Consider the following 72,089-nt stretch of genomic DNA (forward strand, 5'->3'; position numbering starts at 1 on the left):
CACTTGAAATAGTGTCCTTCATCCCTTATCCAGATCTGATTCCACCTGGTACTGTCTCTAGCCAGTGAGGAGCAATGATTAACCTTTCTGCTAATGCATTTTTGCTGACTCGGAATTGCCTCAACTCTTGTTTCTTTGAGAAAGGATTTCATGTTTACTTTGAAAGAATTTCCTTGAGTATGAATTGTTACTTCTTTTTTACTTTCGGCACTTTTAATTAGTTGGTTCTACTCCTTGCTTAATTTTTGTTGAAATTTCTTTTCTTACTTTTGTTCTCATATGTTTATTGTGCCTATTTTTTAAATTTTTCTGTTGAACATTTCATATTAATAATTTTTTATTGCTGTTTCATGGTGGGAGTCTCTATCTTTCTGCCAGGGATATTCCGGGATCCTTATCTTAGGAGTTAATGATGTTCAGTGAATTTTGTAGTTTGATCATTGTTTCTCAAATACTTGATTTTACACTTCACTGTCCTCTTCTTCTGGAATAGCACTTGCATGTAAACTAGACTGCTTGCTACCGGTGACTGAAAACTGGAAATTTATTTGTCAATTTTTGTTTGTTCGTTTTTGTGATGCAGAGGATCCATCCGACCTAAGGCCTTGCACGTGCTCAGCAAGCACAGCGCCACTGAGTTACATCCCTGTCATTCTGTGTCATTTATTTTTAACTTTCTGTGCTTCTGGTTAGATATTGGTGAGGACTAAATTTTGCTTATTCCTTCCCCAAATTCATTTATTGAAGCCTTATTTTATGATGTGACTGTATTTGGAGAGACGTTCCGATGGAGATCATGAGCGTGGAGTCCTGATATGATACGATCGGTGCTTTTCTAAGAAGAGATAGCTGGGAGCTCCTTCTCCACCTGCATGTGTGCCCAGGGAGGGCAGGCCTAGGAGCGCCCAGGGAGCAGGCATCGGCTGCTAGCCGGAGGACTGTCCTCGCAGGACCTACCCATGACCGTGCTGGCCCCCTGATTTTCAACATCACAGAAACAGGGTTTCTGTTATTCAAGTCATCCAGTCTGCCGCATTTTGTTATGGAAGCTCAAGCTGGCTAATAGAGGTGTTTTGCTACTTATTGATTATGGAACCTTTCCTGTTTAAGAATTTACAAAATTTACCCAGGGAAAACTTAACTTAGATATTATATGAGTTACCTCTAGAAGTTCTAGTTTGCTCTTATTCATATTTCCTCCATTTATGTCTTCCATCAGGTTTTTTGTTAGAAACTTGAATACTGCAGCGGATTAATGATATGTCTGTTTTACTGAGTTATACTGATTTTCCAGAATTTCCTTTCCTACACAGATGGGAATAATTCTCCTGGCAACTGGGAAGGTAGCAGCCTGTCTGTGGCTCATACCTAGGGCTGCTTATCTGCTATCTCAACTTGGTGCAAGGGAGTGGTGGGACTTGAACCCCTCCACCTTCCCTGTGACACTTCAGCTTCTCTGATGACTAGGACAAATTTATGTGCATTTAGCTATGTGATGAAGAACATCAGGTTTTTCTGGACATTTTCCACTTAACAATCACAGACTTCACAAATGAAAGGCTTTCGTCTACCCCATTTTCCTTGCTGATTTCCAGCCCTATGGAAAACACATTACAGGACAGAACATGAAACTTTCATCTTAAAGAAGCTGCCTTATCAGTCTCCACAACTGCATAAGATCAAACCCCTGAAAAAAAAATCAATAATCATGTATACATTTGTGTGTATACACTCATTTATTCTCTATAAATATTTAAATATTTCTGTTTTATTTCTATAACTTCTATAAAATTATTCCTGTATAGGAACAAGAGTTTTATTTCTAATAGTTCTTTTGTTCTATATTTTAGTAGTTCTAATAGTGCAAAATCTATAACCTTTAATTTTCTTATTTTGCTCCAGATTTTTAATTGCTCCATTCACATGATTTTTCTGCTTTTCTTGGTTAGTGATTATTTTATTAGATAGACATTTCATATGCTTTCTTACTGAGTATATGGATTTTGTTGTCTTCGCCTAAAGACTATTGAAATTTACTTTAAGAGACAGTTAAGGTACAAGAGGAGACTTTTTTTTTTTGCATTTATCTTTTCTGATTTTATTTATTTATTATTTTTAGAATGTTTTCAAAGTAGTTTTACTCAAGGGCTAATAGACCCAGTGGTTACTTTTCTGAGATTTCGATTGATTATCATTGTTTTCAACAAGTTTTCTTTTACTCTCTGGACAGAATTTGAATGTATTCTGACAACTTCTTTGCAATGGTATAGCGTGGCTTTGTGGAGTTTTGTCCTACACATGTATTGATTAATATTGGGCCAAGGAAAGGGGAAGAAGGCTGTACACATTTCTCCTGGAGCTCCATTCTTTCTGTTGCTTTACAGATTCCAGCAGTTTCAGTCTTCCCCAGCTCCAGTCTGAATGTCTTCAGCACAAAACCGCCATGCGCTGCTTTATTTCTCTCTTCTTGTTCTGCAGTCTAGAGCTTTCCTCCAGGCCAAAGGCAGGGTGGGTCAGGGCTCCTCTCAGGCTCTCAGGAAAATAACCAGCTAATTCACATGATTTCAGTGAGTGAAAACATTGCTGCTGTTTCTTTTTATTATTATTATTTTTTATTTTTTACAGACTGCATTTTAATTCATTGTACACAAATGGGGTACGACTTTTCGTTTCTATGGTTGTGCACGATGTAGATTCATAGCATTTGTGCAATCATACATGTACATAGGGTAATGATGTCTGTCTTATTCCACCATCTTTCATATCCCCAACTCTCTCTCATTTCCTTCTATAAAATCTAAAGTTCCTCCATTCTTCTCTCATCTCCCACTCTGATACCCCCATTATGTATCACCATCTACTTATCAGAGAAAACACTCAGTCTTTGATCTTTGGGATTGGCTTATTTCACTAAGCATGATATTGTCCAATTCCATCCATTTATGTGCAAATGCCATAATATTATTCTTTATGGTTGAATAATATTATTCTTCTTTATGGCTGAATAATATTCTTCTTCTTTATGGCTGAATAATATTCCACTGTGTGTATATACTACAGTTTCTTTTTCAATTCATCTGTTGAAGGGCATCTAGCTTGGTTCCACAGCTTTGGGTATAAACCAAGGAGTGGGAAACCCACGAAAATATAGTTACCTCATACTAGACAAAGGAGCCAATAATACACAATGCTGCAATGTTTACATGTGTGTCTTTTTGGTCATGGTTGGATCACAAAGGCTCTGATCTCAGCAGTGAAATGCAACTTGATGGAAAAAGGTAGACATTTAGGAGGTGGGGCCTATTTATATGAAATATGTCACTGGGGACACACCCCAGAAGGATCATGTGCCTAGTGCCTTTCTTTGCTTCTAGTCTGCCATGAGCTAAAAACTTTCCTCCACCATTCCCTTCCACCATGATGTCCTGCTTCACCTCAAGCCTAGAGTAATGGAGCTGACCAACCATAGACTAAACCTCTGGAACTCTGGGACAAAATACATTTTTTCTCCTTTAATTTATGTCAGGAAATTTGATCACATTTACACTGTGGGAAATACAATTAGAATCATTAAGTGATTCAATGAATACAAAATTTTTAATGTAAATGTACCTTGAGAGGAATGACTCCAAACCACCAAACTTCTTTATCCTATGAACCTCTTAGAATTTCAGAGGAACATTGCAGAAATGATAGAATCATTCAGGTTAATTTCATGTTGATTCATCAGCTTCTGTTATGGTAGTAATATTTAAATTTATCTTAAAAACACCTTTAAATATAAGCTGAATATTTTATTTCAAAGATTTCATGGAAAATTCTCTTTTACACAAAGGAATTGATATTTACACTCCTAAGTCTGGTCCACCACACATTTTTACTTTTCTTCATACTGAGCACATTTACTCAAATTATGAGATTATTCATTAAATTATTGCTATTTAAAGATGTGCAATAAAACATCTATACATGTACTAAACGTGTATTAAGAACACACTCATCATTTGATGAGTACAAAAACATCTGTTTATTTTTTAAAATATTTTCAAATTAATATTTACTTGTTTTCTTTTTCTACCATAATTTCTCTCTTACAGAAAGATGGGATGGTATCACAGTATTTTAATAACAAAATTGTCTTTACAATCAACTTCAGATATGAATGTCATATTATTACTTTAGGCTTATCTTACTGGATGGTTTAGTCAACTATTTCACTGCTGTGACTAAATGATCTGACCAGCACAATTATAGAGTAGGAGAGGTTTATTTAAGGGCTCAGTGTTCAGAGGTCTTAGAAGGCTCTATTCCTCTGGGCTCAAGGTGAGGCTGAACATCATGGCAGAAGAAGTTGGCAGAAGGAAGCAGCTTGCAACATCAGGAAACAAAGAGAGAGCATCTCCACTCTCCAGATAAAAAATATATACCCCAGAGCCACGCCCCAATTCCAGTCTCCTCCAGTCAAACCCTAACACTTCAGTTATCACTCAGTTAATCCCTATCAGGGGATTAAACTGCTGGCTGAATTAGGACTCCTAACAACCCAATCATTTCTCCTCTGAACCTTTGCATTGTCTTACACATGAGCTTTTATGGGACACCTCATATCCAAACCATAACACTAGATGATCTAGTTACTTCTGTGTAAATGATTCATTTTGACCTATCTACAAAGTGACATATGACTATATAGCATTATATATTTGGAAAAGAACTATAAAGCAATTAGACATGGTTCAAAATGAATATTGTGATTCTTCAAAGGAATAAAAATATAGATAACAAAGATCATAATCATAGCATTCTTCTGTTTATAATTTTAACATCTCCCATAAGAATTATAAAACTTATCTTATAATATGAAAGGAAAAGTATACATATTTTATAAATCATTTAAGAGTTATAATTGTACATGCAAACATAAACACTTGGTTCTAGTCAGTCCATCATGTATCCAATTGCAAGAGTTCATGAATTAATCACTTCAGACTCATTAAAAAGTATTATAATAGGCTGGCTATAGATTTTAAAAATATTTAACTTCCAGCTCAAGCCAACAGAAAAACAACTCACAGGCAAATGGTTGTTATCTTTGGAAACCGATGCCTCTCTCACATTGTACTCTGGAGATGCAGAAGGAAGCAGTGGTCAGTGGAAATGTTCCATAGGTTGAGACGATCCATCCTTACTGATAAATGTGCATAGCTATAACGGCACAGCCAACTCTCCTCTTCCCATTGGAAAGAACTAAAAACAAATCTCTGTAGCTACTACAAAATTATTCACTTATAAGACAAACAGTTGTAATATAATGCTCTTCTCTGAGTCTGGATGGGTGAAACAGTGCGATGAAAGGGCCTTCTGGTGTTTGTGATAATAAAATCCCTTGCTGAGAGTTCAAGCTCCGTTCACCTGTTACCAAGTTGTGTGTTCCTGATGCTGTTTTAGAGGCGATTCCGTCTATTCTGAAAGGACAGTTGCCCACCGTTTTATTTTTTGCTTTTTAAGTTTTCACAGGAGATACTTACTTAGTAAATTGCAGACAAACTTAGAAAATATCTGTTAATAAATCATTTATTTGAATAGATTCAGAGCACAATCTGTATGATAACAAAATCAGAACTATGTGTAATTTTCAACTTTTCAAATTAGGTTGCCAGGTTGAGGAATAATGTGAAGTAATTTGAGTACAAGTTGAAACCAGAATCATTTTTATGATATTTTATAGAGTCATGCATTCTAACACAGTTGAATTTTCATTAATGTTGATATGCGATTAGAAACAGTTGTTAAAAGGTAAGACATCTAAATAGATAGATATGTACGATAAATTGATAGGAAGTTTCTGTTATTAATTTGAGATTTCAATTCTGATCCAAAAGAGGAATCTAGAATTGTTGCAAAGAGCAGTAGCCCTTAGTGATATTTTACTCATTGCTCAAAGAAGTTGGAAAACAAGACACAATTCATCATTACAAATTCACTTCTGCTCAATTTCATTTGGGATCTTCCTGCTGTTTATCAAGGTTATAATTTATATGATTTTGATTCTCTAGCTAATTATTACATAGGAGCTTCTCTCTTCCTATATTCTTCTATGCTTCTTACTATGCAACTTAATAGTAGGAAGATTATTCAATTTATAGTCTCAGAAAATCAGAATTTTAGGACTGGGAGGTGCAGCTCAGTGATAGAGCACTTGTCTAACATGAATGAGTCCCTGGGTTTGGTCCCCTGCATCCGAAAACAGATAGATGAACCCCAACAACAAAGAACCCAACCAACCAAACAAACAAAAAAAACCCAATAAATAAATGAGGATTTTAATTGAGATTTTTATTCAATTGTGTGGTTTTGATTAAGTCACAAGAACCTTTTGTCTCTCTTCGTATAGGTAAATAATGAAAGTGCCTAACTCTCAGGAGTAATGGAAGGAGAGAATGTGAGCAGACGTGTTGGTGTAAAGTGAAGCCTATTGTGAGTAAACATTTGTGAGACGAGTTCTCCAACCATCATCCTGGGCAGAAGAGCAGCAGGCTTTCCGGGAGTTGGTTAGAGAGGCAAAGCAATCCATCCCCCATGAGACCCCCAGAATCCTAATCTCTAGGTGGAGATGAGTAGTCTCTGTTTTAACAGGCCATGCAGTTGATTGGAGCACTTAGTAAAGTTTGAGGACTGCTGGTATAGAGAACATTACTTAATGAACTTCAACCCAGGGCACTGAGTTCTGCCTATTATACTTCTTGGATAGTTCCCTGTAATTTACACCAGATGATTTCTGAATAGGTCATTGACAAGGACACCAACAGACACACATCTTACTTTCTTTCTTCTCCTTTCTACTCTCCCTTCTTGCTTCCTTCTTTCATCTCGTTCCTTGTTTCACTCTTTATATCATTATGCTCATCATCTATCAGGTCATGTTTGCCTTCTTCAAAATGTTTGGTACTATGAGCATTGTGTGCATGCATTATTTTATTCAGATAAACCCTTTCTGATAAAATAAGATAGAAAACAAAGGAAGCGACCAGAAAGAAGAGAAGGGATTTCCAATCAACTAATAACACTGCTATTTTATGAAGCTTTTATGGATTTGTGTGCATGTATTTGCATAGTTGCACTGTGGAAGGTTTTCCTACTCCAGGTTAAGAGGAGAAAATAATTCCGTGTATAATGTCTGTCTTTAGTTGTCTTCCCTCCTTCCCTCTTTCCCTGTCTCATCTCTTATACTTCTGAGTTCTCTCTTCTGTCAAGTGGACCTTAAAGGTTTCATGTTTTATGCTACATTCCTTGGGGAAAAACAAGTAAATCCAAATTATTCATAAGATGAGAAATGGACTCCCCCCCAAAAAAAGTATATCTATCTATCTATCTATCTATCTATCTATCTATCTATCTATATAGATATATATATATATAATATAGATATGCACACACACATATATGCTCCCTAAAAAATTATATATTGTCTTATAATTTATGATTTCATATATACTATTTTATATATGCTGATTTATAATATATATCATTTGTTTTATAATATGTATGTTTTATAATATATATTACATATACATGTATACATGTGTATATGTTTTCTAATATACATTTTATAATACATATAAGTATGTTTAATAATATATTTTTATATACATATAAATAATATATGTACCTATATGTTATATAGGTAATATTTACTATACATATGCATTTTTTAATATTTTGGCTTTATGCATCTCAAGCTGCAGTTCTTTGGGTTTTGCTTCCTAATAGTTCCTATTCTATTGTTTGCTGGATTTCAAGAATATTTTAAATTGAAAATTGATATGCTTTTAGAATATTGATTTTTTAACTCCTATTTTAACAGTACTATTAATAATAATTTTAAAACATTCTATGCACAATGTGATAAATAATATTACTTCTTAAATGCCTGATAAAAAGGGTCACATGTTTTAACCCATTTACTGGTAACTAAAACTTTTAAAATTAGGACTATTATTATTCTCATTTTACAGAAGAGTAAAGAAAAATCAGTAATAGTAAGAGGTAAATAGGAGTCAGATGACAGTGGTCACATCAGTCCTTGGTCATATCTGCTTCAGGACAATGCCGAACACATGACTTAAGATTAGCAGGTACCTGCAATTGCACTTCTGTCATCTTGTCCTGATTTTATTTATATTTTTAGCGAAGTTAGGAGAAACGTAGGCATTGTTCTCATCTAATTTTTTTTTACCTAGTATAGAAGCTTAGCTTTCGAAATCAGAGGGTAGGGAGCATAGAAGACGTCTCTTAATTGTCAAGTTATTATTTCTGTAAAAAGCAATGACTGCTTTGCATAAAAAGCCTCAGGAAAAGATGGAGTAGGAAGGTGTTTCTTCTTCCTCACCCTCCTCACCTCTGGGACTGGTCTCAATGGAGAGTGGCCTGAATTCACAGGGACCTCTTAGGGAGCTGGAGAGAATGCCCCATTGTATTCATTTTAATTGAGGTTATGTTCGATTCACTTTTTTCCTTCATAGTCTTGAGAATTGTATCTAACACTACTAGTTTGCTTTTGCATAAGTTTGAATCACTGTTATAGTTTTTCTTCTTTCTCTTTTCTGATTTTATATCTTTGTCTTTTATTTCTTTCTCTGCTCCTTTTAGTTGTTGTTTCTCTTCTTTTGTCTTCTTCTGCTTCCTCCTCCTCCTCCTCCTCCTTCTTTTCTCCTCCTCCTCCTCCCCCTTGTCTCCTCCTCCTCTTTCTCCTTCTTAATTTAATCTGGTATCTCCAATATCAGAGACCAGTTTATGTCCACTGAGGCATTTGTCTTGAGAGGCAAAATTGAAAAGGGCACTGAAACTCGGTAATCAAGGTATTTCCTTATGCTAATTTTTAAAGAAATGACAAAGGACAATCAATGAGCTCCTTCTTTCCCTAAATGAAGTTTCACTGGAATAAGAAGCATGATAATGTTCCTGGCATCCCAATCTGTGAGCTCTCCTGAGGTTCAGTACACTGGACTTAGTTCCCCTCCTGCATCAGAAATGATACAAAAATGGAAAAATGAAGTTAATTGCAATTCAGTCCAAACTGGGATGACAGCTAATCTGTTTCCTTCAGGAAGTTTACAATTTCTGGGAACAAAATGCAGAAAATATGTCTACACACACACACACACACACACACACACACACACACACAATCACATGCCCAGTGTAAATTTAGCCAGGCTGTGCTACCCAGGGATGTATTGCAATTCTACCTGCCTGGACCTGAGCAGCAGCTTCTCCGGTTTCATTCTCATCATGAGGTCGCTGGGATGGAGGAATACGTGTTTTCAGGGTACTGGGAAGCATAAAAACACTTTGAGGCTTTTGATTTTTCAAGGGGACTCTGAGAAAGCAGGAGGCAAGTGAGTGGGGTGAATTCATATAAGTGCAGGGTCAAATCTTGTCTGTCTTTATAATGTTCCTATTTTTCTCTGTAGGATTTTTGCATTTTTTCCTAAATAATTCATTACAATATTTACATTGATTATTTTGTTATTTTCTACCACTTGAAATTTCTATCTTGACTTTGATATTTCATTCACCTCATGCTAAGTCCTCCCAGTCTTGGACTACATGAGATGAAGTGTGTGTGCGTGTGTGTGTGTGTGTGTGTGTGTGTGTGAGTGTGTGTGTGTTTTGCAACTAAAAATATTTCCTGAAAATAATGGTTCTTTTCTTCAGACAGTGCATATGGATGAATAGACTTTTGGAAAAGACTCAGCACATGCCAGGTTATGGTATGGTTTGTTACATACATGCAGATTTCAGGTTTGGCATGTACCTTTTATTTTTCAATAAAACAGAGTAAATAATTCACATATTGACCGGGATGAACTTCAGTGTCTAACTCTTGGTTGCTCCTCAGATTTGCTAAAGTAAGGCAGTTTGTGCACTCCATAATGGTGGTCTGAAATAGTTCTAAAGAATAGAAATCACTAAACTTTTCTCCTACCTTTGTTCTTTGGTGTCACATGGTGACTTGGTTGAACTCCAGGGCTTTATAGTACAATAGACTTTGTAATAATGTCTTTCTGGTCTAGGACAAACCACCATAACCCTACTTAAGAAAGAGTTCTTAGCTTCTCTCAGATCAAGCACAATTAAGTTTCCGTGAGTTAGCCTCCATTCTCAGTGGATAAACTAGCATGGACTGATGGTTCTTGTTCTCCAATTACCTTGAAAACCTGACCCTCAATATGATGGAATTCAGAGCTGTGACCTCTGAGGGCTAATCAGGTTGTAAAGGTGGAGGCCTCGCTAATGGGATTAGTGTTCTTGCAGGAGAAGGTTTTTCTCTTTCTTTGTGCCCTCCATCATGAGAGAATGAGGAGTCTGCCATCTGCAAACTGGGAAGCAGATTGTACCTGGGCATGAATCTGCTGCCTTACCATCCTCCAGAACTTGTGAGAAATAAACATTTGTCATCTGAGCCACCCAGTCTATAGTAATTTGTTATAGGGTCTTGGACTAACTATGCCCAGGCTTGATTCTTAGCGTCTAAGCAATGTGCTTGGTCTCCAGCGAAAGCCTCTTCCAGTCCAGCCTCTTGCTGAGACCCACTGAGCAGCCTCAAGATAATGTGGCATCAGTACTTCTGTTATACTTTTATGCTCTGAACAACCCTTTTATGGATGCATGTCTCCTAAGCTAATGGTAAGCTAAGTAACACTGTTTCTTTCCTTCCAGGAAGATGTTCAGATTCTTATGTTATATTCATTTCCTATCTTACAATTTATTTTATATTCTAGCAATGGCAATTAATGGATACTTTCATAGATCCATACAGTAACAATAATAATAATAATAATAATAAGATAGTGGATATCAATAAAGGTTTACAGGTCCAAGAAGGCAAACTTCTTCAGAAGGAATCAATCAAAGAAACAAAACTGTTGCCTGTAGTTGGGCAATAATGATTTCCTTCCTCTATTTGCCCAGCATGATCCATAGAGAAGGGATCCCTGAGTTCTGTCCTCTTGAGCACATTCCATTTCTTGAGAAGGAAGACCATTTGAGCTGACAGAAGGCCTGGTATGGAGCCATGTTTTCTTCAGAAAGTCAGTCACAGTGCGACAATCTCTTTTCTCACTTACCTTAATCTCCTATTGTTCTGGCCTTCTTCAGACACAGCAGGCTCCCACAACTGACCCTTTCCTTTTACCAGACTTTCTATAAACTTCCTCCCAGTTTCTTCTCCCACCCCCTGTTAATCTTTCTAACTTGTGGGAGAACCATTCCTGCATCCGTGACATTGGATTGGTATGCCAATGGCAGGGATCAAAACTAATTGCAGGAGTACCTAGAGGTTCTTTTAGACTTCAAATCTAAGGAAGAGTTGCTGCATTTATGATTATATAAGCTATTCACTTGACCATGATTACAGTTACTGTTTTGCTTGGCATTCATTTAATCATCTATTTATAATTATCTCATTTGATTGAAGAAGAACTAAGGTTAAGGGGGTTTTGTTCTTTAACTTTCTAAGCATTATTATGTGTGGTTACACATGCAATCCTCATATCAACACTATGGATTAAGTGGGATCATTAGTTGTCCCTTAAGGTAATAATTAGAATCTTAGAGATGTTAGATAGCACTTACAAAATCACATGGTTTGAGAGAGCGGGGATGCGCATCTAGGTATCTCAGGTCCAGCTGTGGGTCTCTCAGTCATCATTGTGCATGTGAGCTGCTCATAAGTTCTGCAAGTTCACTGCCACTTAGGTATTCCAACATTCTACATTATTCTGTATGTAGTATCATGCTCCCCTACAGGTTCTGCGTGTATCCAACAAAATGCGGCTCAGGGTTTTAGAGCTCAGGACTGAAAATCTTTTTCTATTTTCATCCTCTCTCAAGACCAAGACTAAGGTGAAACTCACAGTATGTGTAACAGTAATGATTGTGTATGCAACAAAAATGTAGCCAATTTTCCACCAGGTTTAAGAATGATATAAAAAACATGCCACTGATACTAAACATGAAGGATAAAAATATGCTATTCACACCCCAAATCAGGGACTAATCATCCACATTAAGGTAAAATAATTCCTTTAAGGACGAACGTTGTTAAAGATTTCTTTAATTTCTCTATATGTCAAGTTTTCATGTCAGACAGAAACAGCCAAGAGCGTTCACATGTCAGAAAGCTTTGCTGGTATTCTGTGACAATAACTGTCAAAGTCAGATTTCCTCTCTGGGGAATATTAGGGGTAACACATTCTCCAGCAGAATCAAGGTGAGACTTAGCCAGTCAGTTGTAGCAGAACTATGTTTCAGTGTGATAATACCTGGTTGATGGTAATTCCAACATTGCCACCCAATGTCATGAATTTAATTTGACTTTCCACCACATGTGAGAACATATAATTGATCTAAATGGAAAAAAAAAAAAAATGCATCCCAAGGAAAAAGGTTAAATTTTAACTCTTGCTGATCACTAACTTGCTTTGCAAATTATATTGAGTATTTTCGATTAAGATAAAGAACACGTCTCCCAGTGTGGATTGTTCTTTTTGCCTACCCTACTAATGTAAGGGGCAAAAGGGAATAATCATAAAACCACACTGGAAAAAGAAAGACTATAATCCATTTATTTGCAAATATCTTCTAAAGCTTTTCTTTCTTAATGAAATATATCAAGGTAAGTAAGCCACTGTGTCTTCATACCCTAGTATTCGTTAGTACTAGATTCTGCCTTCCTACTTGAAAAATTACATTATTCCCTTTCTTTCTTTCCAAAAGCAATTTGCTAAGCATTATCATCAGGTAGTTTGTTTTCCTCTTCATGAATCTTGCAAAAACGGCAGTTTGTGTTGGTTTCCGAAGGTCTACAAATATTTTGGCACCACTGCAGTGTTGGCATGTATTATTAACAGTTTCAGTGTGTAATGATGTGTGGCTGCATACTGATACAGACCCACACCCATCATTAGATATAAGTAAAATGTATGTAAATGGAGAGACAAAAGAGTATTGTTTTCACATTTCTATTATTTTGCCATCCTGGAAACAGCTCTATCTTTAAGAAAAAGAATTGTTCATCTGTTTTGTAATTTTAGTAAAAGTACCAAGTTTGCAATTATTTTTAGTAATTATACTCAAGAAACATACCCGAGGGATGTATATTTTTGTCATTGTTGCTTGTGTGTGGTATTGGAAGATAAGTATTCTACCATTGGTCTAGAGCTCCACCCATGATAAATGTTTTGAAATAATGTCATTTAATTTGACATTCTCTCAGTGGACAAAGAGTTTTGCCCAGCTAATCATTAATGTTCTGTGCACGTGACAATAAACTACTGCCTGCAGGTAAGCCCAGTGACCTACCCATTTTTTACCTCCAATGATACAAGAGTGATTTACATGTTTTAGAAAGAATGGTATCTAATGATTAGTTGAAACTGTGCAAATTTAAAAATTAGTAACCATAAAGCAATTTTATGAAAACCCAGCTGTATGCACTGGTTTACTGTAGATGTTTGGAGAAGGGGGTTCGCTGAGGGTGAGGACCTACAATGTCTACCCCAGTGCACTCAGACATCGGAGACCGGGCTCTAAAGGTACAGATCTAAATTTACTTAGGATTGTACAGGACATATATAGGCACATTATTCAATCAGGTTAACACGCTTGTTAAAGCATAACAGAATCAGCCTATAAGTGAACTATATGTGAAGGTAATGTAAACAAACGAAGCATGCCTAAGCAATTCAGCCCAGCAACAGGTCTGAGACAAAGGACTGTGGGGGATGGTAAGCTCCTGCACACAGCATGAGATGAGCTCACATCGCAGCCCGCTGGGATGCTTGACAGAGGGAGGCCTCCCCTCAGCACCTAGCTCAGCCTCAACAGCTGCAAAGACCTTCATTCCATGGTGAGTCTTTACCATTATCTCAGTTTCTCTGTCCAGACTGTTTGGCTTACTTAGACCATGGTGTCAGCAACTGCTGTCAGATAAGCTTGAGGAATGTTCCCTACAGTTTACTTATTTTCTGTTGCTGTTTTTGTGCTACAACACCAGGGCTGAGTAGATGCCCACGAGACCCTTAGATTTGCAAAATCTGAGATGCCTGGACCTTTACAGAAAAACTTTGCTGATGTCTACTCTACATGAACTAAGGGTGCCCTGTGGGAATCTACTTCACACCTACTAAAGAGACAAAATACCTTATCTAATTGCAGTAGATGGTCATTGTGAAATGGTGTCTAACGATTAGACCTCAGTTTGGTTTTTTTTTTTTTTTGTATTTTTTGGGGGTACATGGGATTGAACTCAGGGTCACTTGAACACTGAGCCACACTCCCAGCCCCATTTTTTATATGTATTTAGAGACAGGGTCTTGCCGAGTTTTTTAGCACCTCACTTTTGCTGAGGCTGGCTTTCCAATTGCAATCCTCCTGTCTCAGCCTCCCAAAGCCGCTGGGATTACAGGTGGGTGCCACCATGCCTGGCCTAGACATCAGTTTTGAATTAATGAAGTTGCAAGTGGTCATTACACATCTCCCCAATTTAGCATCTCATTTCATATTAGGGAAATGAAGATTAGAGTAATTATTTTATTAATCATTTACTTATTTTACCAATCAGTTTAGTCAACTTGATAGTAGTTATGAAATAGTAGAAACTGTATGTAATAATGCCAATAGTCACAGTTTAGATGATTTCTATGTCTCTGTTGGCCTGTGTATCAAAGTTTTATTTATGTTTTCATATTTAATCTTTGCAATATTACATGATCTTTATTACTATCATCCTTTTATAGCTTAATACTTGACATTGCTAAAGTTAAGAAATTTCCCTATAGGTTGAAGTTTGTAAGAGTCAGAGATATTATTCTAACTTGGGATTCTCTGACTCCTAGAATTTTACATTTAGTGGGCAATGAAGGTCTTCCATATTGAGAATGAAATCTTTACATTCCACTTTATTAAAGCTATAAGAAAGTTGCAAATTTTGTGATCAAAGTAAGTATGCTCTACAGATGATAAATATGAGAAAACACTTTCAGATGATAAGTATTAGAAAAACTGTTTGCATTTGAGGAAAACAATGTTCATTAATGCCTGAGCAGAAATCGTTGGAGCTGTGTGAAGAGAGGCATGACTGGTTCGTTTGCTGAATTAATAATTCTGAAACTGCTCTGAACACTAAAACATAAAGAAATGGCTCCACTCAACCTCCTTGGAACTTCTCAACACCAACTATTTTGTGCTTCAGCTAAAAAAAAAAAAAAAAAAAAAAAAAAAATGGTTAAGATTATCTCATATAACTATGATTTTATTTTCTTTTATTATTTTTATTTTTATTTTATTTTATTTTTATTTTCTTTTTAAAAAATATTCATTTAGAGTGTCTTTGAACAAGATAGTGGACCTTTTTGTCTTTACTTGCAAATGAGAAAGTGTGATGCAAATTGTGATGAACAGTCAGAGGCTAAAGGGCAGAGGTGGGCAGACACTGGCCCCAGGACTTGGGCTGGACTTTGCACTGGCACCGGGAGAGGCTGCTGACCACACCGCCATCCATTTGCTCAGAGACTTGGCAAGAAGGGCAGAGACTGCCTTGGAGGAAAGTTGACCTAAGGGTTGTTTTTTTTCCCCCCATTTTCCATGTTAATGAATATGCCTCAAAAACTTACTTTAAGATGAGATGTATAGAACACAAGTCACTTTTTTAAAAGTCCGATTTATTCTTTTATCATGCTTTCACGGTCAAAGATTTCATTTAATTCAGTATTTAGTTAATAATCCTAATATCTTCACAGTTTTCCTTCTGCAAAATTCACAAAGAAGAAATTAAATAAAAATGAGCAGGCCTATTTTTCCTCCATTAATTGAATAGTATGACTTATTCAAATATGTAGGCAGAGATCATTTCTATGAGTATCTATTTCCATGCCAGTCATGAACATCCCTTTTAAAGCATGAACATTCTCAAATGCAAAACAAATATGCCTTTGATTGGCTGAGTGAATTCTATGGAGAACTCCTCAGAATGTGTTCTTAGGAAGGTCTGATGAGCTCCATTGTTCGCTTTGTTCAAGACCTGGCTGGCATTCCCCAGAACAAAGAAACTATGACTGAAGCTACAATTTTATTTTTAAGATTACAGATTGTAACCATCCTATTACACTATCCAACATATTATATTCAAATAGTCTTCCTTGCATATAACTTTCGATAAGGAATAAGAAAAAAAAATATTTCTCTGAATAAATCCAAATTATGCTGAACTTATACAAATGTAGAATTAGTTACACCTTTTAAAAAAGCAACTAGATTGTATCCTACTTTAACTCTGTGCTGAAAAAAAAGAATTTTAATGCTACAGTTGACATTTTAGAACTTTATGTATTAGAGTTTTAACGTTTTAACATGTTTCTCATATAAGTGCTAAGAAATATGCCATTTAGATGTTAAAAATGAGTTTTTTGTTTTTTTTTTTCAATTGTCTTTTCCTACTTTTGTCTTTTCTGGCAAGAAAATTAGAATTCTAAAAAAAAAAATTATACTATTTCATAGTTATAGAGTTGTTTTGTCATAGGTTTGAAAAATACCAGAGAAATGTTGAATTATTTTTAAAAAATACAGTTCAGAAAAGAACATAATTCAGAACATAAAAATATATTTTAGTGGAGTAAGCGAGCTTGGAAATCTAGTATTATGTTTTCTCCAAAAGAATGTTGTGATGATTGAAATCCAAATTCCACATTTCAAATGAAGCAATGACAATAATAACAGTAAAACATACAGTTGTCAGGGTATAAGCATATTGAGGTCCCGAGAGTCAGTGATATCTGTGAAAAGAGACCCTAACAGGCAGTTAAGATTTGTGTGAGCGGCATGTATTAATGGAGTTTTTGGTATATTTTCTTTGTGAAGGAGGAATCGAAATGATCTCTTGAGAATAAGGGGGGAAGAGTGGGATTAGCAGGTTTAGAAGAGGAGAAAAGGTTTAAAATAATTATTGCATTATACACACCCTCTGCACACAGTAAATGTGTCCATTGACTTAAAATTATAGGTAGCATTTGCAGAGCTTAGGACTGTTTGTGGTCCTGCCATTTCAACTGAGATGTTGGATCAATTTGGTCAAACATCATGCTAATAAGGTCAAAAAGCCAGTCCAACTGGTTGCCTGAGATGAATGACTGAGACGTAAGTGATTAGAGAAAGCAGCCTAGAACTCACATTCATCCCCAGGCCTGATTCTGAGACAAGCTGTTTCTCATGCTGAACTGTTTCTCTCTCTCTCTCTCTCTCGTTCCTGTAAAATTATTCTGTCTATACTAATATTCCTAACGTTTGACAGTGCACACTTTCAACTGAAAGCATTCTCAATTTTATGACCGCTTAAAAAATTTCATCAAATTCTAAATAAATTTGAAGATGGTGAAAATACAAAATAACTTTTGATTGATTTTGTGATGTGCATCAGATGCCCATTTTACAGGAGACTGCCAATGCAGAAATGGCTTTAAAACTTTGGTTTGTTATCTCCATATGTCCATTAAGGGAATTGTGTGATACTGAGTATATTTTAGTTATAAAACCCTCCATATTTTCCAAAGTCTAACTGTTGTTATCATTGATACTTTTTTTTTATATTTTGAAACTGAAAGCATATTAATTCTGTTTATCCATAAACCATCTAACATAGCTACTAATAGTGAGGAAAGTAGCACTTACCAACCTTCATTTAAATCAGTGAAATCTTATTTGTGGCTTCCTGCTATCTACATATTATAAGCCAGTTGTTTATTAAAACAATCATATGAATTAGAGTCATATGTAGACTGAGTAATTTGTTGTTTTAGGGGTATCTTAGTAAGGCAAATAAAATCTGTGTAAAATTATTTTTTGGTAAGATTATTAACTAATTGAAAGGCTAAAATAATTAACTAATTTAAAAAACCTCATATATGTGCTCATACCACAAACATCTTTTAATAGTTTCTTAAACATTAGAAAGAAATTGAACTTTGATGATGTCCATAAAAGGAGAGTACTATTCAGGATCTCATTGCTCACTTCTATGCACCACACCCCATCATGACCCAGGGGCCTCCTGTTCACTTTTGCTCTAAGGATTGTACCTGATGCTAAATGTCCTCGAGGACTTTAAAAGCAAAAGGTAATAATTTTCTTCTCTACTTATTCCCATACGTTACAACAAGCAGTGAGGGGAATTAACAGGGAAACAGGTTGGAAAACAATACAGTTCTGAAAAAGGGAACGCTTACTAAGAAAGGAATAGATAAGGATGTGTTAAAGATCAATCAGTGTTGCATTATGGATACAAGGAGGCTGTGTTAAGTAACCAATGAGATAGAGGAGTTGGAAGTTACTTATAAAGGTGCAGCTTGGAAATACAAAGTTCAGAGTCTTTAAAATTGAATGATTTGTCTTTTCTGCTATTTCTCTTTAATTAAAATTATTACTTTTAATGCAGGACCACAGTCAGAAAGGCATCAGTATCAATTAAATTTCTTAATCTCTGTCACTCTGTCCCATTAACAAATATGCATATGATAACCAACTGCCACCTTGCTTCAAAGTCTTCCATTTCCCTTGATCTTCCCATTCAAATTACACATCTTTCTCTGTCAGCTTCCAGAATTAGCCTCCTGTGCTTCTCATTTTCTACTCTTGTCTACTTGTCTTTTCTTTTCTGATTTTTATTTATTTGTTAATTTGTGCTACTGTTATTGAACTCAGAGCCACACACATGCCCCAAAAGCTCTCTCTCACTGAGCTACATTCCCTAGTGTTTTCTTTTCTCCTTCCTTCCTTCCTTCCTTCCTTCCTTCCTTCCTTCCTTCCTTCCTTCCTTCCTTCCTTCCATTCTTTATTTCTCTTTCTTTTCTTTCTTTCTTCTTTTTAGATTTAATAGATGATCTCCCAAATTAGACTGGCCTTGAATTTGCAATTCTCCTGCCTCAGCCTCCCAAATACTAGAGTAACCAGAATTTACTGGCAAGCCCTACCACATACAGCTTCTGTCATGATTTCCAAGTATAACCTTACAGTCCACTAAAGAAATATTTTTTCTGTGAATAAGGTCGCTTAAATCAGAAGGGAGTTTTAATTACCCAAATGTTGTGCTCGCCAGGCATCGTCTATTATTCACAAAGCAGTGCCAGGCTTGGCATGGCTGGCCTTCCCCACTGCCCACCCCATCTTGCTCCACACTCCTGACCTCCAGCAAAGCTGCCTTCAGTCCTTGTTATGACCCAGGCCCCTTGCTCCATAGGGATTTCTTTATTTGTTGCTTAAAATGGTTATTTGACTGCTTTCCTGAAAAGTATGGCCTATTTAGCTTCCCGTCTTTGGAAGTTGATCCAAATTTAACATTCTAAATAAAGTCTTCCCTAGTAGTTGGGCCTGCATCACCATTTCTAGGACAAATTCTATTCCTTTCAGCATTTGCTCTTTACACCACTTATTCCAACTCATGCTTTGGTATTACTGAGTGAGGCCCATACCTCTTCTTGCTACTCTTTGAACAGCATGAGGACAAGATTTGAGTCTGCTACATTCACTTTCATTCTGGTAAATTCTGTAGAAGCCTCATGTACCTCTCCAGAGCCTGCCCTGGGGGTCATTGGCAGGTACTTCCTTTGCAACTCATGGACTTGTTGAACCCTCTGTTGGAGGACATCCTCTAGCCCCTGGACTAGGACTGTTCTGTGCAGGGAGTGGAACAGAAATGACAGGAAATTAACTGTCCAACAGGGACCTCCAACCAACTGGACGTGGGGATTGGAGGTCTATACAAGGCAGCCGCTTTCTCCTCAGTGAGACAATTAAGGGACCCATTTTGAACCTCGCTGCTGTCTCATGAGACCCTAGGAATATGAAGTCCTGCTTTTCCACTGTGGAAACCTACCAGTTAGTGCACATCATCTTGGTTCTTCTCTCTTCCTAGACTCACTTTCTCATGCTCTCACAGTGCTTCCTGAAATGAACACTCAAATAATCTACTCACAGTCACATCATGGCCTCGAGTCTGCCTACTCCTAGGAGACCCTAAACCAAGACAACCGCATTTGTAATCTCTGGTGTAGTAAATCCCACATAGAATTTGACAAAACATGGAAAGGAATGAAAACAATCTAATTCTCTATTATCTAGTCATTTACTTTATTTCTCTTAAAATGTTTGAAACTAGAATCATACAGTTGTTTTTCCAGGCATTGACCTTGATGTATTATTGTACAGATAATCTGTAATAAAATAATTTTAAATATTTATCAAGATATTTTTTTCATTTTTTTGGCAAATTTGTTAGCTTTTTCTATTATTTTTGACAATAAAATTTGTATGACTGTTTTCAGATTTGCTCTAAAGTTACATTCTGCTTAATTACTTACCTGGAGAGAATTTGTCAAGGACAATAGAAACATTGTAAGTATTTCAAGAAGGGCATTTAATACAGGTGAGGGATAACAGAACCAAAGTTAATGGAGTTAGTAATGATGATAGTAGTTTCAGATTGTTTTCACTGCCAGGGTGGAGTTAGGCTAATGTTGGCAGTTAACATCCAGAATCGTAAGAGAGGATATGACTGCCAACCTCACAACTTCCCCACAGACTTGGAATTATGACAAAGAAATAGAGCAGTCTGCAAAACTGCCTTTGAAAATCATATGTCTTCTACTGTTAAGCAATGATCATGGCTCAGGCTTACTTTCTGCCTTCCAGATTTTTGGTAAGTGTTTTTCCCAGAAGGTGGTCACATTCAGAATCTTTAAAAACTCTGCTATATCAGTTCCCAGGCTTCTCACGCCTGAAATTGTGTAAAGAATATAGAAAGGAAGGTATGGAGAACAATCAAAGCCACAATTTCACACTGCACAACAGTGAGTGTTAATGTAAGTCCTTCAGCCGGGAAACTCCTCTGGACTTGAACTTCATATACTTACATCATGGTACATCATGGGGGGGTGTCATTCAGGTAGACTTCATTTAGTGCACTACAAATCACATTGTCATGGAGTGGATATTAAGATACCATTTTAATGATTCAAACATTATTTTTAATAGATTAAAGACATTTTAAATAAATTAAAATAAAAGTACTGTTTTTCTATTGTTATTACACATTAATGACTTTCAATTAAGTATGATATTTAGTCTTTATTTTCCTTGTTCATTTTAAAAATTTTAAGACATTTCTGTGGAAAGTTTGCCAAGTATGTGCACTCTATCTCATAACATGTGATGGTCTTTCCTTTTTAACCTATGTAATATCCATCATTTATTACTGTATTACCTTCACAGTGTTGCCATAACAAATTGTCATAAAATAAGTGTCTTAAAATAACAGAAAAGTATTCTCTAATAGTTTTGGAGGTCAAAACTCCAAATTCAAGGTATCTGTGGGATCTGGGTGCTCTGGGCCTCTCTTCTAGCTTCTGGAATCTGCCAGCCGTCCTTACGTTTCCATGTCTGGTTGGTACATCACCCAAATCTCTTCCTCCAACTTATATCACCTTCTCTAGGATTTCTTGTCTAGATGAGGATGACTTCCATTGCATTTAGGGCCAACCGTAATCTGGTAACACCCTCTTAGTTCCTTACCTTTATTCTATCTGCAGACACTAGTCTAAAAAAGCCTGAAGACTCAGTGGACATGCGTTTTGGGAGATCACTATTCAACCTACCAGATTTGAAAAATTACCCTGAAACTAATTAATTTAAAGGAGGAATAGTTGTTGTTGAAGTTTCTGTAGTGGAAGAACATGGGTATGTCTTAGGTTCTGTGGCTCAAGGTACTTCTCAAACTGAAGTCCATTTGTCAGCTGGGGCTGCTATCATCCAAGGCTCTCTGCAGGAGTGTCCCCTTCCACACCCAAGGTGACTGTGGCCACGCTCACGTTCTCACTGTGAGACACCTGAAAACATCCGTTTGGTTCATGGGGTTCTCTAGAAGGTGGCTAACCTCCCTCAACAATGGTAACTGGCTGCCTCAACAGGAGCTTGAGAGAAGAAAAGAAGGTGCCTAAGACAGAAGATGACAATATGTCGCTGGCTCTTTGCGGTTCCCAAATCCATGGATATTTGTCACTGCCTGCAGCAACAACTTGCACGGGTCTTATGGGTGGTGGAGTGGAAACTGAGGCACTTCTATCTTTCTCTTTAGTGCACTGCTTTCTTGCTTGTTCATTTATAGAGGATAGAGGAAATGAGGTTTACTTGCTTTGAGAAGAGAGAGAGAGACCCCGCTTATCAGAGAGAAAGAAACTTTGCTTAAGAGAGAAACTTTGAAAGAAAGACAGGCTTTTCTCCGTTCTGCAATCTGCCTTCCGCCCCTGCCCCTACTCCCTGCTGTGTTCTTTCTTCTGGCTCCTTTGCTAATGGCTGCTGTGGCATGTCTTCTTCTCTGGCTACTGCCACGCCGCGTGTCTTCTGCTACTGCTTTTCTGGTAATGGCTGCTGTCGGTGTTTTTCCCTCTGGCTGCTTCTAATGGCTGCTGTGTGTGCGTCTCGCTCTGCCTACGCTTATATCACCTCCAGGAGGCGGAGAGCAGGGCCACGCCTCTTACGCAAAGATTAGGCGAGTCGCTCCGAGCAGGCAATTAGTGCTCGAGGACACATGTGCATACATTGTGTGCGTGGACGAGAAAATCACCTGAGTGTGCTTATGTCAATTAACCTCCTCGCTGCCGATGTGATCAGGCGCCATCCCGGCGCCACCAACATGGCACAGCCCCCAACAACAGTATTGTCACCTGATAATGCAAGTGAGATCCCATCTCTTTGGTCGTGCTTTGTTTGTTAGAAGCAGGGTCTGAAACAGTTCCCATTCAAGGGAAGGAAAGTGCAAAGAGGAATGAGTGGAGAGATCCTTGGGAGCCAACTTAGATGCTGCCTAAAACAAATGATAACTTTATCTTTTCTCTAAATGTATCAAATCAGTAATTTTGAGTGACTACCTGAATCCTCTAAAATGTATTGTACTCAGGGAGAGGAAAGATGAAAGGAAATATAAGGGAAATGACCCCTCAAATATGAATGAAGGAGTCTGAAGTCTGAAAAAGGAAGTAAGGCAAGACATGTCAGAAGAAAATATTTTCAACCGTCTGACAAGGAATGATTGTGCTCAGTCATGGTTTGGGAGGATTCCCACGAAGGAGTTCGTTGCAAAACAGTCTCTGATTATTTATTCAGTTTGGGTTTAATTATCTAGCTTTAAATTTTATCTAGTTTTTAAACTTTCATTATTTTAGTTTTGTCTTATGAATCCCAAACTGTTTTTCCTGTTTACTTGAAAATGATCTCTACTTCATCTGATTTAAGATGACTATTTTCTAATAGAAATAAGGTGTTAGGTTTATAATTGTGCCCCTTGGTCCTTAGGTAGACAAGTAAAGTAATTTCTAGGTTATTTTAATAAGCAAAACTAGGTGTCATTAAAGGTATTATTATTATTTTTTAAATCTGAGCTATTTGTGTGTTCTTAGTTGTAGCTGTCTAATTGGGTAAAAGCATTCTTAAATCACTTATAATTTTTTCCAATTTTGGAATTTCACAGGATTCTTAACATTTTTAAAGTTTATTATCTAATTTTTTAATTTGTTCTAATTAGTTGTACATGACAATAGAATGCATTTATGCATTTTGAAAAATCACACATAAATGGAGTACAATTTCTCATTTTTCTGGTTGTATATATTTTAGAATCATATCAGTTATGCAATCATATAAGTATATGAGGAAACACTGTTTCACTAATAAAACTTCGTGCTTATAAGCATTATGAATAAACCTAATTTTAAGCAAATAGTTTCAGGTATTGTAGACCAGATTAGTGAAATGTAATTGCATTCCAATGGACAGACTGAAAATTTGCAAATAATTGATAGAGTTCTTTGAAGAATTCACTCAGAAGATTTAGAATATGCATTCATTATAATGCAGCTAAATGTAGAATACATATTTTGCATGATGACTGGATGGATTTCATCTATCCAAGAAAAAAGCCATATTTATTTTTGACTGCTTCTCTTATACTTTACCCCATATAACTATGTATGTTCAAAATACATAGTTATAAAATAGACATTAGTCATTGAAGTAGAACTCACATATAAGAACTCTAATTAACATGCCTCTCTATTTATGGTGTTTCTAAACTTCTGAAATTCTTATTATATCTATCATTTGAGTAGTCATTCATAATCGATTGGAAGAAAAAAAAAAAAAAAACTCTTTGAAACTCCTGCATCATGCTGCACCATGAAGTGCAGATCTTACCAGGATGTAGAGAGATCTTCTTTTGCTCAGTTCTGTGGCCATGGTACCTTTCTTGCTGGGCAAATACTGTTGTTGAAAATGAAACAGGTTTTGATTACTTAATTTACTATCTGTGTGTAATGCAAATAACCATGCAACTATAGGAAAAAATAGAGAATCTACATTATTCTATCTTAAAAAAGTGTACGACCTTATTTCCAGCTAATTTAAAGAAATGGCTCTTCCTCTTATTAAAAGGTGATCCTATAAATTTAAATTCCAATTTCTAAATTTAAAAAATGTCAAAAGCATATCTGAAAAAGTCCACTGATTGATTTGTTAAAGTTCTTAACCTGTGGACATGAAAGCAACAGTTTCTTAATCCCAGGCACATTTGAGTTGTCAACTCTTCTGTCCCGATGTTTGTTGATGATTTAATAATTCATAGCTCATATACATATGTATCAAAAGATAGAAATGCATAAGGTTATAGAATATGCTGTGATTTTGTCTGGCAATGAACTGTGAGTCTTTTTTCTAACTGCCAAGGATTCAGCAGCAAAACAGGATAAGCAAGTTTTATGAGGCAATTAATAAACATTTCATGATACTTCCAGCTGCCTGAGATAGCCCTGGGCCATTTATAAATCAACCCATAAAACACAGACTGAAGCATCGTTAGGATATTACAACACAGGCACTTAACACAGTCATTTAAGGAAGATGACAATGAAATTTTCACCTATTTCTGTGATAAATAAGAATAAACAAGTATACATACATGAAAGTGAGCTGCAGGAGCTTTCTAACTGCTTTTCCACGTCTTGTCTGTTGGACATTCTCATTTTCACTTAAATTTTGCATACTGCATACAGATAACTGATGTTCCATTTATATAATTAGGCATATTTTAAAAATTAGCTTTGGGTTTTCTTCCTTTGATAAATTTAAGTTTTCATTTCATAGTTGACTGTTCTTCTCAATTGCTGAATACTGAAGTTTTGTCCACATTTTGTTTTGTATTAGTTTAGAGTGAGAGTACCAAACATCCTTTTAAAACAGTATCACGTGACTTCTTTCTCTTCCTTCCTTCCTTCCTTTCTTCCTTTGTTTTTTTTTCTTTCTTTCTTCCTTCCTTCTTTGTTTCTTTCTTTCCTTTTTCTTTCTCTTTCTTTCTCTCTCCTCTCCCCCTTTCTTTCTTTTTTTCTTAAGCAAATTTCACTACATACATCTTCTGCTTAAAACCCTTCTGTAGCTTTCCGTTGTCCTGTGGGTAAAAAGAGTTGCCTAGCACAGCCCACAAGGCCCAGCATTCCTGAACATTGCTGGTCCCATTTTTCCTTACCATCCAGCAATGTTGGATTCAGACCTTGAACAGGCAAGCTCTTCCTCACTCCAGAGCTTTCCGGGTCCCTGCCTCCCTCTTCTGCCACACCCTTGCTGAAATCTAAGATATATCTTCCCTGATGCCTCTAATACTGTCTTCCTTTTCCAATCTGGTCCTTGCCGCCGTGGACAGGATAGCCACCCTGAAGGAGGAGATGGCACCTCTTTAGTTCACCGCAGTACAGCCCCTCTTGACACAGCAGCAGATCAACACACAGCGATTAAATGCAGGAATGCAATTCAGTGATACTGCCATACCCCTGCCTCAGTGTTGAAGAGAGCAACTGCATCCAACATCTTCACTGTCCCTGTGTGTCCACAAATCCCTTGTAAGCACAGAGTTCCTGTGCGTATGCCTACTGTTTAAATCCTTGCAAAGTCAAGAGTGCTTTCTTTTTATCAACATTAGAAATATCAGGGTCATAGGAGAGGTACAATTAAATATGATTTAAAGAAAAAAAAAAAGAAAACAAAACAAAAAGTCAAGAAGCAAAGCAAATGACAACAAAAAAACAAGACCCAATTATTCAAACTCAGTTATTTTTTTGCGTGCTCATCTTTCAGTGTTTGCTGGACATCTGAAGCAGGGGTCTACAGATCATGGCAATGACTTCAGATTTCAGATTAATTATGATAACTACTTTGGAAACTTAAAAGATCCTATTTTTCCTAGGCTCTATTAAATCTATTTATTTATTTAGTTATGTTTCTAAAACTTGCTTCAACTTCTGCTCCTTTTGTTACTATTCTTTCTTCCCTGGGCATGGCTGATGACTTGCTTAATGTAAAATTGTTAAAAGCAATTTTCAAATGGGAAAGAGTGCAAAGGTGATAATTTTCCTCTATAACTTAAAAAACTAGGACCTATCCATTGGTTGGTTGAACTGACTGCCACTTCTGAAATACAGAGTAAAAGAACACAGATTAAACATAAAGCTCTTTTTCAATTCATATTGTTGCACAAGCCAAATAAAATGTAATATAAATTACATTAAATCTCTATTATATATGCCGTAATTTATTTCTCACCTTATATAAATGGTTAACGTTTCTCTCTTCACAAAATATGACTAAACATAGTATTTTGGTTTAAGCAATTCATAATTTCACAAGTTAAATAGAAACTTTAGAGAACACATTGAATCAGGGTTGGGTTCACACATTTATTATACCACTGTTGTTTGTTCAGATGAAAATAAGAAATGGAGATTCTTGACTGGGCAGGGTGGCTTCCTCCTGTAGTCTCAGCATCTCAGGAGACCAAGACTGGAAGATTGCAAATTCAGAGCCAGCCTCAGCAACTTTGCAAGGCCCTAAGCAACTTAGCAAGACACTGTCTCAAAATTGAAAAGAAAAAGGTCTGGGAACCTACAGAATAGGAGAAAACCTTTCCCACCTGCACCTCAGATAGGGCATTAATACCCCAGATATACAAAAAAACTCAAAAAATGTAACACCAAAAATAAATAAATAATCCAATCAATAAATGGGCAAAGGAACGACAAGAAAAGAAGAAATACAAAAGGTCAAAAATATGGGAAAAAATCTTCAACAGCTCTTGAAATTAGAGAAATGCAAATTAAAACGACAACAAGATTCCATCTCACTCCAATCAGAATGGCAATTATCAAGAGTACAAGTAAAAATAAATGTTGGCAAAGATGTGGGGAAAAGGCACATTCATACATTATTGGTGGGACTGCAACCACTCTGGAAAGCAGAATGAAGAGTCCTCAACAAACTTGAAATGTAACCAGCATTTGAACCAGGAATCCCACTCCTCAGCAAATATGCAAATGATTTAAAATCTGTATACTACAGTGACATGGCCACATCAATTCACAATAGTTAAACTATGGAGCCAACCGAGGTGTCCCTCAAAGGATGAATGGATAAAGAAATTGTGGTATATATACACAGTGGATTATTACTCAGCCATAAAGAATACTTAATGATATTTGTCAGTAAATGCATGGACCTGAAGACTGTCATGCTAAGTGAAATCAGTCAACCCAAAAAAAAAACAAAAGTCAAATACTGATTTGTGAATGCTGACCCATAACAAGGTAGGATAGGAAGGGGAAGTAGATAATTTCACTGGGTTAGACAAAGGGGAACAAAAGGAAGGGAGGAGGGATGGGAATAGGAACAATAGTGGAATGTATCTGATATGACTTTTCTATGCTCATGTGTGAATACACGAACAGTGTAACTCCACCTCATGTTTGGCCACAAGAATAGAATCAAACTTGTAAAGGGCTGCACCCCAGGTATGTATATGTCAAAATACACTCTACTGTCATGTATGTCTGAATACAAAAATGAATAAACAAATATATAAATAAAAATTTTATCCAGATTTCTTTTGGGAGGAAAGATAAAGTTAAGAGAGGGGGAAAAAAAAAAGTATGGACAGTTACCTTTGAAAGATTAAGTTGATAAAGGTATTTATTCCTATTACTATTATTGTATATACTCACTGGCTTACGCATTCATGATATAAATTAGCTCAACCATTCAAATAATTTTTATCTTTAAGCTGTGAAAATATGCTGCGAAAATATGTAAATGGCAAAATATTTGAAATATTAATTTTGATCATTTCTTGCTCACATTTCAAGTGACCATATTGGTATTCAAACGAAAAAGAAAAGGATCCTGGGAGATGAGAGTAATGCTACTACATGAATTCCATGTCCACATTCCATTTTGTTATAACGATCACTATTTCTAAGTGATAAGTGACTGGCCAACTTGCCTTCTCCCCTTTCCTCCCTCCTTCCTTCCTTCCTTCCTTCCTTCCTTCCTTCCTTTCTCCCTTCCTCTTTCTCCTTCTTTCAAAAACATTTCTAGAGCTTTGAATATTCTGAGTTTGAAGCAAGTACCACTGATGACATCTAACAATTACTGCTTCCAGGCAGCCATTGTAAAATAGTGGAGATTTACTGTACCTATATATGAAATTATTCATAATATTTTCATACTGCTTTTACTTCAGTCAATTTATGTGCAATTTTTATGATACACTTTTGCATTTAATTGCTATTCCACAGTTTCAAAGAAGATGACACCATGACTGGGCATTCAAATAAATGATTATTGAGTGTATTTAAAAGTCTGGGGGAAAGCAGCAGGATGCAATTTGACACAGCAGTAAAGAAAGTACAGGCCAAGAGGGACTAGCTCTAATGCCATATCTCTTTGCAGAGCAGGATTGTGGTCTACAGGGCTGAAAGGAAGATGCTGGGAAATGGAGGAGGGCATTGTGTGCTTTGTTCCTGGATTCCTCTGTGAGTTTGGATACAGCATGTCAGGCAATAACACTGGAGTGAAACGACTGAAAAATTCTCTGAAAAGTTCTGAAAGAAATTTCAAAGCAACAAGAAGCTGATGAGAAAGACCTTGGGGGCATGTTATTAAGGGACTGTGTCACTGACTACATGTCCGTATATCTGTGCATGAGTTACATAGGAAAGTGATTCATCTGTCCATCAAAGGCATCTTAGATTTGATGAATTATGGTAATTACTATACAGTGCACCTCTAAGAGTCTCCATTTTTAATTTTTTTGGCACCTGGGGTTGAACCTAGAAATGCTCAATTCCTGAGCTACATCCCTAGCCCTTTTTCTTGTTTTTCAAATTTCTTATATTAATTGGTTCTTCTTAGAAGAATCCATTTGGACATAATGATACAAGTATGAACCTCAGAACCTCACTTTCTTTTCCCATTCCCCTCACATTGTTCCCTTCCCTCTCTTGATCTTTCTGCCATTTACTCATAGTTATTAATTTTTAAACAAATTTCTTGTGGATAAACACTAAGGTGAGATTCACTCTGGGTATTAATATATGTACATCAGAAAGTTACGTCAGATACTTTCCACTGTCTCTCCTTTTCCAACCGCCCCGATCTTCCCTTCATTTCCCTTTGTCTAATCTAGTGAAATGCTATTCCCCCATCCCAATGTAGTGCTAACTTTCATTTCTCTAATTGCTAGAGATTGGGCATTTTTTTTCACATACTTTGTACAAATATGTGATTCTTCTGTGAAGCATTTCTTCAGTTCCTTAGCCCATTTATTGATTGGGATATTTGCTTTTTGGTGTTAAATTTTTTGAGTTATTTGTGTATCCTGGAGATTAATGTTCTGAGGTATGTGTGTTGTAAAGACTTTCTTCCATTCTGTAGGCTCTTTCTTCATTTAATTGATTGTTTCCTTTGCTGTGAAGAAGGTTTCTAGTTTGATTCCATCCCATTTATTGATTCTTGATTTTACTTCTTGTGCTGTAGGATTCTTATTGAGGTAGTCTGTTCCGGAGCCGATATGAAGGAGTGTTGGGTCTACTTTTTCTTCTAGTATGCTCAAGATCTCTGGTTTAAAGCCTAGGTCCCTGATTTGGTTTGAATTGAGTTTCAAGGGAGAGACATTGGGGGTAATTTTCAATCTACTACATGAAGATTTTTAGTTTTCCCAGCACCATTTGTCGAAGAGGCTGTATTTTCTCCAGTGTATGTTTATAGTTTTTTGGTGGGTTTGTCTCTGTGTCTTCTATTCTGTTTGTCTTAATGTTCTGGTGCCAATACCATGCCATTTTTGTTACTGTACCTCTGTAGTATAATTTAAGGTCTGGTATCGTGATGCCTCCTGTTCACTTTTCTCAAGGAGGATTGTGTTGACTATTCTGGGCCTTTTATTTCTTCCAAATGAATTTCATGACATCTTTTTCTATTTCTATGAAGTACATCACTAAACCTTAATAGAAATAGCATTAAATCTGTATAATGCTTCTGGTAGTATGGACTTTTTGACAATATTAATTCTGCCTGTCCAAGAACATGGGAGATCTTTCCATCTTCTAAGAACTTCTGCAATTTCTTCCTTTACTGTTCTGTAAGATTCATTGTAGAGTTCTTTCACTTATTCTGTTAGGTTGATTCTCAAATATTTTATTTTATTTTTTGAGGTTATTGTGAATGGAATAGTTTTCCTGATTTCTCTTTCAACTGATCTGTCATTGGTGTATAGGAATATAATTGATTTAAGGGTGTTAATTTCATATCCTGCTACTTTGCTGAATTCATTTATAGTTCAAGAAGCTTTCTGGTGGAGATTTTTTGGGATATTCTAACTATAGAAATAAGTCATCAGCAAATAATGATAGTTTGAATTCTCCTATTTGTTTCCCTTTAATTTCTTTCTTCTAATTGCTCTGGCTAGGGTTTCAAGGGCTATGTTGAATAGAAGTGGTGAAAGAGGGCTTGAAAGAGTGCATATTCTGGTTTTTAGAGGGAATGCTTCCAATTTTTCTCCATTTAGAATGATGCTGGCCTTGAATTTAGCATATATAACTTTCACAGTTTGAAGTATGTTCCTACTATCTCTAGTTTTTCTAGCGTTTTGAACATGAATTGATGCTGAATTTTGTCACTTTTTTCTGTACCTGTTGAGACACTCATGTGATTTTTTTCTTTAAGTCTGTTGATGCAATGAATTACATTTATTGATTTCTGTATTTGAACCAAACTGGCATCCCAGGAATGAACCCCACTTGAGCATGGCGTACTAGCTTTTAAGTATTTTTTGTATGTAATTTGCTGGGATTTTGTTAAGAATTTTTCATCTTTGTTCATAAGAGATATTGGTCTGAAATTTTTTTTCCTTGATGTATGTTTGTCTGATTTTGGTTCCAGGTGATACTAGATTCATAGAATGAGTTTAGAAGGGTTTCCTCTTTTTCTACTTCATGTAATAATTTGGGGAATATTGGTATAAGTTATTCTTTAGAGGTCTTGTAGAACTTGCCTAAGAATCCATCTGGTCCTGGATTTTTGTTGTTGTTGTTGTTGGTAGGTGTTTGATGGCTTATTCAATTCCATTGCTCAAATTTGGTCTGTTTTAATTTTCTATGTCTTCCTGTTTCAATTTGGGTAAGTCATATGTCTCTAGAAATTTGTCAATGTCATCGTGTTTCTCTATTTTATTGGAGTATAGATTTTCAAAATAGTTTCTGATAATCATCTGTATTTCAATAGTATCCACTGCCAAATTTCCTTTTTCCATTACAAATTTTAATGATTTGAGCTTTCTCTATCTTTTTCTTCATTAGCTTGCTATGGGTTTATCAATTTCATTTATTTTTTCAAATAACCAACTTTTTGTTTGTCCTGTTCTATGAATTTTTTTGTTGTTGAATTTCTTTGATTTTTGCCTCTGATTTTTCCTGACATCTACTATTTTTGGTGTTGATTTGTTCTTTTCTTTTAGGGCTTTGAGATGTAATATTAGGTTATTTTTTTGGTGTCATTCTATTAACAATGTACTAAGTGTAATGAACTATTTTCATAGACCTTCCTACATAGTGTACCAGAGATTTTGATACATTGTGTTGTGATTTTCACTTACCCCTAATTATTTTTTATTTCATCCTTGATTTCTTCTACTATTCATTGGTCCATCAATAGTGTATTATATAGTGTCCAGGCATTAGAGTAGCTGCTATTTTTTGTTTCATCATTATTTTCTAATTTCATTTTGTTATGATCTGATACAATGCAAGGTATATCTCTATTTTTTTTTTTTTTTTTTTCGGTGCTGGGGATTGAACCCAGGGCCTTGTGATTGCAAAGCAAGCACTCTACCAACTGAGCTACCTCCCCAGCCCTTTTATTTATTTATTTATTTTAATTCACTAAAGTTGTTTGTGACCTAAGATGCAGTCTATTTTGGAGAATAATATATGTGCTGCTGAGAAGAAAGTACTCAATGTATGAAATACATCAGTCCTTGATGTATGAAATATTCTATATATGTCTGTTAAGTCTAAACTATTAATTGTACTCATTAGTTCTATAACTTCTTTATTTGGTTTTTGTTTGGAGGATCTATCTAGGGATGAGAGAAGTTTGTTAATGTATAACACCCAGTATTATTGTGTTGTGATCTATTTGTTTCTTGAAATTGAGAATGGTTTGTTTGATGTACAGAAGTATTCCACTGTTTGATGCATACATATTTACCATTGTGTGTTTGGTTGATGCATAATTCCATTAAGTGATCTCAAATGTTTTCTTTGTCCCTTCTGATTTATTTCAGCCTGAAATTCATTTTATCTGATGTGAGGACAGAAGTCCCTGCTTGTTTATGTGATCCATGTGAGTGATGTGTTTTTTCCCATCTGTTACCTTCGGCTTGTGGATGTCTTTACTTATGAGGTGAGTCTCTTGGAGGCAGGATACTGTTGGGTCTTGTTTTGTAATACAATCTGCCAGTCTATGTCTTTTGGTTGATGACTTTAGGCCATTTACATTCAATGTTATTATTGAATTATGATTTTTATTCCCTATCATTTTCATTTATTTCTCATTTTTAATTTTAATTAGTTTCTCCTTTGATTGATTATTCTTCTAGTGTAGCTCCTCCTTTTGCTGGTTTTCACTTTTATTTTCATTTCTTCTTCAGAAAATATTATTTTGAGTATGTTTATAGTGCAGTCTTTCCAGTTGTGAATTCTTTTAGCTTTTGTTTGTTATGGAAGGTTTTTATTGCATTGTCAGTTGTGAAACTTAATTTTGTTAGGTATAGGATTCTTGGCTATCATTCTTTATCTTTCAGAGCTTGGTATATACTATTCCAAGACCTATTAGCTTTGATGGTCTGGGTTGAGGAATCATCTGTGATCTAGATTGGTTTCCCTCCAAATGTTCCCTGCCACTTTTCTCTGGATGCCTCTAAAATTCTAACCTTTTTCATAATAAAGGAATTTTCATAATAATATGCCTTACTGTGTGTCTGTTGTAATTTTGCATATTTTTGGTCCTGCAAGTCCGCTGTATTTGGTTTTTCATTTCATTCTTTAGGTTTCAGAAATTTTCTTATATTATTTCATTGAAAAAAGATTGTGCATTCCTTTGGTTTGTATCTCTGAGTCTTCATGTATCCTGTTAAATCTTCAATGGTCTTTTAAATGGTCTTTCATATCCCATTTTTCTTGGAAGTTCTGGTCACGATCTTTTAACATCTTTACTCTATGGTCAAGCTTATTTTCTAGATTACATATTTTATCTTCATTGCCTAAAGCTCTGTTTTCTAATTGATCTAGTCTATTAGTGATGGTTTCAATTAAATTATAATTTGATTTATTGATTCCTTCATTTCAAAATTTTCTGACTGATTAGTTTTCTGGATCTCTATCTCCTGGTTGCAATGAATGATTGTTCACTTGTTGTATTTTCTTTCTGACATTATTTCTTACATTAAATTTTACCTTGTAGATCAGTTTAACCATGAACTTTCTAAGTTGTTTCTCTGACATTTCCTCCACTGTCATGTCAAGGGAGTCTACTGTTGAGGTGGTCTGGCTCATTTGGGATGGTTTGTTGCCTTCCTTTTTTTATATTGTTTGTGTGTCTACCCATCTACCTAGATGGATCTGATGCTGCAGAGTTTCTATCTTATAGGTTTATAGTGTCCCTCTGTATTATCAATACTTCTCTGATTAGGAGAGGGATCCCAATGATAGCAACAATATATGCAAACAGTATATAACAGAGCAGGTCCTTAGTTCCTATTTTAATATCTAGTGTTAATTGTGATATGTAGAAATAGTGGGATCAGCAATTTCCATTAGTAAAAACAGTACATAACAATATATTATGTCCGGCTTAAAAATCAAACAATAGGTGTTGTCTATGCCTCCTACTTTATTAATTATTGCTGTGATACTGGTGGTAGAGGTAGGTGTTATATGATTCAATTAGTATTAAGAAGTGTTAAGGATAGAGTTGAGTATGTATAAAGAAGAAGAGATAGGAGGGTGGGAAAGTGCTTGCAATTTCAAAAGGTGAATAGGGCAGATGCTGTGGTAACGTAGGATATGTTGTAAGTTTGAATGGGAAAAAAAAGTAGAAGATTATAAAAGAGGAGAAAGAATGTAATTTGGATGATAGAAGAAGAGAAATGAGAGAGGGAGGCAAGGGAGATAAAATAGTAATAAAGACAATTCAATGTAAAATCAAAATAAGTTAATCATAAACACTAACCCCAAAATACAAAGCATGAGAAAAAAAATCTTGTTGAAACCCCACAAAAGTGAATCTACAAGAGGGGGAAAAAAATGAAAAATAAAAGAAAGGATAAAAATAAAAGAAAAAAACAAGGCTATAAATGAGGAAAGAGAAAAAAATATGAATATGTGTAGGAGTCCTTGAGTCAGTCAGTACACATTCACATAAAATAAAAATCCAATAAGGAAACCTAAAATGAAAAAGCAAAACAGATCTACTGCCACAACATACAAACCACCACCACAGCAACAACAACAAAAACCTTGGTGAAATATTAAGAAATTAAGAAGTTGTATTCATTATGATGGACAACATATTCAGTGAGTGTATGTGTTCACTGACCATGCCCACCTGTTTTTCTTCTCCTTTCTTCTTGAAGTATGATCTAAGCTTGCAAGTATGGACCCTTGGTTGTGCATCCTTCCTTTTACTGTGTTGCTCACCCTGTTGAAGGTTGGTGTTTAAGACTTTCCAATTTCCCTTCTTGGGAGATTAACATGGGCGGGTAGGGCTGCAGACCTGGAGGTGATGTGGCACGACCAAGAAGCTGGTTGTGGGCGGTGTCAAAGCAGCTGGCTGCATCTGGGTGGCAGGTGGATCCGGGTCTGGTGCTAGATCCTGGGGGCCAGCAGGGAAGCTGTGTGCTGAACCAGGTGGGTCTGGCAGTGAAGCAGGTACCTGGCAGGCAGAGCTATGGGCTGGTGACTGTGCTGTGGAACTAGTTTTGGAGGAATGGGCCTGGTCAGGGGCCAAGGAGGGATTGGGAGACTGGGGACTGGGGAGCCTAAGGCCAAATTGGGTGCTGGACTGGTGCCAGAGCTATCAGTTCTTAGGGAGCTGTGGATGCATGATTTAGGAGGGAGTTGGAGACCATGCTGATACCAAAACTTGGTGAGTGCTGGGCCCCAGGCGGGCCCTGGGAACCAGGTGGATGCTAAACCAGCTGGCTGGATGAGCTGAGAGTAAAATTCCCCACACCCTCTCTTCCAACCTTTGACCCACTATAACTGGTCCTGCCAGTCCTGAGCCTCAGAAATTGTGGAGCTGGTGAGAGTCCGACTCTCTCCAGCCTCTCTAACCTATTTTCCCCTGGGTGAAACTCTCCCAGTTTCTGATTTTCCACATGTTTTCTAGGCTCAGACAGGTCCACACAGACCTAGCTGCAAACTCAGGGATTTGGGTTTCTGGTTTCCCTAGGTTCTACCAGGCTGCAGTCCCAAGATGGCTCCTGGCTTGCTGATAATTCAACTGTCCACATTTAGCTAACAAAATGTACAGGTGCAAGCACTTTGATAAAATTAAAAATCTTATCAGGAAAGTTTAGGTGTAAGTGAGTGATCCAACATACTAACATACATTTGTTCCCCTGAGGGACAAAATGATTTTCAAATATGCAAATGCATGTTGCTCTGATTACTCTGTTGCCTGTTCATTGAAAAAATTTATGAGGCAATTATGGTAACTTGTTTGCATTATTCAAAAAACACATATGACTGAACTTCATCATACCTTTGATTCTAAACAGATTATTGCCTATTGATAGTGAATGATTGTGGAATTCTATTGCATGGAAAATGAATGCTGCCCATCATACTTGCTGATTACTCAGGTAAATATGTATTTTTAAAACTGTTATAAAATCAGCTCTTTCAAAAGAGATGCTTTTCTTTCACCCTGAACTCTGTCTCATAAGTCACATCTATGATTGTCTTTCTGAGAATAACTGGTCTTAGCTCTTTCCCTAATGGTTTGTGACACAAAGTGATTCAAACTTAATATTTAATAACTCTGTCAAATTAGGTCATAAAAGCAAATTTTATTGCTTGTTCTGAAATATATCCCATTATCAAAAATAAAACAAAATCTTATTTCTTAAGACATGTGTAAAGATGATTTTTCTAAATGCTTCTAGCAAGTGTTGCAAAGCTTAGCAAACACTTCAAAACAACCGTGTAATTCAAGAAAGTATCTCTCTTTTCTAGTTTTACAGCATCACTTTTATGCTTCTCTCAAATGATTCCACTTAGTATATTCATTATGCAATTATTTTGGGGGGGTTAATATTGAAACAATTCTGTTCAGTAGATCAGAAACAATAAGTATTGAAAAATTATCCAGCATAAAGTAATTTTACTGCTGGGTATGGTGGTGTATGCCTGTAATCCCAGAGATTCTGGAGACTGAGTCAAGAAGATTGCAAGCTCAAGGCTATACTCAGAAACTTAGCAGGAGTATGTTTCCTAATAAAAAATAAAAAGCGATGGGGATATATCTCAGTGGTAAAGAATTCCTGGGTTTATTTTCCAGTACTAAAAAATAAACAAATAAATACAAAGTCATTTTACTAAATGTTTATTAACCACAACAAATAGGAAGGATACTTTGTTCAATAATTTATTACATTTAATATTTTAATATGGCATTCAATGCTTTTGGAGATTTTTTAAAAAAAAGACTCCAATTCATGGAATACTTTTTTAAATCTTACATATGATTTCTTTGTGGAATGTGTTATGAAAATGTTAATAAGTTATGAAATATTGAACACCATTTAGAAGTAGATTATACCATTGATAACCTGTGAAATCTAACTTAAAGTTTGCAAAGACCATCCTAAGTACATATGTAAGGAGAATTTTTAATTATTATTTTCAAAGACTATTAAAAGAATTCATTTTTAATCTCACTTGTCAATTAAATCAAAAATGATAATTTTCATAAGTGTTTAACAATTAAAACATACTTAGTAATAAAAACAGCAGCAAACCCCAAAAAGTTTCAGTTAAATTAATCTCCCAGGGTATTGAACAAAGAGAAAAATAACATAGTTAACAAGTTATAAAAGGTCTAGGGTAAAAAGGTATGATATCTAACATACAGTGAAGCTTATAGCATAAAACAGAGCAATGGACAACAGTAGAAAAATATTTTCCAAGTTATAGAAAGACTCGAATACATAGAACAAAAGAAAGACTATATCAAGCCAGATGAATTAGAACAAAATGATATTTTTTACATATGGATAATTGTTCAAAACATCAATAATGAAGAAAATCTCTTCATCCTTCAATGAAACAATCAATATATATATATATATATATATATATATATATATATATAAGAATCAAGGATCTGAGTGACATCAGATCTGCTATTAGATAAAACAAATAATGCAAAAAAGAACTGAAGCTTTCAAACAATATTTTGAACATAAAAATCAATACCCAGCCCAGCTACCAATTAAATAATGTGAGAATAAGTGAATAGATCTATAGAAATGAAAGGATTTAGGACATTAATTTCTCATGGATTTTTTTCTGAAGTAGAAGAAAGTTAGAAAAACATAGGAATTATATTAAAAAAAGAAAGAACTTGAGAAAGTATTACAATGAAAAATAATCCCAGATAGTTTGATATTTTTTTTAAAGTAATCAATGATCTAAGAATTCTGTAAAAAAAAAACAAACACAATTTGAGTGGATAGAAATACTAAGGTCACTTTCTGAAAAAGCTCTGGAAGATAGTAACTTATGTATCTCTTGACTAAACAAGGCAAAACGTCAACTAGATTGCCACTGGGAGCAAACATTACACTCTGATGTTGGAGTCCAAATGTAAAGCAAATAAAATATGACATGGGTTTTGCACAGTTTACGCATTAATGTAAATGCAAATGTAATTTACTGTATTCCCCATTTATGTGTGTTTACTTTTAGTAATTTCATTCACACATCAGCTGCAGTATAAAAGCTGCAAGAACAAAACAATCATGTTTTAAACTAAATAATTCATTAAATTACATGTCATTCTGCTCCATCCTGTGCATAACATAAATCATTCCTTTGCTCAGTGTGTCCATACAGTATATGCTATCTGTCTCCTAGTCACTTAGCCATTTCAGTTATCAGATTGGTTTTCATGGTACCACAGCACTTGAATTCAAATAATCATTATGCAATACCCTAATGTTACCTCACAATGCCTATGTCAGTCATTTCACTTCATCTCATCCTGTAGGCATTGGATCATCTCACAGAAGGAGTGTGATTGTGGTACAATAAGATATTTTGAAAGAGAGAAAGGCCGTATTCATATATATTTCATTGTTATAATCATCTGATATAATTATTAGTTTTTGTCATTAACTTATTCTTGTGCCAACTTTATAAATTAAATTTTACCTTAGCATAGTTATATACATAGGTTCAGTAGTGTCCAAGGTTTCAGGCATCCACTGGAGATCTTGGAACATGACCCTCACAGATAAGAGGATAATACAGTATTTTAGGTAATTCATAGTCTGTAGAGGGGTTCAGCCATGTCCAGCATGGGTGGGGAAAAGGGTTTCTGTCAGAAGATGTGGCTGGCTGTCGATTAATCACTAAGAAATTTAGTTAATTAAATATACACAGGAGTCAATTATCTTTTTAAATGGAAGGGGTTGTGATGAATTCAGCCATGCCAAGATTTGGCCTCTCACAAAATGGGGGCGTGGCTTTGGGGTATATATTTGTATCTGGCAAGTGGAGACCTCTCTCTCTCTCTCTCTCTGTCTCTCTCTCTCTCTCTCTCTGTCTCTCTCTCTGTCTCTCTCTCTCTCTCTCTCTCTCTGTCTCTCTCTCTGTCTCTCTCTCTCTCTCTCTGTCTCTCTCTCTCTCTTTCTCTCTCTCTCTGTCTCTCTGTCTGTCTCTCTCTCTCTCTCTCTGTCTCTCTCTCTCTCTCTCTCTCTGTCTCTCTCTCTCTCTCTCTCTCTCTCTCTCTCTGCTTCCTGATCACCATGTAAGCTGTTTCCCTCTGACACACTCTTCCACCATGATGTTCTGCCTCACCTCAAGTCCCAAGGAATGAAGTCAGCCTTCTGTGGAGTAAGACCTCTAAAACTGTGGGCCCTCAAATAAACTTTTCTTTCCTAAAACAAACAAAAAAAAAAAATGGGGAAGCCCACCTTCCCTTTATTTATACTTGTACAGGGAATGGGGAACAGGGAAGAGCTTCTTCTGTGAGGAACAGGATGGGGTGGAGTTAGAGATGCCACTTGCTCTAGTGAGCCATCCCAGTAGAATTAGCATTTTCTCAGGTGGTGAGTCACTCTGCACAATCACCTACCCCAGGCTATCGGAAACAGTCTCTCATGACTGCCAGTTCCTAGGAGTCAGATTTCCCTGTTCCATGGCTCAGCCAAGCCTGATTCATGGTCATGGATGGCTTCCCACAATAGTCTACTTGGACAAAAGTTGTATGACTGAAATGAGAAAAAGCTGTCCATTTATAATTACTTTTGAACATAATAACTTTGATCATTAGAATCAATATCTAGAAAACGTATAAATGAACCAATCAATGTATAATAATATGTTCACTTCCAAATTCATATAACTATTAAGCATGCTTGATATTGGTTAAATAACATAGCATTTGTTTGGGGAAACCTGTTTGGCCATCACACTGATGTAGTTAATCCGTTATTCAGTCACTGCCTTGCCATCTCTATTCCACTTTCTTTAGTCTCCCTTGTCTACTGTGAACTATGATAAGGTCTGCTATGCATTATTCTTTGTACTGACAAAGAAAATCCTATTTACTAAACAGTTGAGCAATAGAAACTTTTCCCAATACCTAGAAATCACAAAAAGGTAATTGACCTTTAAATGCAATGTTCTGAATTCCATAATAAGACCAATAAAATGTTTATAGAAGTGGTCTGTTTTAGTCAGCTTTTCACTGCTGTGACTAAATGATCTGAGCAACACTTTTATAGATGAGGAAAGGTTTATTTGAGGGTTCATGGTTTCAGAGGTCTTAGTCCATAGAAAGCCGTCTCCATTCCTTGGGGCTCCAGGTGAGAACATCATGGCAGAAGAATGTGACAGAAGGAAGCTGCTTCTCCTGGGTCTGAGGTGATAGGAGTTATTTGCACTGTTGAATTTAGGAGCAGTGGGTATGTCAAAGGCAATGCCTTGGTGTTACTGGTCAGGAGAGAAATGACATCATGAAAATCTAGAAAGTATACACAAATGTGCAGATTCCCTTTCATTAGTATGCTTTTGTTTTATTTCATGAATAAAATGTTCATTTTTCTGTGGAAAAGAGGTAGTATTTTTGTACTTACTAAATTATAGCTGATGTTATTACTAACACATTCAAAAAGCCCGTTAGTGGTCAAATGCATAATATTGACCACTAATAGCCCGTTAGTGGTCAAATGCATAATATTGATACTATGATGTAAGCAGTTAAATAATATTAAGAATTGGGGTTGAGAATGAACAATTCCATAATTTTATTTTATTTAATTAATTAATTAATTTATTTTTGATACTGGAGATTTTAGTCCTGGGGCACTTTGCCACTGAACTACATCCCCAGCCGTATTTATTTTTATTTTGAAACAGCCTCTCACTAAGTTGCCTAGGGTCTTGCTAAATTGCTGAGGCTTTGAATTTGTGATCCTTCTGGGATTGTAGGCATGTGCCACCACAGTCATAATTTTCTAATATTTACAGCACAAAGCAAAAAATGTAACAAAACACCAATTTTCATTATTTCCTTTTAAGATGAAGGAAAAAAATTACAAAGAATGAAGAGTTGTCTGAAACAGCACTAAACATATTTACTAATTTAAAATCTGACCCAAGCCTAATATCAGAAATAGGAAAGTATTTTTGCTAAATGTTTATCCGGCATAGCAGAAATTTATACACATGTCACTCTGTACAGCAAAATAAATTTAAGTCTAGAAAAACTTAGAAGTGGTTTTGTCACTTCAGTAGGTAAAATACAATGAGAGTAGACCAAAGCCAAAAAAAAAAAAAAAAAAAAAAGGAAATGGTGGATTGCAAAAGACAAAGTTATTATAAAGACAATAATAATTTGAATTGAAAAATGAGGGAAAATATAAATTTTAGAATTTCTTTCAAAAATTAGAGAAATATTATAGAGATTTCTCCATAGTTTTCTGTGCCAGCTGTTGCCACCCATGAATTTTATATTGAATTAAATTTCTCTTATTGTTTAAAGTTCACAAAATAGGTATTTAAGGCCAAAAGCATGTGAAATTTTTCTAAACATTACAAAATTTTAACATCTCCTCCCCACACAAAAACATCCTAGAGATTGAGAGACAAATGGGCATCTCTAGTAAGCAGGCAGTCTCTAGGAGACCTCCAGTCTCTACCTCCTGCCCTCAGTCCTTTCTATTAGCTCCTTCTACTGAGTGTGCACAGGACTTATTGATACACCACTACAGAAGTGAGTCTGGCAGATGTAAAAACAAAACTAGGTTAAAAGAGGGCTTCCATATCAGAGGTCCGTGCAGTCTCAGTGGGTTCCTTCTAAGAGAAAGAAGTTTTCATTTCATGAGTGGGTCTCTGGCTATGGAGACACCCAGGTGGCCTGTAGGGGGTCCAGGGTTCTCAGTCTAAAATCCCACAAGAAACTGAGGTATGCCAGTAATCCTATAAGTGACCTTGGAAGCAGATCCTTCCAATGACGGAAGCCTGTGCTGGCAGATGTGCTGCAGCATCGTGAGAGATCTTGCACTAGATGCTTCAGCAAGTTACGGAGTCCTGGGTCACAGACACAGACTGAGATAATATATTTGTATTGTTTTAAGATGATAATGATTGCAATAATTTGCTACACAGCAAAAGCTATCTGATGTAGAGTCCATAAATGAATCAAAATTGCAATTGTTCTGATGTTACTGGTGATTGAACTTGGGAACCCTCTACCACTGAGTTCTAGCCCTACTCCTTGATTTTCATTTTTCTTCAGTTTTTATTTTGAGAAAGGGTCTTGCTCAGTTGCCTAGACTGGTTTTGAACAGCTGGGATCACAGGCCTGTGCCACCACACCTGGTCAGTTTTCATCTTTGTACCTCTGAGAAATGTTCATATCTTTACTACCCAACTTTTATCAACACTAAAAGCACATGGACATATTTATAACAAACATACGTACATTTGTGATGGGTAAAAACCTTCCTGAAATTGATAAATAATATCAACTTCAAAGTCAAAGTTAGAAATAATGATTATTTGGAAAAATATATAGTCTATATGTTTCAAAAAGGAAAGAATGTAGTATGCTAATTATACACAATGGAACATTATTAGCAATAAAGAAGAAGAATATTATGGCATTTGCCGATAAATGGATGGAATTGAAGAATATCATGCTAAGTGAAATAAGCCAATCCCAAAAAATCAAAGGCTGAATGTTTGCCCTGATAAGTGGATGTGGATGATGATACATAATGGGGGTGGGGAGTTGGGGGGGTAAGAGAAGAATGGAGCAACTTTAGATTACATAGAGGGAAATGAGAGAGGAGAGGGTGCTGGGGTATGAAAGATGGTGGAATGAGACAGACATCATTACCCTCTGTACATGTATGATAATAGGAATGGTATGAATCTATATCATGCGCAACCATAGAAACAAAGTTGTATTCCATTTGTGGACAGTGAATCAAAATGCAGTCTGTAAAACTAAAAAGAAATAAATAAAAAAATGAAGGACTGTCATTTCACATGAAAGACTGTTAGGTATATTATGTTAGACTGCTATCTTTTTATTAGTATATGTAATTCAACATTATGACAAATTTTATTTAAATTCTAAAATATACAAAGTAACTGAATGGATTTAGGAAATTGTGCATTAGTATTTCTCATTAAAAATACCCTAATTTTACAAAATGAAATCTTAACTCCAAACATGCATTACAATAACTCAGCATCACCTGGAGTTCATGTAATAGTTCTAATTCAGCTTATTAGACTGCAGATTGAGGTATCATGTAGTTACTTAGTAGTTAATTATAGGCTGAATTTCATCAAGTTGTTTGCTATTTTGTAACACAATTCTTAAAACATATAATTTATATTAATCTTTTGCATTTATTATTATACTTTCCATTAAAGGAAATGAAAAATATTTATTTTCATATGACCTATTTGCTAACCATCAAAATCATGTATTGGTTAAATTCCTTGATACATTTGAAATTCTCATAAAATATTTTTATGATTAAGCTTACTTATTTTATTTAAGTACCAAAATAGGGGGAAAATGCAGAAAGTGAAAAATGCCTTGCTTAATGAAAGATTAGACCAATTATTTTTTCTCAGAAAATTATTTAAAATCTTTCATGATTTCATCAAATTATCCCATATATTTCCTAATAACATATTTGACAATGAATATTAAAAATCTTCCAGAAACTAAACTTCACATAGTGTATTTTAATCTGTGACCTTTTAATTAAAGCATTAAAATCAATCTATACAACTCTATATTTAAAAAAAATTTAAATTATAATAATTTTATATTAAAAGTATTATTATTTACCTTTTAGTTATAAACTAAAATATTGACATAGGTACTACTGAATGTAATTTTGTAACAAGACCTCTAAACAAGTTGCATATTAAATATTCATCATGTTTACTATGAAAGGAATAGTTAACCTATTAACATATGCTGATTTAAAATTTGTATTCTATTATCTGCACTTGTGCATTATTACCAATAAATTTTTAAGTTGTGATGCATACTGTAACCCTAAAATCATTCAGAATCACATGGTAAGTCCCAAATAAACTAATGTAAAGTAACATACTTTAAAATTGTCACTGATAATATTTAGTATATGTCATTTTTAATCCAAACAAGAAAATTAGCACTTGGTAAAAGTGAAAATATCCCCCCTACATAATGGACAAAATTTAGATTTCAAGAATACATGTAAAGTAAAATTTTGTTAATGGTTTAAATATTATTATGTTTTTCTTTTAAAAAAGAACTCTATTGTTTTAAAACACTAGACTAAGTCTACGAGTTCTTATCAATAGGAAGGATTGATAAAAATAAATAAATCATGAAACAGCCATGCAGCAATGGACTTGAAAGACATCAGGTAAGATGATGGGTTATCATCATTTGTTGGGTTATTTCACTTATTATTTTGATGTATTGACAATTCTTAAGATCAAAACGATGGGGATGAAACTGAATTATAAAATCAAAAAGATTTAACTTAGGCTAATTTTACTTTAAAAGTCTAAATATGTATTAGACTTTTTGGTGTAAATGGGTGGTTAGCCTAAGTCTAAAATATTTATTATATCTATTTTGCTATTGAAACATAGAGAAATACTAATGAGAACACAGCAGTTTAGAGAAGACTGCTTCAAACTCTATTCACTCCTTTTACCAGTTTAATATGTTTTGAAATTTGCAGAAATAGCAGCATGTGTAATGGGTTTGAAAGCAGGCAAACATAAGTCTCCTACATCCAGGATCCAATGAGCACAATGTAGGTTAATGATAATTATTTTATAATAAATGACTCTTCAGTGCCATTGAGGTATTACACCAGGCATTAAATCATAGCTACCATAATTTCTTTTTTCTAGATTGATCTGAGTAATAATCATTTCTAGACCATGTCTCATGTCTTCTTTGAACTTTAATTCACAAAGAATATTAAATCTCTTGTGATAACAGTGTGATAATTTTGGTTTTGTTGAATATACCACCACTTCCTTTTTAATGTGCAAGTGATAAATTAAAACAACTTCATTAAAAATTCAATGCATTATTAAAAATCAACATATGGAATATAAATCCTGAATGGCTTTGAAGTCTTAATTCCACAATCTTTATTTGCACTGACTTCCCCAGTAATAAGAACTGTTGATATTTTTCTCATGCATCTTTTCAACGTTACCTTTTCATATGCTTGCACTTATAAGTGCATGTACAAAACTCTTTTATGCCAAAATAGACTTCATTATTTTTGTGGGTGTGTCTTTTATTTCAAAGTAGAAGTGTCTGAGTGACCCTTCTTTAAAACATACCTCATTTCATCTTAAAGTTTGCATCTTCACATTCCTAGACACTTTCAATGAGCCTACTTGTTCAAAAATATCATACATATGAAAAAAAAAATCCACAAACCTTAAGCATACGTATCACTGAATACATACTAAGAAAACACATTTATGTAATCACCACAAGTGAACTACGATGGAGAACACTACTAGCTTCCTAGAATCTACCAATAAATATCTTCCCTTTATAGTTGTTGTGACTAACTTAATATTTTTTACTTTATTAAAATACAGAGTTTATATCACATGTATATTTTTGTCTCCCCACCGTTTCCATGTCTGACCACCACTACTACTATCTCCTACCATAACATTCAATACATACCTAAAAACCAAGGAAAGGGTGGAATTCCATCTTTAAAAATTAAACAGGCTTTTTTCTGAGTGCAGATTGCTCACTGTCAGGCACCTATCATGCGCCATTTGCCTGCCTCTTGGCTGTCCATTGCCTACCTTACACCTATCCATCACCTACCACATGAGGTTCACCTCCCGATCATCCAACAATAGTCAGCAAACTGATCGGCAACTGCCAGTGGAGCACCAGCTGCCAGCTGTTGCCTGGAAGTTCACTGTTACAGTATCTCCAGGTTTGATTACACGTGGCTGCTGCCATTTTGAGACACCAGCCAGGCCCCACAGGACCCCTGGCCGGACTGACTGAGCCTGGTCTCCAGGATCCCTCCCCCCAACTGATCACTCCCTGCCTCTGGGGCCCTCACATCAACTGACTACTCCCTGCTGCCAGGACCCCCAGAACAACTGACTGCGCCCTATCACCGGGACCCCAGACCAACTGATTGTACCCAGCCTCCAGGATCCCGCAACCACACCAAACATGCCTAACCTCCAGGACCCCAGCCTGACCAACCACACCCCAACTCCAGGACCTCCAGCTGACCATATCCACACCCTGAGCTGCAGCTCCCCATTTGCCAACACATTTGGAAGCCAGAGTGGCCATCTTGGATAATCCTGGAAGCCGTAGCTCTGATCTTTAGGTGGGGCAAATCACATCCTGAGACGCCTGCTGGAGACCTGAAGCTCATTGTCAGGTATCTCTCATGCATCAGGCTACTGAAGACTGGGAGGTTTCATTCCTATATGAGTGTTATACTGTAGATTTTCTTTTTTCTTCTTGGTAAAAATTTTAAGTTTTTATTTCTTCACTTTTCTTGGCTCTCTTTTCCTTTTGTTTAACTGTTCCCTCAGAGTCTCTTTCTCCCTTTTTGCATGCTAACATCCAATTTCATTTGATTACACCCTCACACTTTCTATTATCTACATCTTCTTTCTTTTCTTATCCCATTAACAGCTACATTCTACATTCCTCTGCATTCTCTTTGCCCTCCATTAGAAACTTCAGACCTTATTGCAAATCTATTTGTTTTACTGAAGATAATATTTGAAATCATTCTGTTTATTATGACAATATTGTCATTGTCCTCATTTGGTCTAGGATTGCATAGTGTTCGAATTGGGCACTGCTAATATTGATCTCCCCTTAAAGGAAACGTTTTGGAAAGCTATAGGGCCAATATAAGCCTATGGGGGAAATCTGCAATACCCCAGATCTGCACTGCTAGAGGGGAAGATACAGGAACAACATGAAAAAAGAAGGGAAGAAAATGATCCAAACAAATCTAGATTCTATATTAATAGAATCCAATGATAGTATGGTAGAAGAAATGTTAGAAAAGGACTTCAGATTATACATGATTAAGATGATTCATGATGCAAAGGATGAGTTAAGAGAGCAAATGCAGGCAATGAATGATGATACCAATAAGCAGTTGAAAGAGCAACTGCACGAAGCAAAAGATCATTTCAACAAAGAGATAGAGATTCTCAAAAAAAAAAAAAAAAAACAAAAACGGAAATTCTTGAAATGAAGGAAACAATAAACCAAATAAAAAACTCAATGGAAAGCATCACCAAAAGACTAGACCACTTGGAAGACAGAATGTCAGACAATGAAGACAAAATATTTAATCTTGAAAATAAAGTTGCCCAAACAGAGAGGATGGTAAGAAATCATGAACAGAATCTACAAGATATGTGGGAAATCATGAAAAGACCAAATTTAAGAATTATTGGGATTGAGGAAGGCACTGAGATACAAACCAAAGGAATGAACAACCTAGTCAATGAAATAATATCAGAAAATTTCCTAAACCTGAAGAATGAAATGGAAAATCAGATACAAGAGGCTTACAGAACACAAAATGCACAAAATCACAACGGATACACACCAAGGCACATTTTAATGAAAATGCCTAACATTCAAAATAAAGATAGGATTTTGAAGGCCATGAGAGAAAAGCATCAGATTACATATAGGGGGAAACCAATACGTATAGCAGCGGATTTCTCAACCCAGACTCTAAAAGCTAGAAGGGCCTGGAACAACGTATTTCAAGCTCTGAAAGAACACGGTTGCCAACCAAGAATCCTATACCCAGCAAAACTAACCTTCAGATTTGAAGAAGAAATAAAATCCTTCCATGATAAACAAAAGTTAAAAGAATTTACAAATACAAAGCCTGCGCTACAGAATGTTCTCAGCAAAATATTCCATGAGGAGGAAGTGAAAAACAACACTGTATGTCAGCAAAGGGAGGAACTATCTTAGAGAACTACCACTCGAAGGAGAAACCAAGCCAAGTTAAAAACCAAAAATAAGCCCAAATGTGTGGGAATACAAATCATATCTCAATAATAACCCTGAACGTTAATGGCCTAAACTCATCAATCAAAAGACATAGACTGGCAAAATGGATTAAAAAGAAAGACCCAACAATATGCTGCCTGCAAGAGACTCATCTCATAGAAAAAGACATCCACAGACTAAAGGTGAAAGGATGGGAAAAAACCTACCATGCACATGGACTTAGTAAAAAAGTGATAGCTTCCAGCCTTATATCAGATAAAGTGGACTTCAAGCCAAAGTTAGTCATAAGGGATAAAGAAGGACATTTCATACTGCTTAAGGACCAGAAATCAGGAAGACATAATGGTAGTAAATATTTATGCCCCAAACAATGGTGCATCCCTGTACATCAAACAAATCCTTCTCAATTTCAGGACTCAAATAGACCACAATGCAATAATTCTGGGTGATTTCAACACACTGCTGGCACTACTAGAGAGATCTTCCAAACAAAAACCAAATGAAAGAACCATAGAACTCAATACCACAATCAATAACCTAGACTTAACAGACATATAAAAATATTCCATCCATCAACGAGCTGATTCACTTTCGTCTCAGCAGCACATGGAAACTTCTCGAAAATAGACCATATGTTATGCCACAAAGCAGCCCTTAGGAAATGCAAAAAAATAGAGATACTGCCTTGTGTTCTATCAGATCATAATGGACTGAGAGTAGAAATCAATACAAAATAAAAAACAGAAATTACTCAAACACCTGGAGACTAAATAATATGCTATTGAATGAAACATGGATAACAGAAAACATCAGGGAGGAGATAAAAACAATTCTTAGAGGTCAAAGAGAATGAGAATACGACATATCAAAATCTCTGGGACACTATGAAAGTGGTACTAAGAGGAAAGTACATTGCATGGAGCGCATTCCAGAAAAGAATGAAAAGTCAACAACTAAATGACCGAACATTTCAGCTCAAAGCCCTAGAAAAAGAACAGAATAACAACAAAAGTAGTAGAAGATAGGAAATAATTAAAATCAGTACTGAAATAAATGAAATTGAAACAAAAGAAACAATTGAAAAAATTGACAAGACAAGAAGTTGGTTCTCTGAAAAGGTAAACAAAATAGACAAACCCTTAGCCACACTAACAAAGAGAAGGAAAGAGAAAATGCAAATTACTAAACTTCGTGATGAAAAAGGAAATATCATGACAGACACCACTGAGATACATAACATAATGAGAAAGTACTTTGAAAATCTGTATTCCAACAAAATAGAATCTACCGAAGACGTTAACAAATTTCTAGAGACGTATGCTCCTCCCAACTGAACCAGGAGGACATATACAATTTGAACACCAATATCAAGCAATGAAATAGAAGAAGCCATTAAAAACCTACCATCCAAGAAAAGCCCAGGACCAGATGGATTCTCAGCCAAATTCTACAAGACCTTCAAAGAAGAACTCATTCCAATACTTCTCAAAGTATTCCAGGAAATAGAAAAGGAGGGTACCCTACCAAACTCATTCTATGATGCTAATATCACCCTCAAACCCAAACCAGGAAAAGACATACCAAGAAAAGAAAATTTTAGACCAATATCCTTGATGAATATAGATGCAAAGATCCTCAACAAAACATTGGCAAACCGTATCCAAAAACATATTAAGAAAATCGTGCACCACGATCATGTGGGGTTCATACCTGGAATACAAGGATGGTTTAACATCTGTAAATAAAGAAACGTAATCCATCATGTCACTTGACTTAAGGATAAGAATCATATGGTTATTTCAATTGACACAGAAAGCGTTCAACAAAATACAATACCCCTTCATGCTCAAAACACTAGAAAAAATACAGATAGTAGGAACATACCTAAATATTGTAAAGGCTATTTATGCTAAGCCCATGGCCAACATCATTCTTAATGTAGAAAAACTGAAACCATTCCCTTTAAAAACGGGAACAAGACAGGGATGTCCTCTTTCACCACTTCTATTCAATATTATCCTCGAAACTCTAGCCAGAGCAATTAGACAGACTAAAGAAATTAAAGGGATACAAATAGGAAAAGAGGAACTCAAATTATCGCTATTTGCTGATGACATGATTCTATATTTAGAGGATCCAAAAAACTCCTCCAGAAAACTTCTAGACGTCATCAATGAATTAAGCAAAATAGTAGGTTATAAAATCAACATGCATAAATCTAAAGCATTTTTATACACAAGTGATGAAACATCTGAAAGGGAGTTGAGGAAAACAACTCCATTTACAATAGCCTCAAAAAAATAAAATACTTGGGAATCAATACTTGGGGATCTCTACAATGAATACCACAAAACATTGAAGAAAGAAATTGAGGAAGACCTTAGAAGATGGAAAGATCTCCTGTGATCTTGGATAGGGAGAATTAATATTGTCAAAATGGCCATACTATCAAAAGTGCTACACAGATTCAATGCAATTCCAGTTAAAATCCCAATGACGTACCTCACAGAAATAGAGCAAGCAATCATGAAATTCATCTGGAATAATAAGAAACCCAGAATAGCTAAAGCAATCCTTAGCAGGAATAATGAAACAGAAATTCAACTATACTACAAAGCAATAGTAAGAAAAACAGCATGGTATTGGTACCAAAATAGACAGGTAGATCATTGGTACAGAATAGAGGACATGGACACAAACCCAAATAAATACAACTTTCTCATACTAAACAAAGGTGCCAAAAATATGCAATGGAGAAAAGATAGCCTCTTCAACAAATGGTGCTGGGAAAACTGGAAATCCATATGCAGCAGAATGAAACTAAACCCATATCTCTCACCCTGCACAAAACTGAACTCAAAATGGATTAAGGACCTTGGAATCAGACCAGAGATCCTGCATCTTATAGAAGAAAAATAGGTCCAAATCTTTAACATGTTGGCTTAGGATCAGACTTCCTTAACAGGACTCCCATAGCACAAGAAATAAAAGCAAGAATCTATAACTGGGATAGATTCAAACTAAAAAGATTTCTCTCAGCAAAGGAAACTATCAGCAATGTGAAAAGAGAACCTACAGAGTGGGAGAAAATCTTTGCCACTCATACTTCAGATAGAGCACTAATTTCCAGAATACACAAAGAACTCAAAAAACTCTACACCAAGAATACAAATAACCCAATCCACAAATGGGTAAGGAAATGAACAGACACTTCACAGAAGGAGATCTACAAGCAATCAACAGATATATGAAAAAATGTTCAACTTCTCCACTAATAAGAGAAATGCAAATCAAAACTACCCTACAATTCCATCTCACCCCAATTAGAATGGCGATTATCAAGAATATTATCAAGAATATGTTGTGGTGAGGATGTGGAGAAAAAGGTACAGTCATACATTGCTGGTGGGGCTGCAAATTAGTGCTGCCACTCTGGAAAGCAGTATGGAGATTCCTTAGAAAGCTTGGAATGGAACCACCATTTGACCCAACTATCCCACTCCTTGGCCTATACCCAAAGGACTTAAAATCAGCATACTACAGAGATACAGCCACATCAATGTCCACAGCTGCTCAATTCACCATAGCCAGATTGTGGCAACAACCTAGATGCCCTTCAATTGATGAATGGAAGAGACTGTGGTATATATATACAATGGAATATTACTCAGCTATAAAGAATAGTAAAATTATGGCATTTGCAGGCAAATGGATGAAATTGGAGAATATCATGCTAAGTGAGATAAGCCAATCTCAAAAAACCAAAGGACGAATGATCTCACTGATAAGGGTTGATGGGGGGTGGGAGAGGGGCAAGAATGGAGGAAGAAAGGATTGTATAGAGGGAAAAGAGGGGTGGGAGGGGTGGGGGGTAGGAAAAAATAACAGAATGAATCAAGCAACATTACCCTATGTAAATGTATGATTACACGAACGGTATGCGGTTATTTCATGTACAAACAGAAACAACATGTATCCCACTTGTTTACACAATAAATATAAATAATAATAAAAAAATAAACAGGCATTTTGGACAACACTTTCTTGGCAGTGGAACTGGGACAATGCTTATCAAACAGTGTAAGCAAAGTTCTCAGTTTGAATTATAAAAAGGACAGCCAGATATCAACTCTTACAGAAATGAAATAAGACAGACATTTTTTTTTCTTTTTTTTTTTTTTTTTTTTTTTTGTGGTGCTGTGCTGGGGATTGAACCCAGGACCTCATGCTTATGAGGGAAGCACTCTACCAAGTGAGCTATATCCCCAACCCCAGACAGAAATTTTTAACAAACTGTTTAAACTATTTTCTTAGAGACTTCCTCCACTGCCAGAAATCTTAAAGAGCCTCCTGGTCAGTTATCCAGAAGTAATTCTTCACATGATTGATGAACTTGGCTTCCACTTTGGGAAGAGAACCACCCTTCTCTATACTTGCTTGCTATTTTGCTTTAATGTCTTCTACAGAACTAGGTCCTTTGGGTGTTTTAGGAGTATTTTCCTGTTTTTTGAAGAATTCTTGACCTTTTGATCTAGGTGTTGAGTGTTTTGAGTCTTTTCCATTCTGGTTTGGTTTTTGTGTATTTTTGTCTGGAGGATCTCGTACAGATATCTTCACTGGAACTTTCTCTTCAGTTTCCTCCTCTTTATCATCATTTTCTTCTTCATCAGCATCACGTTTTACTTTTTTTCTGGGGAACCTTGCTACCACCTCCAGGAGCAGATCGCTTTCCAGATACACTTAAGAGTTTTACATCCTCCTCTTCAACTTCTGACTCTGCATCTTACTCCACAGCTACTAAGTGTTTCCCACTAACATGCACAGGCCCTGAACTGCACTTCAACCTTCAGACCACAGGTCTGTGATTTCAAAGCCCTCCAGGGAAACCATTGGCTCTACAGACATTTTCAATGTTTCTGGTGTTATTTTAATTGGACTGCATTCATAATTCATTACCTCTGCTTCAGCAATGTGCAATTCATCCTTTGCACCAGCCCCTAAACTGACCATTCTTAATAAAAACTGGTGCTGGTTTTCATCATTATCCACCTTAAAGTCATAATCTTTTTCGGCCTTTAATTCACAACCGAAAAGATAGTGCTGGGGCCTCAGGGGGCGGTAGCATGCACTTCAGTGGGAGAGAAGGCAGACAGAAAATAGGCTGCTGCCCTAGAGAAGAGACACACAGGACAGAATCACACCAGGCCTAACTTAAAATTTGAAAGTACTCATTATCAAATATATAGATGTGCTGCTTTATGTTTGGTTCTTTTGACTAGCATTATGCCTGTCCTGTTTAGTCATTGTATTTGAATTCTTCAGGATTTAATTTATTTGAATTGCTGATGCATATTTCATTCTGTAAATAGACGCTATTGACTTAACCATTTGTTTTTGTTGAGCTTTCTGCTTTTCCTAGTTCCCAACTTTTATAAATAATGTCAGTATGAAAATTATTGTATGTAAACTTTGTTGTATATTTAAGTATTCAGTGGTGTATATAACTTGCAGTAAAATGGCTGTTATATTTTAATTCAAGTAGGTATTGATTGACAAAAAGTTTGCAAAGCCATTGTATTAATTTACTCTTCCACCAGAACTGCTTGACATTTGATTCAAACTTGTTAACACATGAGGTCAATCATTTTAATTGCAACCATTCTTGTTTTTACAATGATAGCTCACTTTTATCTTATTTTATGTTTCCTTTATTACTAATATATTTGAAATACTTCTATATAATGTCTTTTAAGTGTTTTAGTGGTGTTGTGCATCTTTACTTTCGCAATTGACTTGTGGAAATACTTTATTTAAATTTGTACATGGAAAATACACACACACAGACACTCACACACTGAACCCCCTGGACACTTGGCATTACCTGCACACATTGAACTGTCACACTAAGAATTTGCATTATTGATATCTATTGAATAGAGGTCAGGCATGGGGTTTAGTATCCTATAGGGCACAGGGCAATACCTGCCACAGATATTAATTAACCTAAAATGTAAGGAATGCTGCTTTTAAGAAATATTATTCTAAATTTTCAACCTGTCAAATGTGATTTAAAAAATACTAATTTCATGTCCTCCTTATAAATTTATTTTGTTTTCTTTTGTGTCTATCCAATCATTAATGAGAAGAGCATCATTTCTCCACTTCTCTGAAAATCAAGTGTCTTAAATCAAGGGTCTGTATATCTGGCAGTGGCTGCCTCTGGACTTTCTAACTTAATTTTATTTATTTATTTATTATTTCTTACTTCTCCAGTCATGTTCTAGCAAGGCTTAGCATTAATAGCTATGGCTTCAGGAAAAGGAGTTGATACATGGCGCTCTAAACCTCTCAAATTCTCCTTTCTCTCCTACTGCCACCTTCCCGCTTCTCCCACATCTTCATCCTGTTTTTCGTGGACATTTTTATTCTTTTCCCCTCTTTGCATTTATTTGAATATGAATTATGATATCAACCTGTCACTGCTCCAAGGAAGCCGGGGTTTTGATTGGAATGACATTGAATTACAGATCAAATAGGGGGAAATTAATCTTTCAAAACTGAAAATTTTCATGAATATGCTATATGCCTTCACTGATTTAAGCCTTTCTCAGTTTCTCAAGAAATATTTTATAGATTTATTTGCAATGAATTTGCACTTCTGCAACTACTCCTATTAGCAGGTATTTGAAGTTTTGAAATGGCTTTTAAATATCTTCAATTTCCCATTGCAACTTTTTTGTTAGTGTATAGAGATAGAATTAATAAGCATATTGACTTTTTATCAAGCTACCTGACTGAAAGGAAACTTTTATTAATTCCAATATTTCATCAGAAGATTCTTGTAGTTTTTTTTTTTCCTACACAAACTTGAAGGCAGTAAATACTAAAACTACTATTCTTTTCTTTCACGACATTCTTTCTTTCTTTTTATTATCTTATCTCTGCAGTAATATATTTAGTAGATATAATAAGAATGAAAAATCTGTTCTATTCTTGATCTTAGGTTAAAAATATAAAATTAGTATTGTTATCAATTTAAAACTTTTAGAAATTTTTAAAATTTATTTCAATTAGTTATACATGAGAGTAGAATGCACTTTGATACATCATATCATACATATAATGGAGTATAATTTCTCATTCTTCTGGTTATATGTGATGTAGAGTCCCACAGGTCGTATAGTTATATATGTTCATACAGTAATAATATCTGATTCATTCTGCTATCATTCCTATCCCCACACCCCCTCTCCTCCCTTCAGTCCCCTCTATCTAATCTAAAGTAACTCTATTCTTCCCTATTGCAAATTAGCATTCACATACCAGAGAAAACATTTGGTTTTTGTTTTTGGGGGATTGACTTATTTCACTTAGCATGATATTCTCCAGTTCCATCCATTGATCTACAAATGCTATAATTTCATTCTTGTAAGGCTGAATGATATTCCATCATATATATATATATATATATATATATATATATATATATCACAATTTTTCTTATCCTTTCATCTGTTGAGGGCACCTAGGTTGGTTCCATAGTTTAGCTCTTGTGAATTGAGCTCCTATGAACATTGATGTGGTCCTGCCACTGTAGTGTGCTGATTTTAAGTCTTGGGTATATGCTGAGTAGTGGGATAACTGGGATAAACTTCCCTGTTTATTTCATCACTCTTTTCAGCATCTTAACAGTGATTTTAGTCTTCTCAAAGAATCAATTTTATAATTTTTTATTCTCTATTTTATACACCTTGATTTTCCTTTATTTCTTGTTTTGTTGTTGTTACTATTTTTTTTACTATTTTTACTTAACCTTTTTCAGCTGAATAATTAGATATTGGGTTTCAAACATTCTTATATGCTTTTAAAAACATGAATTTCTTTTTAAGCCCAGTTTTAATCAGCTACTTTTACTTCTTTGATCAAATGAATTTTTAGACATGTATAACTTAATTAACAATCTTTAAAATTATCATTTATGATTATAGTCTAGTTCAATTGTACTATGTTTGAAAGGGGTACTGTTAGCTTTCAACATAAAAATGGATAAAAGTTAATTTACAGTTCAATATATGATGAATTTTGATATTACAAATAGATACGGGAAAAATTTATGGAGAACATGTGCACTTAAATGTAGTATTCTATATCAGTTATGTCAAATTTGGCAATGTTAATCAGGAGACAGCAGGTTTTTCATGTAAAGGATCAGACAATATTTAGGTTTTGAGTAATAAAAGGAAAAATCTAGTTATTATTCTATCCCTGCTATTGATAATGCAGGGCACAGCTCTTTGAAGACATGAAGTCACTTTACAGAGTCTCTGTCACAACTGCTTGACCCCACCATATTTGTAGGATTGCAGGTCACGGTTTGGATATGAGGTGTCCACCAGAAAGCTCATGAGGCGATGCAGAAATGTTGAGAGTTAAAAGATAATATTATGAAAGCCGTAACCTAATCAGTGGATTACTCCATTTGATGGATTAATAAATGGAGTGGATTAATCAGTCATCACTGTATGCAGCTGGGTGTGGCTGGAGGAAATAATATTTGACCCTTCTAACTCACTATCTCTGCTTCTCAGCTTCTATGAGCTTAGCAGCTTTCTTCCACCATGAATTTCCACCATGATGTTAACCTTCATCTTGGGCCCAGGGTGATGGAATCTGCTGCCAAAGACTCAATCCTCTCAACCATGACCCAAATTAAACCTTTTCCGTTCTAAGTTGTTATTGTCAGGTGTTTCAGTCACAGCAACAAAAACTCACACAGTGCATAAACAATATATAAATAAATGAGCATGGCTGCATGCTAAAACTCTTTCTAGACATTTCCATATGAATTTTATCTAATTTTCATGTTTTACAAAATATTATTATTATTTGGACTTCTTATTCAACCTTTTAACAAAATAAGAATACTGGTTTTCATTTATAGGTGAAAGATAGGCAACTGGACCCAGTTCCCTTCAAGGTCATCACTGGCCACCCTGCTGCTTACCTCTTGTCTGCCTGATTATTCTGTAAGGTAGAGAAAGCCGATTAAAAAATCTTCACATACAATTTCTGATGCATAGTTCTACTTAAATTCTCTAAGACTTTGCTACATGAATTTTAAAGATAAAAGGCTAGATTCATAAAAAAATTTATATACTTAAATCTTCCTGCCAAGTTTATCCTTTTAACATTAGAAAATGACTGTGTACCTTTACTAATGCTCTTTGCACATGTGTTGAGTGGATATGACATTGCTATTGCTAAATTTCCTTCTTTGTGGTTAAGATTTCTGTAGAATTTTTTCATCCTCTCATTTTTAATATTTCTCCATTCTCATTTTTATATTAATTTGTAAGCAACATGTAATTGGACTTTATTTTATGGAGCACATTAGGATAATAGTTTAATTGGATTGCTCATTCTTATGAGTATTTACTGGTTTTACATTTAATATAAAGAATAGTATATTTTAGCATGGATCTTATATTACCACCTGAGTATTGGTTTTTTTCCCCCCTAGTTTTACCACTCAGTCTATGTTTCATTTTCTTTCTTGTGTTGTCTTCTTTTGTGGGATTACAGTATTTATCAATCTATACTTTCCCTTTTCTTGTTTGTTAGTTTTATTTTATTCTTACCTTAGTGGTTTTCCTAGAAATTATAACAAAAATTCTTAAATTAGAGGAATCTGAAATAAATTAGTAGTCATTACTTCTCAGAAGTACAAGTTCTTTAGAATCCTTAACTCAATGTATCACTTAATCTCTTTATGTAATTTAATTCTCTATGTTTGTGTATATATATATATATTTATGCATTAAATTATTTCTGTATATGAAACACCATAGATATGATTAATTTTATATAGTTCATATTCCCTAACATATACAAATGTGTTCTCTGCTTTGCTTTCTAGTCTTCCCTGTATTTCTCTGCTTTCATCCCATTGCATAATTTTTTTGGACCAAAAAATATACCCATTGGTATTTTTCTTTTAAGAGGAGATTGGCTGACATTTAATTTCACTCAGTTATCCTTTTTAAAAAAATTAGAAAACAAAAGTTTTCCTTCATTTTCGAAGGCATTTTGCTGGATATAAAATTATCACTTGGGAATGATTTTCTTTTACCTCTTTAAAAATTTCTACTTTCATTTGCTTTGTTTACTTTTTTCCAACATTTTGCCGAATGGGTACATTTTGTTTTAGCTTTACTCCATTGAAAGTAGGCACCTGATTTTTTCTGGTCCATCTTGTTTTTCTTGAAGTTTTAATGTGATGTACCTAGTCATATTTTTTTGATTATTTGCTTTTACTGTACTTGAGACTTATCAAGATTCTGTCTTTCTTTTAGAATCTGTATCTCCATGTCTTTCATCATTTTTAGAAATTCACACCAATTTATCTTTCCATATGGCCTATGACTTGTGCAGTAGTCCCTGTCCTAGGTTTACAAATAATTAATGTCATTACTACCTGTCAACTACAATGTCATTACTAAAGTCAACTTATTTTTGTTAGTTTGTGCTATGTGTTTTATCCAAGCATCCACCTGAAAATTTTTCATCAACATATATTTTGATCCTATAATCTCTTCTGTTGCTTCTAATCTATCATTAACCCTTATCTTCTTTTTTTAATTAGATATAATTTTGTTTTTATTTTAGGACTCTCATTGTTTTCTAACATTTTCATAAAATATTACATCTTGACTTTTACTTTCTTTTATGTTTTAATCAAATATTTTAACAAAGTATATGATAACTTCAATGTCTGAATTTTATATAGGTCTACTTATTTTTTCCTTATGTTTTATGAATTTCATCTAATTTTATAACATTCTTGAAATCTATTGCATTGTATGGTAGGCACTATCCATAAAAGATATATTGTTAATTTTGAGCCCAGTTGAATTGCCATATTCCAGAGAGTATTTACTTTTTCTTGTGGTAAGCAATTAGCATAAGGACATATCTCCCATTTTTGTCTGAAATAGAAGGTTCATTTGGAAGTTGATCTATTTCTTATTTGTGGGTTCCTCCTTGATATAACCTCTGATTTCATATAATCAGAGCCATGTGCCATTTAGGGGTTGTTCCCTGGTGAATTCTTGTCTTCCTGGATGTTAATGAGTTGGGTAATGTCTTGTTGCAAAGGTTAGTGCTGAGAGTTAGTGTCGAAAACCACTACAAGGTATTTGCTTTGTTTCTATAATATGTCCTCACCACCCAGATCGCTGTTGTGGTCCTGAACACTGAGGCATTTCTCATTCCTAGTAGGCTGCTAAAGGCTCAGCCAGGATTTTCACTCTTGTGTTCTGCTTCTTGCTCATCTTTTAAACCACTCAATTCCATGACCCTTTTAATTTGCAAATAACTGACGGAAATTAGCACAGAATTTTGACCTCATTGCAATTAGTTTCCATGTTTCTTATGTCCTTACTGATTTGCTCGTTTTCTTCCTGCTGAAAATATGGAGTTAGTATATTTTTTCCACTTGTACTTGGGAATAAAGAATTGTCTCTTGCCTGTTCCTAATATATATGCCAATGGTTTTGCCACACAGATAAGTAGGACACTTCCTACATCATTCGACAACAACAAACTGTATAGATTTTAGGATTCTTAATTTCTTTCAACACAAGAAGAACACCCCCTAAGAGAAGTAATTTATAGGTAAGATTCTACAACCTGTTCTTTAAACTTGTTCCTGTACTTCTACAAAATCTGAGAAATAGGAAAGATCAATTCTTATCAATCTTGAGAATGAAACATAAAAATTGACCATAAAGATAAGTTGGAGAATGTAATAATAAGCTAAAGCTAATACTGATCACACTAAGAAAACTGTCAATAGCGAAATGTGCTCAGTTGGTTCCGTAGATGAGTTTTCTAGAAATCAAATTTTTATGATTTATGAACACCTGCTGCATTTCCTTTGGCACTACTATTGATTGTAAGTGAATAGAGGGCTATGGGGCACCTTGTTTGTTCTCTAGTTCCAGATAAATGTCTTTTTTATTTAAGTCTGAACAAAGAGTATACCTTGGAGAATACATGTTAATGTTTGATGTTACTGTTTTTGCTGGTGTCCTCTCACTAATGCATTTATAAGATAGGGAAGCAAACCTGAATATATATTAACCATCACAGAATATAGCTATGATAAATAAAAAAAATAGCAAACAATAGTTTGAGAAGCTGTTAAGTAGAGACGTGACTCTTTGTAGTACTACCTCAGGGCAAAAGAAGGCAAGAAGAAATGCCAATACAGTAGAAAATACAGTGATTGAAAACATAATTAGAATATAAACAAGGTGGCCAAAAAATAATGGTCTTCACAAAAATAAAACGGAGCATGCACTATAGATGAACAAACAGAAATTGTTTTAAATTTAAGGTCAATATTTGGATTCACTACTAGGCCATAAAGAAGAATGAAATTATGGCATTTTACAGTAAGTGGATGGAACTGGAAGATATCATGCTAAGTGAAATAAGCCAATCCCCAAAACCAAAGGCCAAATGCTCTCTCTGATATGAGGATGATAACCTACAACAAGGAAAGGTAGGGAGGGGAAGAATAGAAGTTCACTGGCTTAGACAAAGGGGAATGAAGGGAAGGGAGCAGAGATGGGGATAGGAAGGACCGAAGAATTGATCAGTCATAACTTTCCTATATTCATGTATGAATGCAGGACCAGTGTAATGCTACATCATGCCCAACTGCAAGAATGGGATGCTAATTAGAATAAGTTGTATTCCACGTATGTATAATATGTCAAAATACTATCTGTCATGCATATCTAAAAACAAAAAATAAAACCCACATTTTCCTTGAAGAAAATCAGTGCTATTGTTTTAATGTGTGAGAAGTTACAGGATGACAAGATTTAGAGGAAACCAAGGACCTCAGATCATATGTTTTCATGTTATTTTTACTAATCTGTCTCCCCTATGAGCTTCATGTGGGCAGAAGTCAAAGACTGTGGCTCAACATTGTTGAGCCAAACTGTTATTTGAATAAATGGAGGGATGAATCAACAACAAAACAAAGCAAAACCCACAACTTTAAAAGTTCCTGTGTCAATTGTGATAATTATATATATCATTTAATAAGGATCACTTTAAACTTAGATGTACCAGAATTCTTAAATTTCTCATCAGATATTTGAATACTTGGTCTTTCCAGGTGATTTCCGTCTCTCTCCTTAGGAAGCAGATCCCAGCTGCCTGGTCACAGCGATGACATGGAATGCAGTCAGGGCCAGTGGGAATGGCTCACACTCATCCTCAGGATGGGCTGGGAGAATGTTTCCAACTCAAGTGAAGCCATTTCTTTCCACTTTACATCATTTCAGGTATGTGTAGCAACTTGGGATCATAAAAATTTCACAGAGGACCAGAGAAAAGAATTTGGCAAGCCTTTTTGTTGAGGTCTTCAAAGCTGCTCTGATCTCTGTCTTTTTGCAGTATTTCATTCAGGTGATATATTTTTATAATCTTTAATCTGTTCCAGAACTTTGTTCAATAAACCTTATACAAGTATTTACATTTATATGTGTATTTCATTTAAAATAAATGTAATTTTAAAATTTGTATTTAATTAATCTGGATTCTGTTGCTTAAAACTAACTAATCATGGCCTCTTTAAGACTGAATTGCAGGCCAAAGCCTCTTAAACAACTGTTCCTCCTATTTCCCACAATCTATTGCACTCACAATTTCCTATTTGATATAATAAAAATATAAGTTCAGTAATTTTAAATGTCTTTAAAACCTTAGTTTATTTTCTTCTTGACTTGACATAAAAGTAAAAGACTATATAAAACTCACGGGTCCTAGGCAACTTTGTTTTATCTCTGGTCTCATTTCTTCCTATCATCCTGATATTTCATTTGCTAAAACCACTTGGGTCTTGTTTCTTCCTCTTCCTTGGAACATGCCTCAGGGTCCTTGTGTAAGCTTGCTGCTCTGTGAAGCAGCTCTGTGCAGTTACCCATGTGGCTGACTACCTTAACTCCTTCAGATCTTTTCTCATACCACAAAAAGGCCTGATTTCAGTATCGATTACAGTCAATTTCACCAAATGTTAAGACTTCCACAACTTAGAAATGAAATTTTGCTAAATAAATTCCAGGTATCATTGAGAAAGATCAACAAAACAGCAAGAATTTGTAAGGAATGAGGACAACCCAAATGCATAGTCTCAACTCCTTTCTGGGTTTCCTTCTATCCTCAAAATTATGAAGGCTTTCTTTCATTTCATGTAATTATAAAAGGAAAACTTTTCAGAGTAATTGGAAATAAGCTCCAAGCTAATATTAATTTGTGAAGAAGCAAAATTTCAATGAAAGGCAGGGTACAAATTGGTGTCATCAGAAACAAAGTGATAACCACACGCTAACAAAACCCCACATAAATGGCAGTGAGCTCCTGAATCAAAAGTGACTTGTTAGTCCATTGCTGAGTGTCTGAGTGACATGGGATACCTGGCACAGAGCTGCGTTTCCCTTTCAAACTCTCATTTTTGGAGCCTTCACAATTTATGATAAAATGGATACATTCATCTGCACAGCAATAGGAACAAAACAGTGTTGTCCTCTTCCATTCCTGAAAGAGATGAAGATTCCTGTAAACTTCAAAAACTCAAAAGAAGCCAGCCCTGTGGTTGATAGCAAATCTCTATTCAGTTGTCTGACACTTTGCCTATTGTAACAGACTAATAAGTCTTTAATAACAATTGATTATTATGAACTCATTAGTCCAGCTGTGCCTGTTAGCCAGATGTTTTCTTCTTACTTAAGCATGAGAATGTATGCCTTTGGCAGTAGGCATGCTTTTATTGAACTAGCAATGCATTCCAATAGACCACAGCAGAGAGCCGAGTAGCTTACCTTCACTGGCAGGACCACCTTCCCGGGAGAACTTTGCCTCTGCGATATGCTGGCCTTCTATTTCTACGCAGGAGGAAAGTTTACAGAAACCTTGCATGATTCACTGTCACAGAGGATGCCATACTATTATTGTATTATTGATAGAGTTTAAGATACACTGATAATAAAAGCAGCAGCAACTAATATGTATTATTTACCCATATTAACTTATTCAGTTTATTATCAGCATAAGCTATGAAAGAATTACTGTTATATTCTTTATTTTTATAAACAAGGAGAAAAACTTAGAGAGATGCTATGTAACTTCTAGTTACATAAGAAGAAGCTTAGAAGGATTTAGCCCCAGGCACTCTGATGCTCAAAGATGACATTTATTCATTATGTTAAACCTCTTTCCCCAACTAGTTGAGAAACCAGGATTAAAAAATTCTTTTAAGGCATAAGAAAAATACATGTGAAAAAAGAAGTAAATTAATACATATATGTGTTTATATATATGTGTATATATTATATATACATACATACACACTATGTAATACATATATGTATATATGTTGAACTCACAAGCCAAAAAATAAGCAAGAATTATTCGCTGAGAAGATTCTGTTCATGTTCAAAAATAAAATAAATGAAATAAATATTAGAATGCAACCAGCTATAAATTTATGGACATTCACAACAGTCTTCCCCTATAATATATATATTTATATGTATGTTTCTTTCCTTCTGTTGCTTTTGCTCACTACTGAATACAGAGGGTGTTAGTTGATTTAGTTTTCAGATCACAGATTATCAAGATTCTCTGATGATAAAACAAGACTATAGGACACAACTCAGAAAGCACTGGCAACCTCTTTGGAAGCAGTGGCCAGAAAGTTCTTTGGGTTTTCTTCTACTGTAAATGGAATAAGGAACTTTCAGCTGTTTGTGAGGCAGACGTGATGTGAAGCAGGAGCATGTTAGGAATGTCATACGTGTGCATACCTGAGTGGGTTAGCGCTTGCCTAAGACTCCGTGGAGGGAAGGTATGCAAATAGGCTCCATTTATTGCCTATTACCCTTTCTCCTTCTGGGAAGAGATCCTGATTCCTTTCGCCACAGCAAAAGTTCTGTATGATACGGACTGGATCAATCAAAATATGTCAGTCCCTGACTCCCTGGGTGATCTCTCCTGTGAATGTCAATGTAAAGGAGAGGCTGGAGGTCTATTCAGTTACCCTGTTTGGGAGCTGGTTGCTGAGGTCAGTCCTGTGTTGCCTTGATAGTTCTTTCTCTCAGCCTGAATATTTACTTCCAACTGCTTCCCCATCCCTCACATAAGTCCTGTCTTGTTTATTTAAGTAATTGAATCAGTGCTCTTTATTGGGGGGTGAGGGGGTTGTTGTTAATGTTGCAACCAAAGAGTGTGAATTATATTCAATTAGAACAGCATCAACAACAATTTGGATCCTAACATTTCCATCAAAAATTTTACAATTAATTTATTTGTCAAACATCCATGAGGGGAAAAGAATTCTCAGATATACCTCTCACTTAATGTCATTTATTTTACTGAAAAAATAAGACATAGTTTAATGTCATTGTAACCAATTTATTGAAAATATTTGGTGATCAGCATTGACAATAATATAAAATGTTGAAATAAACACTCATAGTTTTAGGACTATGGTTCTTGAATGAGTAAAAGCTATTTTACTACTACCTCTTCATTAACTTTGGGTATTATTTAAAAGTCCAAAACTCCCCCAAACTCCTGCCTTGAAGAATGTCTTTCTAAAGGCCTATCAATTTGAGCCAAGCTATGGGCATTTGATACATATTTTCTCATTAAGACCTGAATGAAAGTTAAGTGAAAGTTTGAAGAACTTTCTCCTTTTCCATGTGATAGGAAATATCAGAAAAGAAGATTAATTTGATTATCCAAGGGAAATTAGATAAAAAAGAAAACATAAATTCAGAAGGCAAATGATACTGGGAAAATAGCCTTAGGTTATTCAATAGAAAATAGATGTCTTTAAAAATGTAAGATTATATAATCCCTCCCCTCAGCACACGGAAAGAAAGACCATAGATTTCATGGAGTAAAGAGAACCTGACAGGCATATTGGAACTCATTCTCCCAGAGCCAGAAGAAGAGATGAATACAAGGAGAAGCAATTTTAAATGCTTTTCTGAAACAGAAATCCCAAAAGATCATAATGATAAGGCAGCATTATTTGAGAAAGGATTTTAGAGTTTTAAGAGTTTTTTTTCTTTTCTTTTTTTTTTTAATTCGCTGTCCCTGTGCCTCCTCTTCAAAAAAAACTAAGTGCAATTCATTCTGCCTTCTGAAGTGTCTCTCTGGGCTCCACTCTCCTCCAGGTCCTACAGATGCCTCTTGAGCTTAGCTTAAGGTCACAGCTGTCTGCATTCCCCAAATTACCCTTGGTCTTTTCCTTGAGACTTCAGTCCTATTTACCTGGGTACATTCTTCTCCCTCGGTCACACAGTAATCATGATCACATGACTTCTTTGGCTAATGCCACTATAGTAGTAACCTTGATCCTCACTAGAGGTCAAGCTGCTTGGCCTGTTTTCCAGATCCTTCAATTATTAAATAAGTATATGTAGTCTCATTTTCCTTGTCTTCCATTCCACAGTCCCCAAACCTCAGCAGGCAGCTCCACCCTCCAGCTCTCCACAATCTCACTGACCTCTTTGCCTTGACCCAGCTATTGTCTTTGAAGAACCTGTAGCATGACTTTGATAACCATAAAGCATCGAACATAGGACTCCTTACAACTAGTTCCCTTCCATCCTACTGCTTTAAGCCTAGGATTGGTCTGTTATAGCAATATGTATCTCATGAGGGCAGATGGTTCTCATGACTTTTTTCCTTGAAAATGTTCTTGTTTTTTACCTATAGTACAATTATATTTAACAAATGAATTAATCAAAAATCAGTAGAAGTGCAATAGTTGGCATACTATAGTCAGTTTTAGGATTTTTAGAAAATATATGATTTGTAATATGTAAATATGATATTACTAGTAAGTACTATGATGAATGAAATAGAGTTTATAATCACAGTATTGATAACTAGCAACATAAGAAGACTTCTACAGGTTTAGATATGGGATATTATTTGTACATTTTAGAAGTCAGTAGGCAATGGCTGTTTTTCTTTGTTTATTTTCAAAATTCATTTTCCTGGAAATCATTCCTTTCTCTTTCATGTCATTATGGTTTGTAATGAATGAGTCCTACTCCCTCTAAATAAGCAGGCTCTAGGTGCTAACTGGCTGTTACTACTCAGCATATTCCATATGACTGTAATTAGGTCAGGTATTGATTAACAAGCCATGTAGATGCATGGTAACTCTGAAAGATAATTGCTTGATCTTCAAGACAAGGAAAAGTCTTTTATTTTTGCACTAGAAACCTTGACTGTGAGAGTCATTTAGGGCTATGAGGTCTGGCATTGAGGCACCACAGTTAAATTAAACTTCTAGTGTAATGTAATCATAGGTCCATATGCAATTATACCTCTGCTTTGCAGAGTCCCACTCCAGTACACAGTGGTAAAGGTGCATTGATGAGGTGAGGAGCTGGGCAGCTGCCCTGGAACAGTCATTGACCTCTGTGGCCATCCCTACCTTCCTTTACCCAGCTGCCCCTCCTCCAGCTATGACCCCTGACAACCACTAATGTTTCCCCATTTTTATAATCTTGTAATTTCAAGAATGTTATCCAAGTGCAGTTGTAGAGTCTATAAGACCTTTAGGATTGGCTTTTCCCCTTGAAGGATTCATCGGAATTCCTGAGTTTAGTCTGTGCCTTTTAATGCTTTTAGGTCATATTTCAGGTATGGATTTACTGCAGTTTTGATATGATTCTCTGTTCGTTTTCTAACATTTACCCGTTGAAGGACATCTAGATTCAAATTTTGACTATTAAACATGAAGCTACAATGAACATTGATAATCAGAATCGGGGGTAAATACGAGGTTTGATTTCTCTACCATTTAACAACCAAGAATGTAATTGTAGGCTTGAATGTTAGATGTATGGGGAATCACCAAACTCTTCTTGAGAGTGGCTGAAATAGTTTCCATTTCCATTTCCTCCAGCTCTGCGTGGATGACCGTTACTTTCACAGGCTCCCCAGCGTTTGAGGTGACCGCCATTTAGCACCCTAACCTCTCTGAAGTGGTATCCTCAGGAGAATCTCATTAGCCATCCCCATTTGCCTGTCCTGCCCTGCCCTGCACCACGCCTTTGCCTTTGCTCTTTCGCCTTCTGAACGTGCTCTTCTTTGAAATGTCTGCTCCTGACCTTGTCCATTTCCTAGTTGGATTCCTTCCAGCCATTGGCCCCTCCTTTCCTCACTTCTTTTCTTCCTTGCTTTTCCGTTTCTCCTTCTTTTTCATCGTTGAGAGCTCTCTCTAGTGTCATGTCCACAGCTGGCTGTGTCAGTGCAGTGGGCAGCTGGCAAGAAAGTTAAAGGAAGTGCCCAGAGATGGCATGGGAGAGAGGCTCCCGAGTTTAAGAAGCGTGCGGTGCTACAGGCTGAACGTAGCGCCTGGGTCCCTCCTGGTGATCTGCTGAGCAGACCAGTGACTCCTCCCTCATTGTGTGGCTTTGTGGTCACTGGATAGATGGGTGACAAGTCCCATTACCTAGGGCCCTTGGTTCTGTGCCTCTTTACACTTTCTGTGGAAGCAGTGGTACCATCGGCAAGTTTGTTTAGTTTCTATGTGTGTTTACATGCTCAGGATCTCAAGGAGCAACTCTTTTGGCGTACATTCAAGAAAGCAGCTTTTCACCAAAAACACTAACTTGCCCTAGTTCCTAGTGTGTGTAGTAGCCCGTCAGTGCCCTTCAAGAAGAATGTGTATCTGCACTTTCCGGCCCAGGCTTGCTCTTGGTGCTTAAGTTGACTAAGTTCTTTGGGAACAGAAAGGGGACATGCAGAGACATGGTGTTTTACTGTCCTCTACTTCTTTAGGAAGGATGCACTCTGTCCCTCATTGTCTGAAAGTCCTTACAATCTTACTGTGTTTATTTTCGTAATGTTCTTTGAACAGCACATCAGGATGTACCTGCTAGCCAAATCTCACAAGAACAATATAAAAAGTATCAGAATGTGGTAAGTTCTGTTATAACTGCAGGCTGGCTGAATAGGACATCTCTCTGTGGAGAAGAGATTGTCTCCAAGTAGAAACAGGGTCAACATTGTTTACTAGAGTAGTAATGGGTTTGTAACTTATGCGGAGTCAAGGACTTCGGATGATAGTTTCATGGATGTGCCCATAGCATTATGTTTTCATGAAGCACAGGTATCATCTTATGCCGTAGTTAGTATACCTAGTAGCACTCGATTTTGAAATAGCACGTTCTGAATTTAGGCAGTTTTACTTATTAAGTAAAGTTTTGACTCTGAGAGGATTATTTAAGGTAACCAGTATTGTGTAGTTAAAGCCTGAACTCAAGGTCACTGTTTATATTGTTTGAAGAAAGCTGAGCAAGGGAGTCACCTGCAGGCAGGCTGGCTTCCTCTGTCTAGCTTCCGTTAGACTTTAATTAGTAAGAACTGTAGACGAAGTTCAAGGTGTGCAGACCAGCACGTAAGGTCCTTTTAAGTGGATTGACCATCCAGGTGTAAGGCAGGTCTACCAGTCTGAGTGCTCTGTCTGACCATGCCCAAGGAGGGGGTGTGTTCCCATATGTGTTGGCTGACTTTTATCATCCTAAGTATTTGGGATCTTTGTGCACAATGGTTAAATTATATTGACTGACGAGGGTAAACCCATATGTATAGAGGGTACAGGGTTATCACTGTCATTGTTTTTATATAGGGAAAAACTTTAAAATATATATATTTTTTTACCTGTGTTGTACTTTGCCACCCCAACCTGTCAAATGCAGTAGGCCTTAGCAAAGGTTCACTCACAGTCACTTGTTTCTGCACCGAGTGTAAGAAGTGGTATTTGGTGTCCTCAAAAGAAGGTGTAAGTTTAAGTCCATAGGATGTTTGGTAGCTGTTTATGAGTGGTGGGCATTACTTTAGTTCTGCATCTGTTTTTATTGTACTGAGGGTCTGGCTGAGGACATCATAGGATCCCACCAGAGGACAGAAGCAGTTTAGTGTATACCCAGAAGTGTATTTTATGTTGTACATTTTTAGTGGTGTTTGTCCATTTTATAAATAGAATAGCTCTAAGTAAGAAATTTAACAGGTGCTTTCACAGGGAAGTCTTGCTTATTTAACAATACATTAGCGATTCCATGTTTCTGAGTGAGAATAGCACCAGCCTGAGGCCCATCCCCGGTTTATAACACTGTATTTTTAAATTTAGTGGTCTCTGAGGTTTTAGCAAACAAAAATATGACAATGGTGAGGTTTCAGAGACCATAATGAAGAGACACATTTTCTCTTAGAGATTAAAATTCTTGGGTTAGTTGTTTTTTCTTTAAGTTTTATGTCTCACCCTAGTCCCTTCATCTATGATCTTAGGAACCCACAGCCCCATTTTTGTGGTCAGTGGAAAATATGGGTCCCCTGTGACAGGTTTTGTGGCAGCAGCAATAATCTCTCCTCAAGCCACCACAGGGGGAGATTGGGGCCAGGAGGTCCCGGCCCCTCTGAAGGCCGCAGGTTTGCTGACATGGGCAAATAAATACCCACATCAGACCGTGACAGGTGTGTGCTTACTAAAGGGCTCCACAAAAGATGGCCATCCAAGCCGTCCAGGTCTTGCCACTGTGTGACACCCCTGTGGGCATACACAGTGACCAAGAAGCGAACACTACTGACCACAGACTACAAAATGGAGTAAAATCTTGGACAAACATTGATATTTCCACATACTTTATAACTCAGCTGTGACAAGGTCAATTACTCTAATAAATGGCCCACTAAGAAACAACTAAACTTGGAAGAAAGTTCCTTGGCAGAGGGGACCAACAACTATGGAGGCCATCAGGACTGTCACCAAACAAGACTGCAGCACATGCCCCAGGCCTGCCTGAAAACCTCCCTAGATTGAAAGAATGTGTGTGTGTGTGTGTGTGTGTGTGTGTGTGTGTATGTGTGTGTGTGTGTGACGTGTCTTTTTAGATAATTAATGAGCCATCTCCTAGTTGGCACAACTTTTAGCCATCTGATTTTTTTTTTTTTTTTTCAGGGACTGAGGATTGAACCTAAGTACACTTTACCACTAATCTACATCCCAAGTCCATTTTTTTTGCTATTTTTGTAATTATGATTTTTACACCGTCATACTACGTTACTCAAGTTCTAAGTTTCCCAGGCTGACTTGGAACTTGGAATCTTCGTGCCTCAGCCTCCCTCCCGCTCTGCTGGCATGACAGGCGTGTGTCACCGCACCTGGCCTAGCTATGTAGTGTTAACTGGGTTATGTGTTTGATTGTCTCACCAAAGAGCATGGCAGTGTATTGCCACATGATACATAATTTTAAATGTGGCAGCATTTTTAAATATCTTTAAATTTTTTGTCTCTTTCTATGGCTACAACTAAGGATTTAAGGGAACTTCTCTTGTTGCCTCAGGACCCACTCAGACCCATTGGAGCAGCTAGAAACACATAATTTATAGGTGCTGCTTTTAGTCCAAATCTTGTAATTGTGCTACAACTATTTTTATTTCTGGAAAAGCCTCCACGTGCTTGAGTTTTTATTTTACTCACCTTTTAAAGATTGAACTACATATGGTCTTTCTATCTGTGTTACCTCTGGAATGAAGACACACGAGCATTTTAACACTCCCAGGGAGTGACTCTTTGGGAGCAGGGAAAACCTGGACTTTGTAACAGAAGTGTCCAGCCAGACAGTGGCCGAACTTGGCAGGTTGCCTAGGTTCTTGTAATCGGGAGGGGTTGACAGCCAGTGCTCTCTCTTAAAGATGAGCCAACACCACTCTTTGAACTTTCTCCTTTAGGAAGGGAAAAGACTCTGCAGGTCGCACGACGTCATCAATATAATGAAGCACACACAGGGCTCTAGGTTTGGTTTGCCAAGCAAGAGCTGTTGCCACCACCCCATGAGGGTATAAATATCCCTGGGAAAATGTTGAAAGTCCATTGTTGCCCTTTCTACATGACAGTAAATTATTTCTGGCTTTTTTATTTTTAATTTAATTCCTTATATTTTCTTCTTATATTTTTTAAAATTTTGATCCATTTTCCTTATCTCTTGCTTTTTAATTTTTTTTTTCTCCATATCTGTCATAGCCTGCATTGCTGCAGAAAAAGAAAGCCCGGAAAATGAGCTCAGGGTTGATATCAGGGCTCCATAATAGTGTCCAGGAGCGATTTGGAGAATGGCATCCTTTATTTTTTGTTGTGAATGTCTCATTATCAGGACCAGGCAGATTGCTGCACACAGAGTCTGCTTTATCCCTAAGTGTCTTGCAGTTCTCCTGTGGATTGTGTCCTGGGGGTGCCACAGGTAACACCCCATTTTGGCTTAAGCATTTTTATAGGCAGCTATCAGCCAGGACAATAAAGAGGTGGCACAGTTCTCAGGAAGAGCTGAATGTGGATGCTGATGCAGAGCGGGTGTGCAGTGACCGGGGCCATCCTGCTTCCGGGTGGCTGAGGTGTTCACACTCGCTTTACCTATGGACTTTGCCCTCAGCACCAATGTCCCAGGGCCACAGCAGACATCTAGTTACATGTTTCCTGGATTTCTGTCTAAACTCTTTCTGGGGTTCTTCCAATTCAGCAGCAGCACAGTCTCCTGTGGGGTTCCTCACGTGCTAGTCAGGAGCCAGCAAATCTTCCACATCCGCCGTCACTGCCCGTGGCCCATCTGTCTTATCTTTTGAACTGTGACTGATCTGGCCCTGGCACTGACAGCTCAACCAGCTTCTTGTCCTCTTCTTCTGAGGTGCTGGGGTCACAG

At 36.1% G+C, this 72,089-nt stretch overlaps 1 pseudogene across 1 annotated transcript; it reads right to left on the minus strand.

Moving 5' to 3' along the window:
• Positions 1-52,593: 52,593 nt before the first annotated feature.
• LOC306669305 (nucleophosmin-like) lies at positions 52,594-53,316 on the minus strand (annotated as a pseudogene). Its single transcript has one exon. The product of its transcript is annotated as a nucleophosmin-like (transcript).
• Positions 53,317-72,089: the final 18,773 nt, after the last annotated feature.

Source organism: Sciurus vulgaris (assembly GCF_902686455.1).
Source record: "Sciurus vulgaris genome assembly, chromosome: 9".
Classification (NCBI taxonomy): domain Eukaryota; kingdom Metazoa; phylum Chordata; class Mammalia; order Rodentia; family Sciuridae; genus Sciurus; species Sciurus vulgaris.